The sequence below is a fragment of the Myotis yumanensis genome, unplaced genomic scaffold, assembly GCF_028538775.1.
Source record: "Myotis yumanensis isolate MYYU_CA2020_CCGP unplaced genomic scaffold, mMyoYum1.0.hap1 SCAF_24, whole genome shotgun sequence".
Taxonomy (NCBI): domain Eukaryota; kingdom Metazoa; phylum Chordata; class Mammalia; order Chiroptera; family Vespertilionidae; genus Myotis; species Myotis yumanensis.
The window spans coordinates 282,339-354,427 of record NW_027223775.1 but is presented as its reverse complement, the minus strand read 5'-3'; positions in this window follow the sequence as shown (position 1 = coordinate 354,427).

Sequence of the window (72,089 nt, the reverse complement as noted above, 5' to 3'; positions counted from 1 at the left end):
CACAAAATTCCCTGTGGAGCCACACACCTTGTGCCCTGGCAAAGGGAGGGTGAAGTGAACGGCAGCTGTGAGGGCAAAAGCCAGAACTGGGGAATCAAGGGTTCCAGCTCAGAAGACAGACACTTCAATTTCCTGGGAGGAGTCATTGCCTCATGCAGCAGAGAAAATGTTTCCCACAAAGACATTTGCCTTTCCTGGAGGGGAGACAATTAACACACACTACTGGGAAACACCTTGCCCTGAGGACACTTAAGAGATTATAAATAACAATTAACCTCCAGGCAGAGGCAACTGCCCCACCCTGTTGAAACAAACTCTTGCCACCCATGAGGACCATTGCCTTGGATGCAAGTCAAGTTGGAATGCTATCAGTCTATAGACAGAGGAGGTCCCTGGAGGCTTTCAGTCTTTGCCTAACCTAATTAGTCAGAAACATCCTGTAACAGTGTCCTGCACCAGAGACTGAGAGGCATAGAGGATCTACCTAACTCGTCATCACAAACCCAAACAGAAAGTCAGAAAGAGGAAACAAAGAAACAACCCCCAAATGGGAGAACTAGAGAATTCTCCAGATATACAGATAGATGAAGCACAGAGAAGACATTTATCTGAATCCAACTTCAGAGTTTGAAGGAAAAAGACCTCAACAGCATGAAAAAATATATAGTGATTATGAAAAGAAGAACAGTCCTAGATATAAAATGACATAACACAAATAAAGAACACATTAGAAGGAATAGTCAGATATTTGGGAAAGCCGAGGATCGAATCACTGAATTAGAACAGAGTTAAAAATATCATCCAATAAAAAAAAGACAGAAAAAAATAAGATTTAAAAAAATAACCCAAACAAACAGGAGGACCACTTACATAACAGTATTAGAATAGCGAGTGTGCCAAAAGAGGCAGGAGGGGAGAAAGGCATAGAGAAGGTCTTTGAAGAAACAATGGCAGAACACATTCCTAACCTGGTAATGGAAAATCCCACACAAGATCAAGAGTCAAAGAGAAGGACTGCAAATAAGAAGGACCCAAACAAACCCATGCCCAGACACATCATAATTAAAATCCAAAAAATTAAAGACAATGAGAAAATCTTCAAGGCAGCAAGAGAAAAGACAACTGTTATCTATGAAGGAGTTCCCATAAAGCTGGCTCCTGATCTCTCAGCAGAAACTCTACAGGCCAAAAGGGATTGAGACCAATATTACTATATTCTGCAATTATTTCATTAAAAATCAACAGTCAATGTCAAACTACAGCAGGAAGGCCAGGGAGGGTGGGAGGGGGCGGGGGTGTGGTAAGAGATCAACCAATGACTTTTCTGCATGCATATAAGCATAATCAATGGACATAAGACACTGGGGGTCAGGGGAGACCAGGGGATTGTCAAGGGCAGGGTTTAAAAAAGGAGAAATATGTAATACTCTTTGTAATAATTTAAGCAATAAAAAAATATATTACAAAAAATAAAACTCTCATATAAGCAAAAAAAACAAAAAAACAAAATAGACAGTCAAAAACAAAATTTCAAAAGCAGAAAAGTCTAAAGGAGTAAATCCTCACCCAGCCAGCATTACAACAAATGACAAAGGGATTGCTGTAATGAGAAGAAGAAACAGAGACAGAAACTTAGCCATACAGTAAGGAAATGGAAAGAAAAAAAAACCTATCAATAATAACTCTAAATATAAATAGGTAAATGCTGCAATCAAAAGGCTTCGGGTAGCAAAATGAATACAAGAACATGATGCAGGTATATGCTGTCTACAGGAGTGCCACCTGGAAACAAAAGACACACACATGATGGGAATGAAGGAATGGGAAAAATTTCCATGCAAATGGAAAAGAAAAAAAAGGCTAAAATAGCAATACCCATATCAGACAAAATAGACTTTAAAATAAAGACCATCAAAAGAGACATAAAGGTCACTGTATCATACTAAAAGGATCAACGAACAAGAAAATATAACCCTAGTAAACATATATTCAACATATATATATATATCTGAAACAATCAATCAAACAAGCAAACAATAAACAAACAAAGAAACTTCTAGATGACTTTAATGGAGAGCCTGTAAACAGGACAGTCATCGTAGCAGACTTGTATCACTCATCTGACTTCACTGGATAGATCTTTCATGTGAAAAAGTAATGATACAGAGACTCCAAAGGACACACTGCATCAGATGGATATAATTGACATTTTAGAACGTTTCACCCCAACAGAGAAGAAAATACATTCTTCTCAAGTGCACATGGATCATTCCCAAAGATAGACCACATGGTAGGACACATAACAAGTCCCTACAAGTTCAAGAAGATTTAAATCATATCAAGCATCTTCTTGCATCACAGTGGAATTAAATGAGAAATCAACTAGAGTAAAAACACCCAAAAACATTTGAACACTTAGTGGCTAAATAGCATGCTATTAAACAATGAATTTGATACAATGAGATAAAAAAATGTCAAAGGCTTTTTGGAAAGAAAGGAAAATGAACAAATAACAACACAGCATCTCTGGGAAACAGCAAAAGCAGTCATGAGAGGGAAGTTCATAGCACTATAGATATATCTCAGAAAATAACAAAAATCAGCAATAAACTATTTATCCCTACAACTTATGAATTAGGAAGAGACCAACAAGAAAAGCCCAGAATAAGCAGAAGCAAGGAAAAAATAAATATTAGAGCAGAAAAAATAAGAAACAAAAAATTCAATGAAACCAAAAGCTGGTTCCCTGAAAGGATAAACAAAATTGATAAACCATTAGCTCCACTAATTAAGAAACAAACAGGCATGATTCCAATAAGTAAAATCAGAAACAAGAGTGGAGGAGTAACTACTGGCACCAGAGAAATAAAAAGGATTGTAAGAAAATACTAGGAACAACTCTATGCCAAAATGATGGACAATGTGGATGAAATAGATGAAGTCAGTAAAAAAATGCAAACTACCAAAATTGATTCAGAAAGAATGAAGAAACCTGAATAGGCTCATCACAACTGATGAAATAGAAGCAGTAATCAAAGCACTTCCAACCAACAAAAGCTCAGGTCCGGACAGCTTCACAGGGGAGTTCTACCAAACATTCTGAAAACTACAATCTATACTCCTCAAACTATTTCAGAGAGTCAAAGAGGAAAGAATACTTCCAAACTCTTTTAATGAGGCCAGCATTATTCTAATTCCAAAATAAGGTAAAGACACTACAAAGAAAGAGAATTACAGGCTGATATAGTTGATGATGACAGATACTTAAATACTCAACCAAGTACTAGCCAATCGCATCCAGCATTATATTAAAAGGACCAAATGCCATGATCAAGTGGGATATATTCCAGGGATGCAAGGCTGGTATGATATTCACAAATCAATAAACATGATACAACTCATAGACAAAAATCAGATGAGCATCTTGATAGACCCAGAAAAACAATTGGAAAAAACCAACACCCAATTTTGATAAAAACTCTCAGCAACGTGGTAATGGAGGGAGCATACCTCAACATGATAAAGGCCATATATGAGAAACCTACAGCCAACATCATACTCAATGGGCAAAAACTAAAACCATTTCCCCTAAAAGAACAGGAACAGGACAGTGATGCGAATTTTCACCGTTCCTGTTCGACAGAGTACAGGAAGTGCTACCATTGTGTTCAGGCATGAAGAAATAAAAGTCATCCCAACCGGGAAAGCACATCATAAATGAATGTGGTCATGTATCAGGATACAAAATTAACACCCAAAAATATATGTCTTTTTATACACCAACTAGAGTCCCAGTGCACAAAAATTTGTGCCCTGGTGGTGGGGGGAGTCCCTCAACCCAGCCTGTGCCCTCTCGCAGTCTGGGACCCCTCAGCGGATGACCAGCTGCTGGCTTAGGCTCGCTCCCCAAAGGATTGAGGCTAAGATGGCAATCAGACATCCCTCTGGCAGCCTGGCATCCACTTGCCAGCAGGGAGCAGGCCTAAACTGCAGTCGGACATCCTTAGCAGCACTGAGTAGGCAGAGGAGGCTCCCATCACCACCACTGAACTGGCAGCCATCAGCCTGGCTTGTGGCTGAGCAGAACTCTCCATGTGACAGCGCCCTGACCACCATAGGGCAGCACCTGCATTGAGTGTCTGCCCCCTAGTAGTCAGTGTGTGTCATAATGATCAGTCATTTCCAGTCCTTCTGCAGTTACGGTCAGTTTGCATATTACCCTTTTACTATATAGGATAGAGGCCTGGTGCACGGGTTGGGGCCGGTTGGTTTCCCCTGAAGAGTGTCCTGGATCAGGATTGGGGTTCCACTTGGGTGCCTGGCCAGCCTGGATGAGGGGATGATGGCTCTTTGCAGCTGGTCACACCCCCTTCATGGTGGGGTTCCCCAGTGGGGTGCCTGGCCAGTCTGGGTTAAGGGGCTGAGGGCCGTTTTCAGGCTTGTGGGTGATTGAAGCTCCCAACTTCTCCTCTTTTTTTTTTTAATTCTGGGGTTTATTTACCTTCTATGGCTTTCACTGGAACTGAGAGCCTGCTCCAGGTCTGAGGCCTGGCTCCAGCTCTGAGATCGTGGCTGCTGAAAACAGGTATCTGGGTTTGTTTGGCTTCTATAATTGAAACACTGTTGCAGCTCCAGCTCTGAGGCCCGACTGGCTGAAAGCAGGTTTCTGGGGTTTGTTTAGCTTCTATAATTGCAACATTATTTCTTAGAGTGCAGCTCAGAGGCCGGCAGCGGCAGGCAGAGAACCTTAGCTTTCTCCATAGCTGGAGCAAGCAAGCCTCCTGTTCGCTTCAGTTGCCTGGTTGCCGGCCATCATCTTCGTGGGCATTTAATTTGCATATCGCTCTGATTGCACCAATGGGAAGTGTGTCAGAGGTATGGTTCATTACCATGTCTGTTTATTATTAGATAGGATAATGAACTTACAAAAGAGAAACTAAGAAAAGAATCCCACTTACCATTGCAATAAAAGAATGAAGGAAAAAACTCAATGAAGGAAGAAAAAGAACTGCATTTGGAAAGTGACAGAACATTGAAAAGGAGATAAAGATATCAACCAATGGCCTAATATACCATGTTGATGGGTTAGTAGAATTAACATCATTAAAATGTCCATACTGCCCATAGCAATCTATAGATTCAATGTAATATCCATTAATATGCCAACATAATATTTCACAGACAAAGAACAAACTATCCAAAAATTCATATGGAGGAAAAATAGCCTCAGCAATCCAGGGAACAAGAAAAAAATATGGAAGGCTCACAATACCAGATATTAAGCTATATTATAAAGACACCATTCTCAAAACTGCCTGCTACTGGCACTAGAAAAGACATATACACCACTGAAACTGAACAGAGAACCCAGAAGTGGACCCAAGTCATTACGCTATATTATTAATTTACAAAGGAAGCAAGAGCATACAATGGAGTCAAGGCAGTCTCTTCAATAAATGATGAAAATCAGATAGAAACATGCAAGAAATGAAACTAGACCGCCAACTTACACCATACACAAAAATAAAATCAAAGTGGATAAAGGACTTCAACATTAGTTGGGAATCTATAAAAAATCTTAGAAGATTGCATAGGCAGGAAAATATCAGACCTATGTCTTAGCATATCTTTACTGACACAGCTCCGAAGGCAATGCACACAAAGGGGAAAATAAACAAATGGACTGAATTTTTGCTGCAAATGGTTGCAGCATTCTGGCACCCAATGTAGGGCATCTGGAGGAGAAATTTCACCAGAGTGAAAAAGGAAGAAATTTCAACAGAAAGCTGGGAAGTGCACTGAAAAGGTGGGGAAAATTCTCTGTGCACAAAGCCCATGCCAGCTTCGGAAGTTGAGAAAAGTCGGCAGAAACATCTTTTATTTCGGCCAGGCTATAATGGGAAAACATTTGTGTAAAAGGCAAAAACAAAATTGTACATTTTTAGCTTGTATGCTCAAGAATAAAGACATTAAAATATCAAAAGGTACTCTCTTAACTCAGGCTAAAGGAAAAAAAAAAAAGGAACCTTGTCATCTTGAAATATGTGAGCTCTTGTTCGAACTGCATTATGCCTAATTCGTATTGGGGACCAAAAGTCTGTAATACCTAATGCCCTGGGTCCTCCACCTCTAGTTTGGAAAGGCTCAGCAGCTAGAGAAAATGGGGTTCACAGTCATTTTACAAAAGGACTCTTTAATGCATTGTGTGAAAATTACCATATGAGACCTCTCAGGTCCAGTGACAGCCATAGAAGGTAAATAAATCCCAAAATTAAAAGAGAAAAAAGAAAAGAAAGGAGAGGTTGCCATGGGCAGATTTTAGCTAAAATAACTTTAGAGGACAGTCAATGCCATGAAGAGCAGAATAGGATAAGATCCATGAAAACTACTCTGATTTATTAAGTCTTGTCTCTATGTTATGGGCGCTTGTCTGTTGATTATTATCAATCTGTCTTTGTTGTTTATTGTTAGTCTATTAAGCATGCCTTCAATTTAATTTAATAAGAAAACAAACAGTAGATGGACAGGCCATTACTAAATATTTAAAACACTTCCCAACCTATTAATTACTAGTCTTTTGGTGATCCTGTGAAACCTATGCCCACTCTCAGAGTGTTATTAAAAGTCTCATTTTATTTCCCTGTCCGTCATTTGGAATTTGGATAGATGAGACATTCCTCACAATTTAAGGGATATCGCTGGGATTTCTGTACATGTGAAGAGAAAAACACTAGCTTAAGAGAAGTCGCACCCCACCCGATTTTGGGTGGCCTCTTGGACTGACTCCGATCTCTTTACAGATGCTATAGTACAAACCCAAGACTGTTTTTCTTTATAAGATGGTGAAAATGACACAAGGGAAATATACAGGCTGTGTTTAGGCAATAAGATTAGTGTTTCCATAATAAGGGGCAGTTATTAAATAATAATGGACCATATTCCAAGGTTAACATTAAAGCCAATGAAAAGCCAGTAAGTTTTCTCTGCTGCAGAATTTGCCAAAGTAAAACGCCTTAAATGGTGATAACTGGCTTTGGAATCTCAAATTGTTAAAAGTTAAACAGAAAGATAGAACTAAAATGAAGGTTTTGTGGCGAAGCTTTTCAGTAATAATTATAAATAAATATATTGATGGTGAGGGTCCAGTCACTCAGGAGAGGGCTGACTGCACTCTCTGTTGGAGGTAAAGGCCAGTGTACCTTCTCCCTGTAAAAGTGGAGAACCTGGCAGAGCAACCTTATATGTTATCTCTTAAGGAAAAATGTGGTGGTTTTAAAATTCAAATGGCTACAGGCCTGCTTCCCTTCTCCCCCTACTTCTTTGGCAACCTCATATGTCTAAACATACTTTTCCAAAGTCTTTGGTATCTTAAAAATTTGGAGTTGGTTACATTACGTAATAAAACTTCCAAAATCTCTAAATGTTTTGAAATAACAAAATACTGAAATATTAATCCGAGTTTGCCTCGAATGAAAAACCTAAAGGGCAGATTTGAATCTATTAATTAAATAAGTCCTTGTTAATTTTATTTGAAATATATCCATAAAAATGTGAAGGTATTACTAATCTGAGAAATGCTAAGTATTCAACTTGCCATCTAAAATTTAAGGCTTCCAAGAGTTAAAAGTTCAAGTTAAATTGGGAGAAATTATATGGTTGTAATGATAAAATGCATAAAGTTTAGAAATTCATTATTCAGAAAAATAATTCTTGTGATTTCTCTGGAAAAATTTAGTAGTACAAAATATATTGTAGTCCTTATGTGTACTATGCTTGGTAACATTTCAACCTAGGATTTAATATTTTTTTGGACTCATTAAAAAAGAGGATTAATTCTATGGTCTGATCCAAATTTTTAATGTTAAAACCAGTTTAAATTTAATTGATCTATGGGTTACACATATTTGTGATAGTCTTTCCATGTTAAATTTTAAGACTTTAACCAAGAGATAGCTTTGAAACATTTCAAGTGCCCTGGAATAATTCAAGAGTTTACTCTCTTCTTAAAAGAAATATTTTAGGAAAAGAAATATTTTTAAACCAAATTACGCCAATCTAATATACTTGCAATCACTTGAAGCTTCATCAAATAAAAATTAATAACTCTGTTCTCTTCATATACATATACTAGAGGCCCAGTGCACAAAAATTTGTGCACTCGGGGGGGAGAGGGTGTCTCTCAGCCCGGCCTGTGCCCTCTCGCAGTCTGGGACCGCTCGGAAGATAATGACCTGCTGGCTTAGGCCTGCTCCCGGGTGGCAGAGGGCACGCCCAACCCCTAGGTGCAGGCCCTGGTTGGGCTCAAAGCAGGGCCGAATGGGGAGTTGGGGCGCTGTCCCCTGTCATGCACAGAGCAGGGTGGATCGGGAGGTTAAGATGCCCCCCCTAGTCACGCTCAGGGTAGGGCCAATTGGGGGGTTGGGGCACAGGCCCCCGTCACACTCAAGGCAGGGTCCATAGGGAGGTTGTGGCGCCACCCCAGTGATGCACAGAGCAGGGCTGATCAGGGGGTTAGGGCGCTGCCCCCTATCACGCACAGAGCAGGGCTCATCAGGGGGGTTGGGGATCCATACCCTGTCACGCACAGAGCAGGGCCCATCAGGGGGTTTGGGGCACCGCTCCCTGTCACACACAGAGCAGGGCTGATCAGGGGATTGGGGCACCTTCCCCTGTCTCGAATAGAGCAGGGTGAATAGGGAGGTTGTGGCCCCGCCCCCTGTCAAACACAGAGCTGTGGGTGCTGCCCCCTGTCACGCTGATCCCAGTGCCTGGAAGCATATTACCCCTTTACTATATCGGATAGAGGCCTGGTGCATGGGTTGGGGCCAGCTGGTTTGCCCTGAAGGGTGTCCTGTATCACGGTCGGGCTCCCCACAGGGGTGCCTGGCCAGCCTGGATGAGGAGATGATGGCTGTTTGCAGCTGGTCACACCCCCTTTAGTGTGGGGGTCCCCACTGGGGTGCCTGGCCAGTCTGGGTGAGGAGCTGAGGGCTGTTTTCAGTCTGGCGGGTGACTGAAGTTCCCAACTGTGACTTTTTTTATTTTTTATTTTTATTTTTTATTCTGTGCTCGCTTTAGCTCTGAGGCTTGGCTCCAACTCTTAGGCCTCGGCTGCTGAACGCAAGTATCTGGTTTGTTTGGGTTCTATAATCGATACACTGTTTCAACTCCTGCTCCCAGATCCTGGCTGGCTGAGAGCTGGTTTCTGGGATTTTGTTTAGCTTCTATATTTGTTACAATGTTTCAAACTGCAAGCTCAGAGGCCAGCAGCTGCAGGTGGTCTACGTTGGAGTCCTCCATCACTGAAGCAAGCAAGCCACATGTTCTCTTCAGGCTGCCTGGCTGCTGACCGCCATCTTGGCTGGAAGTTAATTTGCATATCTCACTGATTAGCCAATGGGAAGGGTAGTGGATGTACGGCTAATTACCATGTTTCTCTTTTATTAGATAGGATTTTAAATGTTATAAAAGTTTCAACCTCTAAGGGAGGGCAGGCCAAGGTTGCTGAATACTTCTTAAGCAACATCGGATTATTCAGCAGCAGAATTTTAAGATGGGAGCCCTGACAACCTGATCTTTAGGGGGTAGTGCAACATCTGTACTTCAGAGGTCAAATGTATAAGTTTACTTACTTTGCTTTCTCAATAAAGATGCATACTTTAGTTACTTAATAAATTAGCTTCTTACAATATAATCAAGGTCTCATATAAATTCAGTTATATGAGAAGCAGATATTTTATTAGCAATTGTTTCTAACACAGTCCCCATTAAAATTTCTCTACCTATGCAAATGAGCACTGGCCAAAGAATGCTGTTTAAAAGTAAATTTTAAGCTTAATAAGAAGGAGAAATTTTAAATCTCATCTGCTACTATTTACAAGTTAAACAAAAAGTTACTATTCAAGCATTAAATCTCACCATTAATAAGACACCATAAAAAAAGTTACTTTTACTTAATCTGTATACATTGCAGTATTGGCCAGCATACATCTCTCTCTTTGGTATATCTGAAAAGGAACCAATTTTGTAACTCTATTTAAAAGAAAGAAAAAGCTTTTACAAGAAACTCCCTAATTGTGGCCTACAAATTACTCTGGAAGAAAAAACAGAAGGAGATTCCCTTCAAATATCCAAAAAACTGTAATTAAAAAGAAATCGATTAAGCCTCAAAAAGAAAAGTGAACAATTTGCATTTTGCCTCCTTAAACAAAGCCTATGTCAATATAGTCAAACACTGATAGCAGAAACCCTATTAGTTTCATTTACTGTCCCCACCCAATGACAAAGGAAGTTAGGAAATAAGCCTTATTTTAGACTGATTTAAATTAGGAAATCAAAATAAATGATTATTCAGGGGAACTTAGTTGTAATAGGCAGGAACCTACTCCTGGAGCATTCACTGTGTTTACTGATAGTTCATCTCATGGTAAAGGTGATTACAATGCAATGAATTCAGACCAAGTCATTCAGACCAGTCATACTTCTGTGCAAAGAATCGAATTAGGAACTATCAAGGCTGACTTGCAGGATTTCCAAAGCCTCTTAATATTATCTCTGATCTGCCTATGCTGCCGGCCTGTTAAACAGAACTGCAACTACTAAATTTAAATGACTCAGTGACCGAAGTTTATCTATACTATTAGAATGAGTCCTGGTCCTTTAACAAAAGGAAATGCATATGCCTATCAATTAGTTATTTTATTAAACAGGCCACAGAATCTCATCATCTTTTACATCAGCATGCCAAAATATTCTACAGCAGGCTAAACAGATTATCAAGAAATGTCCCCTTGCATGTTATATCTGCTCCAAGGGCCTCTAAATTCCAACTTGAGAAACAAAAGTGGGGGAATAGTGAAGAAATCTCCTGTAAGTAGACTACACCAAGCCTTAGTTACTTTAAATTTTTCCCTTGTAATGCTGATGGCAAGACACTCATGGAAAGACACTGGTGAAAGAGTAAGCTAAAGGAAAACGGTCTGGTTAAATGGAAAGATCCAGAGTCTGGTTTATAGAAGAGTCCCTTTATTAACCTTTGTCTGAGGATATACTTGTGTATTTCCAGAAAACTCCTCCGAGCCTGTGTGGTTCCTGCAACATGAATCTGAGAGGGGAACTGACCAGACTACTCCAATCACAGATAGCAGTGGCCCCAAGCAGCACACTGAGGAGACAGAGGAGAAACATCCAGAGATGGGGGATGGTGAAGATACCTTGCCATGCTAGCACTCATCAGCTGTGCATTGGTGCAGGTTGCCCATGACAAAGCCAAAAGAGATCAGACCTGCAGTGTCATTTCTCACCATTTGTCCACCATCCAAAACTCGAACATCATTGCTGTCATGTCACAAGCTAACAGTGACTGGGAAAGGGATCCATAAAAAACTAATGGCCCCAAAAGAAGCCTACTATGAATGAGTTCCTTAAATACCTGACAATAATATTTAAAGGGACATGAAAGAACTCAATCCTTGTCACCGAATCTCCTTACATTTCCTTTTTAGAATAACCACTATGGTCTTTCCTTCTGGTTCTTCTGTGTTTGCTTCCAGTCTGAAGATGCAGAATTAAAAGTCTTAAAAAGATCTGAGCCCAGCAAATGGCATACACCTTCTAAATTAATTAAGAAAACAAAAAGGGGGAAATTTTGGGGCAAAGACCAACAGTAGGAAACATATCAATGCAAGAAGTCCCACAGGCCGGAACCGGTTTGGCTCAGTGGATCGAGCGTCGGCCTGCGGACTGAAAGGTCCCAGGTTCGATTCCGGTCAAGGTCATGTAACTGGGTTGCGGGCACATCCCCCGTAGGAGGTGTGCAGGAGGCAGCTGATCGATGTTTCTCTCTCATCGATGTTTCTGACTCTCTGTCTCTCTCCCTTCCTCTCTGTAAAAATCAAAAATCAATAAAATATATTTAAAAAAAAAAAAAAGAAGTCCCACAGAAGGCGAATGGACTTTGATATTCAGCATGGCAGAAAATCAGCATTTTCTTACCCTGCTGTGGAAAAAATGGCTGAAAGCAAGCTCCTAACATGATAATACTTTTATTGTTTACCAAACTTTACCAGTGATATGCCTGTTTGTTTTGCTACAGGGCAAATGTGTATTCAAGTAAATAAACGCTGATGGGTCCCTGGTTTCTGAGACCCTCTCCACTAGAGAAAAATGTCTTCACCTGGCTCCCCCTTGCCTTCTAAATTTGTAATTGTTGTCTAGTGTATTCATTTGAGTTCATTCACTTTTCCAGATCCTGAATCTTTGCTGCAAAAGGTTGTGGCAGGGAAGGTAGGGGAAGGTGGGGGTTAGGGAGAGAGATCAACCAAAGGACTTGTTGGCATGCATATAAGCCTGAAAATGCACACAGACACCAGTGGGGGTCATGACATGAGGAGGGTGTAGGGGGAATAAAGGGGGATAAGGACACATATGTAATACCTTAATCAATAAAGAAAAAAATAGCCCTAGCTGGTTTGGCTCAGTGGATAGATTATTGGCTGCCAGACTGAAGGGTCCCAGGTTCGATTCCAGCCAAAGACACATGCCTGGGTTGTGGGCTTGGTCCCCAGTGTGATGCGTGCAGGTGGCAGTGGATCAATGATTCTCACTCATCATTGATGTTTCTATCTCTCTCTCCCTCTCCCTTTCTCACTGAAATCAATAAAAAATATATTTCAAAAAATAAAATATAAACAGATGAATAAAATAGAGCCAGGGTAAAAAAATTATGTTTTAGAATATAATAGAAGGAATCCTATTATTTTCAGATATTTAATAATTCCTACAAATTTTGTGATAAAATATGTTTGCACTGTTTCGGTAATATTATATTTAAAATTTTTTAAACATATTTTTATTGCCTGCAACACTATATTATAAAAGGCTAATATGCAAATTGCCCCCTCAAACAGGAGTTTGACCAGGGGATCAACCATGGGGTGGGACTGTCTGGCTAGCGTCCCGGATGCACCCTCCAGCCAGCCCCTCACTGTTTTCTCCGCCCGCCCGCCCCACGCCCCGCAATGATCGAGGACCCGCCAGCCAGTAAGCTGCCCACAGCCCCTTCCCCTGGCCTTCATCTTCCCCCATCTGACCCCCCACTCCTTCCAGGTGGAGCCAGACAGCCAAACAACTGCATCCCCTCCCCCTGGCCAACCCGGAGATTGGGATGTGCAGGCCGGACACCAACCATGCACAAATTTGTACACTGGGTCTCCAGTATTATTATTTTAAAATTGTTTTTCTTGGAATATTATTGCTTATCGCATGTAAAATTATTACATTTAAAATAGTTTTTCTGGAAATATTAACAGTTATTCAATGTAACATTATGATGCTGAAATCATTTTTCTTAAAATATTAAAAAAATAAATATAAAAAGGAGGGACATCGTATCAACATGGATTAAAAGGAATGCATTCCTCACTCTGGTGTTACTTCTTACCTCACTAATTAGAAGCTGAAGAATTATTTCCTAACTATGAAACAATAAGATAGTGTTCAGTACAGATGCCCATCCACTACTCACTTTCCACTTGGCTTCCTGAAATTAAAGTGCAGCATTCCTTTTAAAACAGCTCATTACTGTAATCCATGAGAGGCTGTAGCCTTTACCTTGACTTCCCATCCCAGTAGTGCTTTGCCTTGGAACAGAATGGGCAGGTCTTGTAGGTGGAGGATCCCAACTTCTTGAAGATGGAGCCCTTTTCAGTGGAAGGGAACCCACCTGTGGAGCCACTTCTGTCAAGATAAATTGTATGTCTGCCATCCTCTGTGTCATAAATAACATCATTCTACTTGAGTAGGGTCACCATTTGTTAAATGGCCAAGTCTGGGTATTGTGTATAAATCTTTACCAAACAGGATCATGGTCATAAGCATGCTGCTTAGCCTAAAATGATAAAGTTCTATCTTTACATGTCTTCAGTACAGTGCTCAGAGTTATTGAAAATCAGTTTGGATAACCGAGAAAGAACTGGAGCAGCATTATATATATGTGCCAAAAAACAAGACAAAACACACACACACACACCATACAAATACACACACACACACACACACACACACACACAACCACACACACACACACACACACCGGAATTTGAATGCAGAGAATCCAGATATAGTAAGTGAAAGAAGTTATTTTAAAGATACAAGGAAACAGTCCCAACTAGTCTTCAAATTAGTTTTATCTCAATAAAAGCTTTTAAAATGTGTAATGTCATAGTTAAAAATTAAAATATAAAAAGTTAAAACATGACGCTTCACAAAAAAGTGTTATTTAAAGAATGTTATCATATAATTCCTACAGTTCATTTATAAAATAATTCTTTGATCAGAATACTATACTCTATTTTAATAGTATTTAGAGAAAACATGTTGAATAATACATAATTAAAAATCACTGTTTCATTTTTAAATAGAAAATAGGCTTATCTTCCAATTCTGTAATTTTTCATGGAAAGAAGAACTATGAGCATCCTCATATGTGGCAAAATATGAACTGGCAAACTCTTCTCAGTATGACCAGTGTGGAAAAACAGGAACATTCACCTTCATCTTGCACAAACTCTGCAATAACACTTTAGGAAATTTCCCGTGAAGTGTCACACACCTAATTATCACAAATGGACACTAAATCTTTGAAATTGGAAAAATGGGTTAATATGAAAACAACTTTTCCTGCTGCAGATATGTTGAAATGAATATACCTTCCTTTCATAGTCAGTAAAATAAGTAAATAGATAAATTAATTAAAAGACAACTTCCCTGAAAGTAGCTCATCAACATTTTTATTCATGTTTCATATTCCTCATATACAAGAAAGAAAGAAAGATCAATGAACTTGGAGAATCATTGGTTTTTTGCCTTTGCCTGAGTCAGAGACCACTTGGTGAATCTATTTAATACCATAGATATTTCTCTTATGTAGTTTCCAAATGGAAAGTCCTCTACACCAAACATAGGTACAAGATCACCTTATCAAAATAATAATAGAGATTATTATTTTACACAGTACAGTGTTGCACATTGCTATACTAAAAACGAATATTTCAAATCCATTTCTAAATAATGAAGTGTGTGTCCTTGAAGTTTATATAGTTAGACTAACTTTTATTTCAGTGGGTATTTTCCAAGGTGAACTGATGTCCTTTTTTCAGACGAAAGAACTGCACTTTCAGAACATATTCTTAGTACTTCAATAAGTATGAATCTTTACTTTAAACCTACATGACTTCTGGTTCCCAAAGTGTAACATTCAAACGGGATAAGAGGGACTGTCTGGCATCGGTTGGAACTCGAGGGCAGCTTTCTCTCTGAGGTTTTCAGCAGTTGATGGGACTCTGAGAGGCAGAGCCTCTGGGGACTGGACTGAGAGCAGCCATAACTGCTTGCTCCGCCCACCCTGTTGATCCCCTGGGACCCTCCCTGCCCAAGCCTTTCACAGAGGCATTTGCGGGATAGCCTCAGGCAAAGGCTAGATTCACACCTCCCTAGAGGACAGAAGTTCTCCCACTGCAGACACAGCTGATTCTCACAGCCAGTTGGCCTGGAGGTCAAATCCCCCCCAGTATTACCTACAACAATCAAGGCTTAACTACAACAAGACTGCACACAAAGACCTCTACGGATTGCACCAAGAAAGCATAAAAAATGCGGAGACAAAGAAACAGGACACAACTGACAGAAATGGAGGATATAAAGTTCAAAACCACGCTTTTAAGGTCTCTGAAGAACTGTCTAGAAGCCGCTGGTAAACTTAATAAGGCCCTCAAAAAGACTGGTGAGACCGCCGATGAATATAGTGAGATCCTCAAGAAATCCAATGAGACCCTCGATGTTTTGATAAAGAACCAACTAGAAATTAAGCATACACTGTCTGAAATAAAGAATATTATACAGACTCCCAACAGCAGACCAGAGGAGTGGAAGAATCAAGTCAAAGATTTGAAATGCAAAGAAGCAAAAAACACCCAACCAGAAAAGCAAAATGAAAAAAGAATCCGAAAATAAGAAGATAGTGTAAGGAGCCTCTAGGACAGCTTCAAGCGTACTAACATCCGAATTATAGGGGTGCCAGAAGATGAGAGAGAGCAAGATATGGAAAACCTATTTGAAGAAATAATGACAGAAAACTTCCCCTACCTGGTGAAAGAAATAGACTTACAAGTACAGGAAGCACAGAGAACCCCAAACAAAAGGAATCCAAAGAGGACCACACCAAGACACATCATAATTAAAATGCCAAGAGCAAAAGACAAAGAGAGAATCTTAAAAGCAGCAAGAGAAAGAAACTCAGTAACCTACAAGGGAATACCCATATGACTGTCAGCTGATTTCTCAACAGAAACTTTGAAAGCCAGAAGGGAGCGGCAAGCAATATTCAAAGTGATGAATACCAAGAACCTACAACCAAGATTACTTTATCCAGCAAAGCTATCATTCAGAAGTGAAGGTCAGATAAAGAGCTTCACAGATAAGGAAAAGCTAAAGGAGTTCATCACCACCAAACCAGTATTATATGAAATGCTGAAAGATATTCATTAAGAAGAGGAAGAAGGAGGAAAAGGTAAAGATACAAATTATGAACAACAAATACGCATCTATCAACAAGCGAATCTAAGAATCAAGTGAATAAATAATCTGATGAACAGAATGAACTGGTGATTATAATAAAAGCAGGGACATAGAAAGGGAATGGACTAACTATTTTTAGGGGGCAAGGGGTGTGGGAGATGCGGGAAGAGACTGGACAAAAATCGTGCACCTATGGATAAGGACAGTGTGTGGGGAGTGAGGGTGGAGGGTGGTGTGGGAACTGGGAGGAGGGGAGTAATGGGGGGGGGGAAGAGGAACAAATGTAATAATCTGAACAATAAAGATTTCGTTAAAAAAATAAATTCTATCCCTGTAAGGTCATTAGGAGTGTTTCACACATTACAGTATTGCATACATTATTATAAGTGCTATACCTCTTTAGCAATTACAAATCATATTGATCATCAGTATACATTCTCAATCAAATGAATGGTACCATTTCTTTTGCTTTGAAAGATATGAATGAAATTGAGGTGTATCTCTTCATTCAATGTTACTGTTTTCACATAAATAAAGGTTTCATGCTCATATATTTATTTTTTTATTATTTAAAAACATTTGAGTTACTGGCAGTTTGTGCGCTTTCTATTGAATTTATGGAAGTTAATATGATAAAAAATGCTTCAGGTACAGAAGTCTATGATACCTCATTTGCATATTGTATTATGTGTTTACCTAAGTCAGATCTCCTACCATCCATAGATTCTGAAACATTACCTAAGTGTTTTCCACCTGAGGGATGTGCTTTTGCTTCGCTTACTTCCTCCTCTTCCACTTCTCAAACTTCTTACATCACCTCTATTTCTTGATGGAATTGGTGCCCTCTGTCCACCCCCACTTTGAAAAGATGGTTTCTTGGTGTAGTCTACTTTAATTGTTTTCCAATCCACAGACGAAAATGAGTACACATTATATTAACACTACATAAAATTTAACCTGAACAAATAAACAACTGTTTGAAACCTACTAATTACTGAAACTAAAATCAAGATCAACATCAAATTCTTCTCCCAAACGAAGCATTTCCTTCAAAAATTATAAAGTCCTTTTCATGGTAAGTTTATGAAACACTTCATTATTAATAATATTCCATTGAGCTATTCAACACAGAACCATATATGTTGGTTAATAAAAGTCCTCCAAAGACCTCTGGTCATAATGACGAAAAAGTCTCACATTCCAGGAAAAACACATACATTCCATCCTTGTTTTTCAATAGGCTTATTCTTGGTTTTCTGGAGAGAGAGAGAAAGGGAGAGGGATAGAGAGATGGAAACATAGATGAAAGAGAAATATTTTGATCAGCTGCTTCCTTAAATGTCTCATACTGACGAACCAGCCAGCAACCTGGGCAGGTGTCCTGACCAGGAATAGATGACAAGACATCTTGGTTCACAATTCTATCCTCAGCCATTGAGCAATACTGACTGGGCAATGTGGATTACTTTTTGGAATGTGACTGTTACTTCATTTATGTTTTGACAACATCTATTTCATTATTTTTCAGTGCACCAAGCTTACATAAACTATTTATTTTTAAAACAATCATTCATTCAAAATGATTAGGTAATTTATTCCTTCTCTACCACATCTCAGAATTCTTACTTAAATTATTTCTTCAGTTAAAATGACAGAAAAAAAAGTCCAGTATGACTGAAACTCTGTATTTACATAGTTATGATTTGTTTATCCATTCTATTTTTAATGAGCCCCTTGCACAATCTTTAGTATTTTTATGTAACTACACTGTTTTATGTTAAATATGGTTCTAAGAAAACAATCCATCTTGCAGGGGAGAGCTGCTATGACTAGGAACCCAGCCTCACCTCCACCCAGATGGGCCTCAGACATCACCTGAGATCCTAGGGGCACTCTGGCCAAAGACCTTTTTACGGCAGCAGCGGAACCACGGACACTGGGACTCCAGCCCTCCACCACTGCCACTGCCTCCTGTGAGTCTTGGAGTGCACAATTGAATTGCCGATCCACTCTGTGGCCATTAGCCTCTCGCACACTGGCTCCTAGGTTCTGCAGTGATAGCTAAAATGGGAAGAAAAACAAAAAAAAAACCCAAAAGAGAAAAGAAGGAATTGCCAGAAGAGTAACTAAATTATGTGGAGGCATACAATATGTTCGAAAAGGAATTCAGAATAAGGGTCATACAGTTCATGCACCAGATGCATGGGGAATCCACAACTTATGTAAGAATCAAGGAAAAATGAAAAAAATTGATAATAGCTACAATGAAAAATACGATGGAAGGTTTCAAACAGTAGACTAGCAGTAGCAAAGGGGTGAAATAGTGACTTAGGAGACAGGGCAGAGTAACGCACCCTGAACAACACCATCTGAACAGCAATTGGAGAGAAAAAATAGAAAGCCAGTGGATATCCTAATGAGATTGGGGACAACATGAAACAAAGTAACATACATATAATAATGGTGTCAGAAGGTCAAGATGAGGAACAAGGATTAGGAAACATATTAGAAGAAATAATGACAAAAACTTCCTGATCTTGGGAAGAAAAAGTCACACAAGCACAGACAGTCCCGAACAAGATGCACCCAATAAGACCTATATCAAGACACATTGTAATTATAATGGCAAACTATAACCACACAAACAATTTTAAAGGCTGCAAGAGAGAGAGGCAGAATTACCTACAAAGGCTCTCCTGTTAGATTATCAAATGATTTTCTAATGATTTTTAACAGAAACACATCAGGCCAGAAGGGAATGAAAGGAAATATACAAAGTGATGCGAAACAAGGGAACAAATCCAAGAATACTTATCCAGCAAGGCTATCATTCAAAACTATAGGGGAACTCAGTATCTTCACAGGAAAAAAATAATCTAAGGGAGTGTTTCACTACTAAGCCATCAATGCAAGAAATACTAAAGGGACTGTTTTAAAAAGAAGGAATAGAAGAGACAGAAGAAACACAGGCATAACGAAAAAAAGTGGCAACACATCAGGACCTATCAAAATAACCTTAAACCTAAATGGATGAAACACTCCATTCAAAAGATATAGGATGGCTAAAATTATAATAAAACAAACCCATATGTATGCTGTCTATGAGAGACCCACCTCAGAATAAGGGAATCACAGGGACTGAAAGTGGAAGGAGAGAAAATATTTTTCAGGCAAAGCGGGGGGCGGGGAGAAACTAGGGGAGCAATAATTATATTTGAAAAAATAAATCTCAAGAAGCCAAGATGGTGGTGGGCGTCCCAGGGCTTGTCCTGGAGCAAATGGAGTGAGCAGCTGAAACTAATAACACCCACCCTGAACTGGCGAAGTACACTCAGCTGGTGAGACAGTTTGCAGCCAGGAAGGGCCGAGTTCCTCTGTAAGGTAAAAACCAGGGATCTGGGCAGGAAAGTTTGACAGACCTCTGAGCCCACAGGTGCAGAGGGAGACCACGGGGCACACAGCCACGACTCTTGGGACAGGCACAGCCCCTGACTGTGGAAAGGACATCCAGGGGACTGTTGGTGCAGGGGGTTAGAGATCTGGTTTCCGTAATTACAGAGAACTGAGCCTAAAAGGGGCAGCCTGAAGCGCTGACTAGGCCATGCAGTGCTGGTAAGAGAGGAGCTTATAGAGACTCAGCCTTCCCCGTTTCTGTGGCTGGCATTTGTTGATTGTTTTCGCTGAACCCTGTTCAGAGGACATTTCGGATACAGACACTCACCTGTGCTGAAGAGGGGGAGCAGGTGCGGAGGAGTGGAATCTGGGGAGAGGCTGGGGAGAGAAGGGGGGCCAGGAGAAGTGGCAATAAATTGAGTGCTGAGTCACCCATGAGCTCAGGACTTGGTCAGCCATTTTCTTCTGAGGTTATAATTCCTCCCTCCAGGCCCCAGGCAAGGAATACAGCCACACCCAGATTCGACCCTGAATGAGGTGAAGGATTAAAATAATCTGATTAGTCCCTTTTAGTTAACAGGGTCTGGCCCATAGAAGGGCTTTCTGTCCCAGCAATGACAACAACAGCAACAACAACAAAAAGCACAGACATTGCTGAAAACTGGGATCTTAAACCAGCCAAAGGAATGACATTTCAATTTTTCAGTTTTATATTATTATTTTGTTAGCTTTCTTTTTTTTTCCTTTTTCTGTGTTCTCTTTTTTTTTTTTTTTTCTTTGCTCCTTTATTTCCTACTTCTTTTCGAAGTATTTTTTCAACCCCATGAGCAGCAGGCATGTGAGCTGCACGCTCTTGTCCAGGGAACATCAGCCCCATGAGTAGCCTACCTCGAGCCTCAGTGCAGCAGCATCATATGGCCTGGCCCTGTCCAAGGAGCAGCAGCTGTGTGAGCGGCCTGCTTCCCCGTCAGAGGAGCAGCAACCAAGCAAGCAGTCTGAACTGTCCAAGGAGGAGCAGCCGCACGAGCATACCGCCCACGTCCGAGGATCGGCAGCCCTGTGCAGCACACACCTGTCTGAGGAGCAGAGCCAGAACAGCCTGCACCTGTCCGGTGAGCTGCAGATGGGTGAGTGGCACGTCCATGTCTGAGGAGGAGCAGCCACGCATGCAGCTAACTCCTGTCCAAAGAGCAGCAGCCTCGCAAGCAGCCGACCCCCTCCTTAGGAGCAGCAGACTTGCAATCAACTTGTCCAAGTCCTAGGAGCAGTAGCCGCGCAAAGAGTCCACCACATCAGAGGAACAACAGCAGCATGCAGCCAGTCCCCATCCAAGGATCAGCAGCCTCCTGATCACCACACCCTCTGTCTGAGGAAGAGCATCTGTGTGTGAAGCCTCCCCCCACCAGCCAGAGGAGCCACCATAGCTGTGAAAAGCACCCACCAGAGAAGCGGCTGCCAACTGAGGAGCAGCTGCTACCACAACCGCCCAAGGAGCAACCACAGCCCGAGGAGCCACTGCTACCCATGGAGCAGCCCCTGAATGACTCAACATCTAGATATGTTGGTGAGATCAAACATGGGTAGACAAAGAAACCCCCATAGGAAACAACAGGAGGAGTTGCCAAAATAGTAGCTAATTGAAACCGAGGCATGCAGCATGACAAAAAAAAGAATTCAGATTAAGGGTCCTAGAATGCACAAACCAGATGGAGGAAAAAATCAACAACTTATTCAAGAATCAAAAAGAAACGGTTGAAAAAAAAACCAATAAATTATGTAAGAACCAAGAAGAAATGAAGAGTGATATAGCTGCAATAAAAAACACCATTGAAAGTTTCAACAGTAGACTAGGAGAAGCAGTGGAACAAATTAGCGAATTAGAAGACAGGGAAACAAAACACACCCAAATTGAACTACAATTGGAGAAAAAAATTAAAAGACAGGAAGAGAGCCTAAGGGAGCTATGGCTCCTCGTGAAATGAAACAACGTACGAATAATAGGGATGCCAGGACAACAGAAAGAGTAACAAGGGTTAGAAAACCTATTGGAAGAGATAATGTCAGAAAACTTCCCAGAGGAGGAGAAGAAAAAAGTCACACAAGCACAGAGAGTCCCAAACAAGGTGAACCCAAAAAGACCCACCCCAATACTCATCATAATCACCATTTCAAATGTTCAGGACAAAGAGAAAACCTTAAAGGCTGCAAAGGAGAGACGGAAAGTTATATACAAGGGATATCCCATTAGATTATCAAATGATTTGTCAACAGAAACACTTCAGGCCAGAAATGAATGGATGGAAATTTACAAAGTGATGCAAAGACTGAATCCAAGAATACTCTATCCAACAAGGCTATCATTCAAAATTGAAGGTGAAATAAGGACCTTCACAGACAAAAAAAAAAGGCTAAGTGCGTTTATAACTACCAAGTCAGCAATGCAAGAAATGCTAAAAAGACTGGTATAAAAAAAAAGAAAGAAAAAGCTAAGACAGAAAACAGGCAGAAAAAATAGAAATGGCTACAAACAAGTACCTTTCAATAATAACTTTAAATGTAAATTGAATAAATGCTCCAATCAAAAGACATCAAGAGGCTGAATGGATAAAAAACCATGACCCACATGTTTGCTGTCTACAAAAGACCCACCTCAGAAAAGGGACTCACACAGACTGAAAGTAAAGGGATGGAAAAAGATCTTTCAGGCAAATGGAAATGAAAAAAAACAAAAAAACAAAAAAACAAGCTGGGGTAACAATACTTATATCAGACAAAATAGATCTCAAAATGAAGGCCATAACAAGAGATAAGGAAGTCCAATTCATAATACTAAAGGGATCAATACAAGAGGATATAACCCTGATAAACATAAATGCACCCAATGCAGGAGCACCCAAATACTTAAAAAAAATCTCCTGCAAGATATCAAGGGAAAGATCGACAACAATACAATCATAGTAGGGGACTTTAATACACCACTGACATCACTGGATAAATCTTCTAGACAAAAAGTTGGCAAAGAAACAGCAATCCTAAATGACTCACTAGATCAGGTGGACTTATGTGACATCTTCAGAACATTTCACCCCAAAGCCAAGGAATACACATTCTTCTCAAGTGCTCATTTGACATTTTCAAATATAGAGCACATATTGGGTCACAAACAAAGTCTCCCCAAATTCAAGAAGATTGAAATCATACCAAGCATCTTCTCAGACCACAATGGCATAATGTTAGAAATAAACTACAATAAAAACAACCCAAAATTCTCAAACACCTGGAAGCTGAATAGCACATTATTAAATATTGATTGGGTTACCAATGAGATCAAAGAAGAAATTTTAAAATATCCTTGAAATTAATGACAATGAAAACACAACAATCAAAAACCTATGGGAAACAATGGAAGCAGTCCCAAGAGGTAAGTTTATAGTTCTACAGGCCTATCTCAAAAAAAAAAAAAAAAAAAAAATGGTAGTAAATCATCAACTCTACATCTCAAAGGACTAGAAAGAGAGCAACAAGAAAAAGCCAGAGTGAGCAGAAGGAAGGAGTTAATAAAGAGTAGAGCAGTAATAAATGACATAGAGACCAAAAAACAATACATAAAATCAATGAAACCAAGAGCTGGTTCTTTGAAAGGACAAACAAGATTGATGAACCTTTAGACACTCTCACGAAGAAGCAAAGTGAGAGGACCCAAATAAACAAAATCAGAAATGATAGAGGCAAAATGACAACAGACCCCACAGAAATGCAAATGAATGTTAAAAAATATATAGAGAACTTTACTCCAACAAACTAGACAACCTGGAGGGAATAGACACATTCCTAGAAAAATACAGCTTTCTAAAACTCAATCAGGAAGAATCTAAACATATCAATAGGCCAATAACTATGGAAAAAATTGAAGCAGTCATCAAAAAGCTTTCAGCAAACAAACTCCCAGGACCGGATAGCTTCACAGGGGAGTTTTACCAAACATTCAAGGAAGAACTAAAACCTATCCTGCTCAGACCATTCGAAAAATTCAAGAGGTAGGAACACTTCCAAACTCATTCTATGAAGCCAGCATCACCCTAATACCAAAACCAGGTAAAGACAACACAATGAAAGAGAATTACAGGCCAATATCCCTCATGAACATAGATGCCAAAATCCTCAACAAAATCTTAGCAAAATATCATATCCAGCAGTACATCAGAAAGATCATATACCATGACCAAGTAGGATTTATCCCAGGGATGCAAGGATGGTACAATATTCACAAATCAATAAATGTGATACAAATCAAAATATCAATGAGGTACCATCTCACACCTGTCAGAATGGCTATCATCAACAAATACACAAATGACAAGTATTGGATAGGATGTGGAGAAAAAGGAACCCTTCTGCACTGATGGTGGGAAAGCAGACTGGTGCAGCCGCTAAAGAAGACAGTATAGAGTTTCCTCAAAAAATAAAAATGGAACTCCCATTTGACCCCGGGATCCAACTTATAATAATATATCCCAAGAAAACAGAAACACCAATTATAAAGGATATATGCACCCCTATGTTCATAGCAGCACAATTTACCATAGCTACAATCTGGAAACAGCCTAAGTGCCCATCAGTAGATGAGTGGATTAGAAAACTGTGGTACATCTACACGATGGAATACTATGCTGCTGTAAAAAATAAGGAATTCTTGCCATTTGCAACAGCATGGATGGGACTGGAGAGCATTATGCTAATGAAATAAGCCAGTCAATGAAGGAAAAATGCCACATGATCTCACTCATTTATGGATAACAAGGACCATTATCAATTTATGAACAAAAATAGATACAGAGGCAGAGCAGCCTGGAACAGACTGTCAAACTATAGCGGGAAGGCCAGTAAGGGTTGGGGGTTAGGAGGGGAGGGTTAAGAAATGAACCAAAAATTTGTATGCATGCATATAAGCATGACCAATGCACATAAGACACTGAGGGGTAGGGAAGGCCAGGGGATTGTCTAGGGCGGGAAAAAAGGGACACGTGTAATACTCTTTGTAATACTTTAAACAATAAAACGAAAAGAAAAGAAAAAATAAATCTCAAAGTAAAGGTCATAAAAAAGAGATAAGACCGATTGCTATGAAGTGCTCTGACACCCAGGGGGTAGACTCACAATGCAAGAGCTGCCCTTGCTGGTCAGTGAATTCCTACAAGGGGAGCGCCACTCAGCCGGACTGGGCTGACGACTGGCAAGTGGAGCAGCAGTGGCAGGAATCTCTCCCACTTCCACAGCAGTGCTCAGAAGGTTTGGCAACCAGGATTAGGCCTAAGCCATCATTCGGATATCTCCTTAGGGCTCCCAGCCTGCCAGAGGATGGGGGACTCCGCCAGGTGTCATTCACTGGGCCTCTAGTATTACAAATAAACTCCAATAAAATATAACAAAATTCAAATACTTGGAGGGTAAGTAGTCCTTTATTAAATAAAAAAAAGCCCCAAATAGGTACAGCAATCTGGACAAAGAAGAACAAAGTTGGAGGGATCACAATAGCAGATATCCAGCTATATTTCAAAGCGATCATTCTCAAAACTGCCTGTTACTGGCACTGAAACAGACATATAGCCCAATGGGACAGAACAGAGAACATAGAAGTTGACCCTAACCATAACGCTCAATTAATATTTGACAAAGGAGGCAAAAGCATAGAATGGAGTCATACAGTCTCTTCAATAATTGGTGATGGAACCAGGGCTGAGGTCAAGCCCAGGCGGGGCGGGTCAGGTGGGGCGGGTTGGTGCTGGGCTGGGTGGGGCGGGGCGGGGCAGGGCTGCTGCACAGGGCTCTAGGACCCAGCTGGCGCCGGCCACGCCCTGAGGACTCCTGCCCTTCCAGCCACCAAGGTCTGGGGCCTCCAGGCTGAGCCCCATGGAGGACCTTCCCCTGGACAGCTGCAAAGAGGAGGACACGGCGCCCGGCGCCAAGGGGTGGCCCGCACCCCAGGCGAGGGTGCACTTCCATGTGACAAGCTTCATCATGGAGGCAGGTGTCAAGCTAGGGATGCAGTCCATTCCCGTCGCCACCCGCCTGTGCCATTTACCACAAGTTCTTCTGCGAGATCAACGTGGACGCCTATGACCACTACTTGGTCGCCATGTCTGCCCTTTACTTGGCTGGCAAAGTGGAAGAACAGCCCCTGCGAACCCGTGACATCATCAACGTGTCCAACAGGTACTTCCACCCGGGCAGCGAGCCCTTGGAGCTGGACTCCGGGTTCTGGGTGATCCGGGACAGCATTGCGCAGTGCGAGCTCCTTGTGCTGCGGGTACTGCGCTTCCAAGTCTCCTTTGAGCACCCACACAGGTACCTGCTCCACTACCTGATTTCTCTCAAGAACTGGCTGACTCCTTACAGCTGGCAACGGACCCCCATCTCCGTCACTGCCTGGGCCCTGCTGCGGGACAGCTACCGCGGGGGGCTGTGCCTCTGGTTCCAGGCCCAGCACATAGCGCTGGCGGTGCTCCACCTGCCCCTGAAGGTCTACGGGGTCGAGGTGCCCGCCGAAGCCGAGGCCGAGAAGCCTTGGTGGCAGGTGTTTAGTGACGACCTGAACAAGCCAATCATTGATGACATTGTGTCTGATCTCAGTCGGATTTATACCATGGACACAGAGATGCCCTAAGGCCCTGACCCAGGCCTGTCCAAAGAGATGCCTGGGACGCTCGGCTGCCAGCAGAAGGCGCCACCACATCGCCGTGAGGGCAGGTCCCCAGAGCGATGGCTGGGAGGACTGGTTTTGTGCTGCTGCTGACAGGCCTTTGAAGGCGATGACATGCTGCCACGTTGATTCTCAGGCTTTGACTCTCCCGGCAGCCATGGTCCAGAGGGTGATGGGAGCTGCACCTCCCGCGGGCAGGAGCTTGCTGTGGGTGGCTCTGAGGCGTCCGGGTCTGCTTTTGTGCTTTGAAAGGACGCAGACTCCAGCGGAGCTTTGGGATCAGCGGAAGGAAAATCAAAGAACGGATGGGACTGTTCCCCACTGGATTTTTTAAAGGCCTGTTTTATAGAAACTATGAATGATTTAACATAGAGGAAATTTTAGTTTGCTTAATGAGAGATATTACAAAGCCAAAATAAACATATAATAATAATTGGTGTTGGACAAATAGCACAGATACATGCAAAAAAATTAATCTAGACCACCAACTTACACCATACACAAATATAAACTGGAAATGAATAAAGGACTTAACGGTGAGTCGGTAACCATGAAAATCTTAGGAGAATCCATAGGCAGCAAAATATCAGGCATATGTCTCAGCAATATCTTTACTGAAACAGCTCCTAGGGCAATGGAAACTGAGGAGAAAATAAACAAATGGGACTATGTCAAATCAAAAAGCTTCTGCAGAGAAAAAGAAGCCAACAAACATAACAACAACAACAACAAAACAAGGAAGTCCCCTGCCAGGGAGAAGATATGTGCCTATGTTATATCTGATAAGGACCTATTCTCCAAAATTTATACTGAACTCATCCAATTAAACAAAAGGAAGATCAACATTCCAATAAAAAAAAATGGGCATAGGACTAAGACACTTTTTGAAAGTGGACATACAGAAAGCCAAGAGACACATAAAAACATGCTCAAAACCAGTAATCATCCCAGACATGCAAATCAAAAGGACAATGAGATACCATCTCACACTGGTCAGAATGGCTATCATCAACAATTCAACACGCAACAAGTGCTGGCGAGGATGGGGTGTCAAAGGAAGCCTCTTGCATGACTGGTGGGAATGCAGACTGGTATAGCAACTATGCAGAACACTATGGAGTTTCCTCAAAAACTTTAAAAAATGTAGCTCCCATTTGAACCGTAATCCCACTATTAGGAACATATCCCAAGAAATGACAAACACCAATCGGAAAGGGCATGTGCACCCACATATTTATAGCAGCACAATATACAAAGTAAGATTTGGAAAAAACCTAAGTGACCATCAGCAGATAAGTGGATTAAAATCTGTGGCACATACCCACATAGGAAAAATACACTGCTGTAAAAAATAAAGAACTTTTTCGGTTCCCAAAAGCATGGAAGGACATGTAGAGCATTATGCTAAGCAAAGTAAGCAAGCTGGAGAAAGATAAATACCACATGATCTCACTCATTTGTGGAACACAATGAACAACATAAACCATTCAACAAAAATAGATCCAGAGACAGAAAAGCATGGGACTGACTATCAAACCTCAGAGGGAAGGAAGGACTAGGGGGTAAGAGATCAACCAAAGGATTTGTATGCAGGCATATCAGCATAGCCATGGACATAGATACTAGGGCGGGGGAAGGGCATGTGCTGGGGGTGCAGGTGCACAAGGGGGAAAAGGAAACATATGTAATACTATATGTAATCCTCTAAACAATAAAGAATTTTTTAAAAATGTGTTCCTAGAATTGTACCTTCTAAATATAGTAATTTGATTACCATACATACCTAAATTCCCCAATCTCCCAATAACTTTATGATGGTTGATCTTTTAGCTAAATCAACATGGCATGTGTAAACATAGCTCAGGCAATTGTAATTGCTCCACACAAAACTCTTTGGATGTCTGAACCTATTTATGTTAACAAATCTGCAGTCACACAATCCATCAAGATGTCTGGCACTGATGGGTAGCGACGCAAACCAAACAGCCACTAGACACAGTTCCCACCTTAAGGAATCACTTGAGCTTTCTGGGTCCAAAATGTTTTCCACAGATTTATACTCCACAGCCTGGACTCCTTCGGCACATCTGAGATTCAGCAAACATCCCTTGATCCCCTTAATTTTATGAATAAAAACACTATCTCCTGCCAATACAACTTCTAAAAATAATTACCTCCTATATTTTTCCTCTTATCTTTTTTGTGCATGATTGTACTTATTTACATTTCCTTGCATGCTTTTTATTTTTACCATAGAAAATAAGTGCCCAATAAGAATCATGGTGTAGGCTACAAAACATCACTTGAAAGAAGACACCTAGGAATAATCTCTACAGGAACTACATTTTCTTCTGGTTAGAAACTAGAGAAACCACATCAACTAGTCTTCATAAATCAAATAAATGGACTTCTGAACTCAAGAAAAATCATGAGACTAATCCAACTCTTGGCTGTCCACAAACCCTAAAAGATAAAGGTAAAGGAAAAGGGTCAATATGTACTGACCCCCTTCAATGTACCATAAAACAGGCTGTCCAAATAAAGGACAGGGACATAAGTGAGTTATGTATTAAAAGTCATTGAAGATCAACAACTTAATATATGGCATAATGAGTGTACACACAAATTAACTTAAGTATAAGATCAAAAGTGTAGACAAAGCACAAACTTAGTTATTGATGTAGAAATCTGCACATGTTACCTTGTCCCAGGAGAGTGATTCTAAATAAATCCAAAAGAACGTGGCTTAAAATAATGGTATGATATATAGGAAATATATGAAAATATAACAGAACCAAAGAAAATATGTACCCCAAAAGAGGCCCGAATGGTGTGACTTTCAGGGTAATATTGAGGAATACTTGTGCAATGAGCACAGACACCTTTGAAGGATATGGGACACACTTACATTGGCTAGACTTTAGGATTAAAGAGAAATAAGACTATTTCCTTCACTAGTACATTCAAGACCCAATAAAAGGAACTCTTATCCACTACTTTAATATAAATCAGGATATATACATTTTACAAAAATCAGTCTTGTTGCACGATTCAAAAATAATTAACCAGAAAAAAGTTAGGGAAGGAAAGGTCAATTAATTATGGCACACCCAATCTCCTAACTCACATCAGTTCCTGTCTTCAAGAACTAAATACATAGCCCACCTGCTGTGACTCTGTGTGGTTGACCATCCAGTTGTGAGCCTGGAGGTCCCGGTCCCATTCCTGGTCAAAGAACAAGCCCAAGTACTTGCTCAATCCCCAGTGGGGGACAGGGAGATGCAGACAATCTATGATTCTCTCTCATCATTCATGTTTTTGTTTCTCTCTCCCTCTCCCTTGCTCTATGAAATCAATACAAATACTTTTTTGAAAAGGTATACCATCTTGAGGCTAAAGGGACTATGCATACCATATTTTCAAGACCTTTTTTTTATGCTATGGAAATGTTTGCATCAATTGCATTAGCTTCTTACCAACAGTGACCTGATTTCTGCTCTCACTATATGTCAGGGGTGGGCAGGCTGTTCTAAGTTAGGAAGTGCTTTGAAGGCTTTAAGCCCGATTCCATTTGTATTCATATACTAAAGTAACTTAGGTTAATGTACTATTTTGCGACACAAAAACGGACATTTCAACATCCTTGCAACCCCATAGTCCAGCACTTTTGTAAGAAAAAAAAAGAATAATGATGGCTAAATAAACAAGGCTCATATGGCATTATCAAACTTTATCAACAAGAAGAAGCAAACCTGCAAATACTATCACTTGAACCACAGTGCTAGAATTATATTAAAAGACTTAATTTTTCTGTTTTTAAAATATATTTTATTGATTTTCTTTTTTTTACAGAGAGCATGAGAGAGTGATAGCGAGTTAGAAACATCGATCTGCTGCCTCCTGCACAACCCCCAACTGGGGGTGTGCCCGCAACCAAGGTACAAGTCCTTGACCAGAATTGACCCAGGGACCTTTCAGTCTGCAGGCTGATGCTCTACCCACTGAACCAAACTGGTTAGGGCTAAAGACTTACTTTTTCATTCATTTCTTTGGCAGCATCTGTCACATCTTCAGAATTCTCTCTGGACTAGTTTCTGGCGCCCTCCTTTATAAAGAGTACTGGAATTTAGAATTTTACATGCCACATGCCACATAAAATTTAACCTCTTAGAGATATTTCAATTTCTCTAAGTTTTGAAAAATTCTCACAGAGACTCTTAATCCTATATAATAAAAGGGTAATATGCAAATTGACAGGGCAGTGGAATGACCAGTCACTATGAAACACGATGACCACAAGAGGGCAGACACTCAATGCAGGAGCTTCCCCCTGGTAGTCAGTGTGCTCCCACAGAGGGAGCACCACTCAGTGAAAAACCAAGCTCTCACCTGGCGAGCACAGCAGTGGGGGAAGGAGCCTCTCCGGCCTCCATGGCAGTGGTAATGCTATCCAACTAAGGCCTCAGTCTGGGGCAGGGAAGGGCCTTGCAGGTTGAATATGAAACATGACCATCATGCCTGCAGGAGGGATGGGCAAGGAGCAAAGGAATAGGAGACGGGTAGGGGAAAGCTGGGGGCCTCTGTGTTATAGCACAAGCAGTGAGCAGATCTCCCTTACTAATGTCAACACCACCACTCTGAAAACTAAAACTGGGGCTCTGTACCATCAGGACCTCCTCAGGCAGGAAGCTGGGTCACCAGCCTCTTTCAAGCCCCCTACAAAATCTTTACCTGTGTTGTGGCCCTGCAGCCTCTCAATCTCTTCTACCCTTAGACATTGGTGCATTGGGATTTTCAGTCACTTTTAGGCACCTGGAGAATATTCTCAATGTTGGTTTTATTATATTTAAGCGGCATGATGTATCTGTGTGTTTTGTTGTTGCTAATCCACTTTAGAGGATCTTTTCCCACTGTTGACCATTTTCAACAGAAAGCATGGAAGGGGAGGTGGGAGGGAGGGATGAAGGGAGGGAAGGAAGGAGGTGGGAGGGACGGGGAGAGAGAGAGAGAGGGAGAGAGAAAGAGAGAGAGAGAGAGAGAGAGAGAGAGAGAGAGAGAGAGAGAGAAGGAACATCCATTGGTTAACTACAAGCCAGGAACATGCCCTTGACCTGGAATGAAACCCGGGATCCTACAGTGCCAGGGTGTCTATGACCATAAGTGCATAAAGTCTATGAAGTGAACTGCATACAAAATGAGGCAGTGTGTTACTTCGTCATGGCATGCTGCCCTGTTTTCCAGTTAGGGAGGGGAAACAAATTAGGTATTCTCCTTGAAAACCTAAATGGATAAAAGGATTGAAGAACCTCTGACAAGGCTGAAAAACAAGGATTCCTCCAGCACTGTGGCCCACACTTTGCACCCTAAGATACTGATAAGGTGCAGGCCTATACCACTGGCCCCAGGAGAAAGAGGAGACCTTAGGGAAATAGGAGATGAGGTGGGCAGCTATAGAACAACTTGGCATGGCAGCACAGCAGCCTATGCCTCAGCATGAGGAAGATTGGCAGACACCTGTGGAAAGGAGTATAGGAAGAACATGTCATGCCAGCCCCTGTTGAGGGGCAGTTGGCAAGGCCTGAAGGTGCTTGGGTGGCCTAGAGGGAGAGTTCAGAGGAGTGGCTCAAGGAATCTATTTTGATTCTGAGTGACAGTGGACATTCACACTCCCTCCCCCTACCTAAACCCCTTCTCCCTGAACTGGAATTGCACTGCCCTTGTTGTGCTGGTGGTTCCTGTCTCACGCCCACACCATGAGGACCTGGTGTCACAGGCTCTATCCCTCCCAGCATCCAGGTGTCCCTGTGAGCGAAAAGGAATGGCCCAGGAACCTGGCAGCACCGTGGGGGAGAGCCCAGGCACCACCTCCTCACCTGTCCTGTCCGCTCACTGGGGGCCATGGTCCTCTCATAGTACTTCAGGGGATGGAGCCACAGGTCCTTGCTGATGATCTGGTAGGGCAAACAGACCTGGGTCAGGAGAGCACAGGGACCCGAATAGAAACCCAAGCAGCAGGCGGACATAGGTGGCTGTATGCTGGCATGGCCAGGGACATCCCACCTCAGCAATCCTGCCAGATTCTGCCACCATGTGGTCAGAGGACCAGTAGAAGAAGCTGGGGCTGCTGTCCTGGTGCCCGTGGCTGTAGGCTTCTCCTTCTCAATGCTGGTACCACTTAATGGGAGTGGCATGGGACAGCCTGTATCCTTCAGAAGAGGGGTATGTGAAGCTGGGCACAGCGCCTTCCCACCCTGCCCACCACCAGCTGCAGCCCATGCAGGGAGCCTCCTCTTACCTGAGAGGGTGATGAGATACTCCTTCACAATCACATGGTTGTGGAAGTAGGTGTTGCTGCGGAAGTACAGGCTCATGGTGTTGCAACCCCAGGGATGCCTGACTTCCCTCACCTGCAGAAGGAAAGTGAACCCAGGGAGATGAAATTGCAGCAGCCCAGGGCTCCCGCCTGTAGCTGTTTTCAGTGACAGGCCATTTCTCCACCTGCCCTCAACCACTCTGTGGAGCAGGAGGCCTGACCTTCAAATCGATCATGTGGCCGAGCATGTTTTCATCTTGGACACTGATCATGGCCGACAACTCTGGGTGGTTGAAAAAGTTCTTTGGGTCAAGGAGCCTGCACCCTGGGACCTAGGCATGGACCAGCTAGAAAGTACAGCCTGACCTGGCCTCTCCTTCCCTTAAGGCCACTCCTTCTCCATGAAAGGCAGAAAGGGGCACAGCACCACTCTGTTTCCTGACAGACACTGATGCCCACCAGATTGTTTTGTGCTGAGGGCTTGACAGACTACACATCACACATTCCTGCTTCTGACTGAGGACTTGGACATACAGACGGCCTGTAGGGCAGTGTTAGTTAGTCCCAGAAGGGCCCGGGCAACACAGCCCAGTCTGTGGGCATCCGCCCCTGGTGTATGTGTGCCTCTGTGTTGGAGCTCTGCCCCTGGACCCCAGATACCGCTTTTTTGGTGCCAGTATAAGACAGAGGGTGTCTCCAGGACCCTGGGCCAGACTGGGGCACAGTGCCCTGAGCTTGTCCTCTATGTTCTTTTCTATGGGAACCAACCCTGCTTACACTGTTCTCCTGCACTGTCCCATGCTCCTTGTGATCCTGCTCTTCTATCCTCAAGGATACAGCTGTGAGCCAGAATCCAGGGATGCACTGGATATTGAGGCTTCTCAGTTCGAAATAGGGCTTGAGCCTCCGCCGAGTCCTGCACCTGAGCCGAGAGAAGGCCCTGCTGGCTTCCTCGTTCATGAGCTCCATCTCCAATTGAACGGCCTGGAGCACCTCGAGAGGGGAGCTGGTTAACTTGGCCCTGGGCCCTGACTGGGCCTGCTCCTGCTGCACTTGTTTCTCTTCTTTTGGCTTTGATTTGGCCTCTGACTGAGGCTCCAACTCTCTCACCTGTTCCACTGCCTCCATGGTGCCCACCCCCTCCAACTGCAGGACAAACTGTTCCCCTGCAATTAATTGCTCCTCCATCCACCCCTCCTGCTGGTGGTCACTCCTTGCAGATCCCCAGTCACTTGTGCCTCCAGCCTCAGCTCTTCACTCACCACCACCTCCTGCCTCCCCACCTGCAGATCAGGGAAAACCCCCTCCCCCGCCCAAGTGGCCTGCAATGGCACCACCTCCAGAAGGCCCTCTCCACAGGACAAAGTGAGCCTATGCCTGCAATTCCTCCCCCAGGCCCTCCTTGTCTTCCCCTTGCTCCTCACTCTGGGTTCCCTGCTTCACCTCAGTCTACTCTCCCTGCACACACTGCTCTTGCAGCCACCCAGTCCTCCCCTGCCCCCAACTCAAGATCTAGCCAAACTTCCTGGCCTGTGTCCAACCTCACCTCCAGGGTCTCAGCCTCCCCGACCTGCATGAAGTCCTCCTGCTCCAGCCCCAAAGCTGCCCTCTGAACCGCCTGTGCCCTTGTGTCCTGGGTATCACCACTTTCCTGCACTGAGATGAAGCTTAAAGACTCCTGGGCCATTCCTCCTGCCCTGTCCTTCCTGGTGCAAAGGCCCTGGGGAGCATTGTGAATCCTCAGGCACCCTTCAGTTGAAGGCCCCCTTGTGGAACTGAGAGGAAGCACGCTGCCCTCAGGAGTCCCTCTGTCTCCCAAATTGGTGCTTTAGAAGATAGGGCAGAGACACCCAGGGAACAACACAATCTGAATAGCAATTGGGGAAAAATTAGAAACCAGGAGGAGAGCCTAAGGGAGCTTTGCTACATCATGAATGAAAGTAATTTTTGTAGAATAGGTTTGTCAGGAGAACAAGAAGAGGAACAAGGATTAGGAAACCTATTAGAAGAATCAATGACAGAAAACTTCCCTGACCTGGGGTAGAAAAACTCACATAAGCACAGAGATTCTCAAACACGATGAATACACATTGTAATTACAATGGCAAATGGTAACAGCACAAACAGAATCTTAAGGCTGCAAGATAGAGTCAGAGAGTTACCTGAAAAGGATCACCATTAGATTATCAAATGATTTCTCAACAGAAACACATGGAGCTACAAGTGAACGGGAGGAAGTATACAAATTAGTGCAAAAGAGGGAACTGACTCCAAGATTTCTCTATCCAGCCAGGCTATGATTTAACATTGGAGGGGATTTCAGGAGCTTCACAGACAAAGCAAACAAACAAACAAAAAGGCTGAGGGAGTTTATTAATAAGAAGAGCTTAACGCAAGAAATGTTAAAGGGTCTGTCATAAAAAGAAGAAATAGAAGGGTAAGAAAGACCATAAGGAGAAAGAACAAAAATGGCTAAAACAAGTACTTATCAAAAATTATCTTAAACATAAATGGACTGAATGCTCCATTCAAAAGACATACAGTGCCTGAAATGAGAAGAAAACATGACCCATATATATGCTGTCTAGAAGAGACCCACCTCAGTACAAGGGACTCATACAGACTGAAAGTGGACAGCTGGAAAAAATGTCTTTAGGAACAGGAAAATGAAAAAAAAAACCTGGGCGAACAAAACTTATATCAGAAAAAATAAACCTCAAAGTGGAGGCCATCAAAAGAGAAAAGAAGGCCACATCATATTACTAAAGGGGTCAAGATTACAAGGGAATAAAACTCTGGTAAACATATGCATCCATTGCAGAAGCACTGAATACTAAAAACAAAAAACAGCCGAAACTGGTTTGGCTCAGTGGATAGAGCGTCGGCCTGTGGACTGAAGAGTCCCAGGTTCGATTCCTGTCAAGGGCATGTGCAGTGGTTGCGGGCACAAACCCAGTGGGGGGTGTGCAGGAGGCAGCTAATCGATGTTTCTCTCTCATCGATGTTTCTACTCTCTGTCTCTCTCCCGTCCTCTCTGTAAAAAAGCAATAAAATATATTTTTTTAAAAAACAAAAAACAACTGGAATATATCAAGGGAGAGACGCACAGCAATAAAATCATAGTAGGGGACCTTAATACCTCATTGACAACACTGGATAAATCCTCTAGTCAAAAAAAAAACAAATCAGGAAAGAGACAACAATCCTAAGCACCTCACTAGTTCAGACAGACTTAATCGACATCTTCAGAACATTTCACCCCAAAGATACAGAATATACATTCTACTTAAATGTACACAGGACCTTTTCAGAGATAGACCACTTGGGACACAAGCAAACTCTCTTCAAATGTAACAAGGTGGAAGTCATATCAAGCACCTTCTCAGATCACAATGTCATGCTCCTATATAATGAAGAGCTAATATGCAAATTAATCTTCACATCATCTCCAGATGGCTGCCTATGACCAGACTGGTAGGGGGTTAGCGAGGGACCACCAAACAAGTGAACAGCAAGTTGTGTGGGAGAATACGCTGGTGGGAGGCAGGGTGTGGGACGCCAGGCAGACAAGGGGGACAGTAGGGGCCAACCAGCACAGCAGAGGAGCAGTTGGGGGCGACCAGGCCAGCCGGGGTTGGGGCAATAAGAGGCGACCAGTCCAGCAGCAGGACAGTTAGAAGTGACCAGTGTGGCAAGGACGGGTGCAGTTGGGACAACCAGGCTGGCAGGAGGTTTTGGGGGTGATTAGGCCAGCGGGTGCAGTGAAGGGCGACTAGTTTAGCAGAGGGGCAGTTAGTGGTGACCAGGCCAGCAGGTGGGGCAGCTAGGAGTGATTAGGCCAGCACGCAGAGGCAGTGAGTGTCGAACAGGCTGACAGGGTGTGGGGGGGAGTTAGGGGTGACCAGACAGGCAGGCAGGTGAGCAATTAGGAGAAAGTGGTCCCGGATTGGAGAGGGTGTAGGCTGGTCTGAGGGAACCCCCGCCCTCCTCCCCACACACATATGTAAACATTCACACACACAGGACCGGGCCATGGCTTCTGTTGAGCAGTGCCTCCATCTTGAAGAGGTCAGCTGTCTTCTGACTGACCATGGCATGTCTATGTGAGTGAGCACCCAAGCCAAGGGAGTTGAGAGCTCATGTCAGGCCCCTGCACTCCTGTAGTATACAAGTTCCCTATTTTCTGGCCAAATTACAAGACTTCTCATCAGAAGTCTGTCATTCTTCCCTCCTCCTCCCAAAAACACCCTGAAAGAAGGGAACAACATCCCAAGGCCTTCTAAGGCCTGGTGTCTCTTCTTCTGTAGCCCTGCCTCTTTCCAAGCAGGCTCAAATGCAGGAGATGCTGCTTCCACAGCCTCTTGTGAGGTCTTTGCCCAATACTATTACAGTTCCCTGCTACCTACAACACAAATGCAGCAACACCTTTCCAGCTTCTTTCTGGTTCTTTAAAGTCTTTGGTGTTCTCACTAAGACTATTGTTTCAATACGTCCTTGAAGCGCTCATTAAGATCTATGAGCAAACTTATAACCATTGTCTTGAACTCTGTATGCAGTAGTTGGCTTGCTGGCATATCATTCCTTTGTCTCTGCATCTTGGGTGCTTCCCTGGTTTGTTTCTATGTACTAGGTAGATTTTCTGTGTCTCCTGACTAGGTAGAGTGTCCTTGTGTCATTGCTGTTCTATAGGGCCTAGTGGCTCAGCCTGCCCAGTCACCTGAGCTAGGACTTCCAGGTGTACCTGTGTGGGCTGTGTGTTCAGTCTTGCTGTAGTTGAGCCTTGATTGCTGTTGGCATCCCTGGGTGGAACTGACCTGCAAGCCAATTTGCTGTGAGGACCAGCTGAACCACAGCGGGAGAGGTGCTGTGCATGAGACCCTCCTATAGAGCAGGGCTTGCTTCAGTGGGGCTTTCAAGCTCACTGAGTCTGGCCCTGGAGTGTGTCGCTTGTGGGTGTGTAGAGCTGTAACCTGGTAGGTTTTGAAGCTGTCCAGAAGGTGCACTGTCGCTGGGGCCTCCCAGGAGGGGCAAAGTCAGCCACTGCCTAGGGACACCCGGCAGGAGCTAGGGGGCTGTCTGGAGATGGCTGCTATTTGTATTGGGCTTGGAAATGCCCAGGAGTGACCCAGCATGTAGCAATGCAGACTGCTGCTAGTGCTGGATCTTGGGTTGTTTTTAACAGTTTTTTTCTGATGCCAGCTGCTGCTTGTTTGATAGGTGTTAGAGAAGTCTGAAGCCTGAGCCAGGCCAGGCCAGGCCATGCATATGGAAAAGCTGCTACAAACAGCTTTTCTGGAGCTGCCAGTTAGATGGGGTGGGGTCTCAGGAAACCACTAAGGTGGAGGAAAAAGTGTGGGCCAAATATGTTGATTATTAAAAGTTATTCAAATGCCCTTTAGAAATAAGCAAAGTTTTACATGTCTCCCATATGATGAGAGATTACATGCATTGCTTTTTCTTACTTCATTTTTTGTGTTGTCAGCTTTTATTTATTTTAAAGTGTGCCCAGGTGGTCTACAAGTGTGTTCTAGCTTGGAAATAAAATATTGAATCATCTGTTCAGAGTGATTGGTTATTTTACATATAGTCTGTATTATTTTTATTATATCTCCGGTTAAAATGTTAAAAGTAAAAATTCACAGTTTGAATTGCATGTCTTTGCTTACAGTTTTAAATGATTTCATCTTTTCTATTATGAAATAGAATCCTTACCTAATCTATAATATGTTTACATCACTCAGCTATTTTTACTTAAATGGGTCCATGAATATAACATTTTAAAATATAGTATTTTCAGTGTCATTAAGTGCTTAAATTCCCTGATGTCCCAAAGTCAAATTGGCTGTGTAAACGTAACTCATGGGATAGTAACTGATCCACATAAACAACTTTAGTAAGGAAATTTGGTATTACTTTTGTAAACAAATCCCAATAAGATTTCAGCCACACAGGGGCCCTGACACAGAGTGACAGCCATAAGAGCCATTCACATCTTCTGGGTCTAAAATATTTCCTAGAGATCTATGCACCTCTGCCTCATTCCCAACATTTAAGATTTAGCTAATACCCCTTGGTTCCCTTGACTTTTTATGAATAAAAGTGTTTTCTAGTGCCCAACTAATTCCGCCTACATTACAACCCTTATATTCCTTCTCACCATTCCTGTGCATAATAGTACTTGCATTCTTTTCCTAGAGTATGTGTTATCTTGACCACACACTCATTGCTCAATAAAATAGGGGTATTGTCTTATTCAGAACCATTAATCAGCACTGAGAAGGCACATGTGTAAATATCTGTTGAAAGAAGATATTGAGGAATAATGTCTACACAAACTACAGTTTGTTGTGCTTAGAAAGTAGCAAAAAAGAGAATGGCCATCAATTATTCTTCATAAGTCAAATAAATGGACCTTTGAACTCAACAAAAATTATGAGCCAAATCTAATCATTAGCTAAACCCTAAATATGAAGGTAGAGTATGAGGGTCAACATGTACACAGCACCTTCAACATACCAGAAACCAAAAGGACATTGAGGAAATTAAAAGGACAATGAGGAATCACCTCACTCCTGTCAGAATGGGTACCATCAACAAATGACAAGTGCTGGCAAGCTTGTGGAGGAAAGGGCACCCTAGCACTCTGATGATGGGAAAGCAGACTGGTGCAGCCATAATGAAAAACAAAATGGGATGTCCATAAAAAAATTGGAAACGGAACTCCCATATGACCCTGCCATCTCACTTCTAGCCATTTATTTGAGGAAACCCAAAACACACATCAGAAAGAATTTATGTCCCCCTATATTCATAGCAGCACGATTTACAATTGCTAAGATTTGGAATGCACCTAAGTGCCTATCAGCAGGTGAGTGCATAAGAAAAACAAACTGCTGTACATTTACACAATGGAATACTACTCAGCAGAAAAAAAGGAAGAGCTCTTTCATTTGATAAGCATGGGTGAACCTATAGAGCATTATGCTAAGGGAATAAGCCAGCCAGAGCTACACAAGTATCACATGATCTCACTCTTATTTGGAAACTCATGAACAAAATAAATTGATTTTAAAAAATGGAGGCAGAGTCATGGAAGCATGGACAGACTGTGGAAACTCACAGGGAAGGTAGGGGAGGGTGAAAGGATGATGGCTGAGAGATAACCAACCAAAGACCTTGTGTGAATGTATGCATTACACACAGAAGCAGACAATGGAGGTGGTCATGGCCTGGGGAAGGGAGCTGGGGTGGCCTGCTGAAGGGTCGATGGGGGGAAGGAAACAGACGTATGCAATACTTTCAACAGTAAAGATTTAAAAAAAATAACTGCCTTGAAAATAATGGAAAGAAAAAGGACATGTTATACTTTGTCAGGGGACAGGGGCCGTGTACACTTCAGGAGGACAGGGGCCTGATGTTAGCTCCCAATTCGTAGGTTCTCAATACTTTTGACTTGGGTAGTCACTGACATTGCAATTTTCTCAGACACCTACCCTTGTCAGCACAGAAGACAGGTGAAGTTTTCAAGTTGCCATCACCCTAAACCAGAACCCACATAAATGGACCCAGAAGTTAGCAACCCTGATCGTCATGGTTCACTGGCTTGTGGACAGCGGGCATGAACTAACCTCTAGGCCAAGCTCCATGGGATTCTCGTTACCCAGAGACCTGTGGGGAGTCGAGGGTTCCATGCTCTGTCAGAGGTCTTCTCTGGGCATCGCAGGTGGCTTCCTTCCCCTCTAAGTCCCATTACGTTCCTACCAAGGTGGGGAAACCATTAAGGAGAGGGTGCTGTCCACACCTCTCAAAATGGACCGGGGTCTGTCCGAAGTTGTATCCTTGCTTTCAAAGAGGAAAGGCTTTAGCATGGGTCACACATCTTTGCCCAACATAAGGCATTCTGGAGGAAGTTAAAGCATCATGAATGGGATTAAAAGGGCCAGGGGATCCGGTATTGAGCTGGGGAGGGAGGACAGGAGTAGGAGCAGAGCATGGTGCTCAGTAGTCACTATCTAAGGCCACAAGGGGTCAGCAAGGCCCTGGAGTGGGGAGAGGTACTGATGTTGTTATCCTTTGCTGTTTAAAGTCTCATTAGCTGCATCCTGAGCCCTTCCTAGGTGGGACACAAAGACTGTATACTGTCTATGTCAATGTTTCTTGGGTCAGGATAATTCCTTTTCTGGAAGTGCCAGTAAGCATCTCCCAACAGAGGAGGATCAAGAAGGGGCTGAGGGAGAATTACCAATCTGCCTGTGGTCCCCGGGAAGGGCAGTAATTGTATCGCCCTAACCCCAGCCATCCTGGGTTATTCTTGTTACCTTTGTCCCACACAGCAATGGGGGGATGTCCGAGGATTCCTCTGCCATCAGCACTGTAACTCCTGCAATCGGAAAGTAAGGACACCCCAAGGTGGGCTTGATTCCCTCTGCACTGTCATTGGGCTTTGTCTGTCCTGACTCAGAAACACAGGGATGGGACACAGGTAGGTTTACAGCTGTGAGTATGTGAAACACAGAGTTTATGCCTGTATTATTATTTATTAATCACTGTATTCTTTTCCATATGAACAACTTGAAAGCTACTTTTCCCCCTCCCTGGATATATATCATAGACTCTCATATGGTTATTGATTACTGAGGCAGGAAAGTCCCATGAGCTGCCCACTAAGCTAGAGAGAGAGTAAAGCTGGTGTTGCCATTCAATTTCATTACAAAGCCTGAGAACCAGGGGAGATGATGATGTAAATTTCAGTCTGAGGGCAGGCGAAGGTGAGATGAGATGTCCCCATTCAATCCATGAGACACAGTGGGGTCAGATCCTTCTTATCTGGCCTTTTGTTCTTCTCAGGCCCTCAGTGGATTGTTTGAGCTCAATCTCTCTGGAAGGGCCATGTGTCTGCTATACTGAGTCAGCCAGTGAAATGCAGGTCACATCCAGAAACACCCTCACAGACACATCCAGAAATAATGTGTAATCTGGGAACTCGGTAGCCCACTCAAGTTAATCAAAATATTAATCTTCAGAGAAGGAGGACCTTGCAACAATATGGCACTTTTAGTGCCAAAACCAGGAAAATTCTGGAAAAATGGGAAGAGTTGGTCACAGTGCAGTTTTTCTGGTGCTTACGCCTACTGATTGAGATGTCCAAACAGTTCTTGGGATTGTATATGCATAGCAGAAATACATATGTGCCAGGTGAAAATGAGATTGGCTCATCACATAGCACAAACACCTTGAGGGTCCTTCTAAACAAGGAGGACACACCCACCCGATACCTATTTCCTTTTGCTGAAAAAGGAGCCATTTTGGAAAGAGGCCAGGATCCAGGGTCCTCAATCTTTTTAAACAGGGGGCCGGTTCACTGTCCCTAGTTCATTGGAGAGCCGGACTATACTTTAAAAAAAAACTATGAACAAATTCCTATGCACACAGCAGCTCCAAAAACACCCGGAGGGCCGGAGAAATGTTTTTGGCAGGCCGCATGAGGCCCGCGGGCCTTAGTTGGCGGACCCCTGGGCCAGGTGATGGGAGACAGGCATTGTGAGAACTACCTCCAGATTAGGAGTTCATTGCTCTAAGGGAGAGGACATGCTCCGTAAAACAGAGTTGCAACTCCAAAACTTGACTGCTCAGCTTCCTTGGATATGTTGTCAAAATGAGGTATCCCAAAAGACTGAGAGCACCTAACTCTCCTCAGTCCCTCAGGACCACAGTAACCATTTCTCAGTGCTCTTATTTCAGCAACAGGCCAAGAGAGGGACCGCCCACGGAGGGGGGCCATCCTGCCAAGAGAGTCTGGGCACACAGACCTGAAAAGGGCAACAGTAGAAGACAATCCATCTCTGGCGCTCTGCTCTGGTGTAGAGATGAAAGCACTTAAAGTGCAGATTCTCCTGAGAACTGTAAAATGGCCCCAGGCATGCAGGCCCTCTTCTCCCCATGACTGCAGTTAAAGAGTTGGAAAGAGTTGCATATTCTGGGACTCTGACACACAAATAAAGAGGAAACTGTCACTGTCCCAAAAGAATAAGCTAGAGAGACGGTTTGCATGCTATGGTGAGAGAGGCACCTGCAATATTTCTCCAGCCCATTGTGAATGAAGGCTGTGGATGTATATTCAGAGCAGGAAGGGAGCCTGTGAGCACAGGGTCAGTTTAGTTCCCACTGTCCCAGGAGCTGGCACCACGGTAGAAAGAGTGTCACTCCTTGTATGTGAGCAACAGTAATGATCAGCCTTGTTCTCCGACTGCAGCCCAGGCATGGTCAGCGTGGCCGTGTTGCCAGACTTGGGGCCAGAGAAGTGCTCAGGGATTCCTGAGGGCCAAGTGCTGACCCCATAAATCACGAGGTTAGTGTCCATGTCAGAGACATAAACAGTACAAGGAGACATAAATGTAACACCCAGTGCCATCACTGCTTCCAGCACACAGATGGTGACCTACTTTCCAGGTGTGCCAGACACAGAGGGACCCTGAAAAGACCAAGAACACAATCTGGCGAGCCAACATGGGAATAGGAATAGTTTGACATGTTTCTTCTCACTCAGAACACCCTGAGACCTGGCACCTGGAGCCAACATTGGATTCCCCTGACCTACCTCCTGTGGGCATCAACGTGGTTCTTGACTGAGGAAGTGAGGACTTCCCTCATGTGACATTGGGAGGAAGGTGAGGACAGTGATGGAGGTTGTCTGGCAAAGTATCCAATCGCTCAGTTACACAAGAACCAAGGGCAAATCTGGACTCTTTCATTCTTTCTCAGCCTTTTCCTTGACACTCTCAGTTGCAAAGAGTCCACATGTCCCCCTTGTCCCAATCTGCACAGTGTCTGAGGCTCAGGGCCCTTTTTTGCCACTTCCAGAAGTAGAAATTTTGGGAAGTTGAAATGGTGGGAAGCAGCACACACAGGGCATACCCCTCTCTGGCAGACACAGACTCAAGAGAATATCCTGGTAAACACCAATGAGGACATCATACAGGTCAGGGGTAAACCACATCAAGCTTCCTCCCCATATTTGGACAGCGGTGCACCCTGGCAACCTCAGATGATTCAACCTGAGCATCAGAGAAGGCAGCTGAGAGGGAGGTGGCAGACTCTCCTCTGTCTGCTTCTCTTCCTCTTTCAAGTTCGATTGAGCTCAGTACCGGGCCCCTCAATAACTCCTACATGCATCTGAGCCCGGTTACCTGTGTATCCGACCTCCTTTCGCATGGGCTGTCACCTGCCACAGGTGGTGGACCATACCCTTCCCTTAGGACCATTTTGCTTGTTTCTAAGTAGTTTTGGCAGAGGGTTAATGCTCCTGAGGTAGTTCATTGCCTTGCTTGGGGAGACATTAGACATTGAGTAAAATCAATTGCAGGAGGAGAAATGGCTGACAAAAACGGGATCAAAGGAAGACAGAATGAATTCCCACAATTTTGAAAGTCACAACCCCATGATGGAGAGAAAGCTCAGTAGGATTGACTGCCCCTGAGATGAAAACAGGAAGTGGGATCCTGAGTTTGAGATTCTGGGAGGTGACTTGGCAAGGAGCCCTCCCGCAGGTCTTCTCCTAAGAGTGTGGCAGGATGTCAGTTGGGACACACAATGTTCTTCGCTGTGCCCCCTACATGATCCACTGAGAATCCTTACCTCTGAGCCATGTGACTTCTGGGGGCAAAATCTGCCTCATGCACAGAGATGTTTGGCTTGGCGTATTCTTCTGGAAAGAGTTGGATTTGGAGAACAGACAAGTCATAACTGAGTGGTCCTTTCCAGATTGACATGGCACTGTCCTCAGGTGATGACTGGAAGTTCTATGGTCAAACTGCTCCCACAAAGCTGTGGCACAAAGTGTACCATTGTTCATACCACAGCTCAGGCATTCTGAAGAGCAAAGCGTGGTGACACCCTGGCCAAGGGAGGACAGACATCTGTGGTGGAGTGGAGTGGGATAAATGGGATGTGTTAGGCAGTGACAAGTTTCTGTGTGATACCACGGTTTCAGTGTGGGTGCCTACACATGTATGTCCTCCATTCAGTCAGCTTCCACAGTAATGTCTTTGGTGTGAGATAACAGTGAGATGGTACTAATCCCTGACCTCTTCAGAAATCCTCCAGCTGGACCTCTGGACCAGGTAGACTGACCCCTCATCTCCTAGGAAAAGTGTGGGAAGCTCTGGGCACATTCCAGTTATCCTCATCCTTCCTGCAGGAAGCAGACCCCTGACCTTCATGGAGTTCCACTTTGTCCTCCGTCATTGCGCCTTGTTCTGTCAGGACAACAGGGACGCAGAGCCAGTGCTGCAAGAGTAACCACTCTCATTTAACAAAATCCTCTACCCGTGTGCCCACATGATAACACGTGACATAGACATGCTAAGCAAGACTGCCACCAGAGTAGGCCAAAGGACCACTTGCAACAATAGTTAATAACCAATAGACCTAAACAAATACACTAAAACACACTAACACATATTCCCAAACCCATACTTTCAGGTCAAAGAAATACAATAATTTCCTTTCAGAGTGCCAATTAGGAAGGAAGATAAAACATCTGGAAATGGTACATGATAAAGAAAGAGGCACCTGAGATGGAGGTTCTGTGACACATGAAAGGTCATTGCCCTGTGCTGCTGAGACTCGGACTGAATCTCATGGGAGAACAGTGCTGGATACATAGGCCATAGTGACACCTAAAACACTTCTAATCCCTTCCATCAAAAATGACCCTTCTTCCACATCTGATAATAATTAAACAGGTGTCCAATGGTATTATTTGAGAAATGCAGGGATCATGTCTACCATCTGAGACTCCAAATACCCAGGGAGCAGTGTGCTTCTTACTCCAGCAAGGTCTCATCAGAGAGACCCTGATCACCCAACAGCTTGTCCTGGTTCTCCTTGTAATAGTCCCACTTATGAAATAGTGACTACCTTCTCAAAAGGAAACGGTGGTACACCTTTAGGAGAAACACTAGAAAGGCAATGAAGGCTCCCACAGTCCTATGCACATTGAAATAACATGCAACCTACAGGCCTTGCTGTTACAATCAGGGAGCACAATCAATCTCAGATGCCGTGGTGGAGGGTCAGCCGAGCCATTACTCTCTTGTTCCTACTAGTGTCCAGCATAGGGACATTGCCAAACACACACACACACACACACACACACACACACACACACACACACACATCCTATAGGCAGGCTCAGCTTCACACAGCTTTACTCAGATGTGGGGCTGTGACTCAAGACCTTATTCGCTGTCTCCAATAGCAGGGACCCTTTCCCACTGTGCTGTGACACAACTGGAGAGGGTCCACGTGGGTCACTGTTGCAGCTTGGACCATTAAAGCATGATGGTAAACAAAGCAGTACTTGGAAAAATGTCACCAAGTGACTTAAATGGAGAAAATTATAGCAAAGACTTAACTTCCAGGTAGGGTGATCATCCATGTCATTTCTAAGAGCTGACATCTGCACGGCTGTAAGTCGGAGAGGGCTTGCAGCCTTTGGATCATGAGGTCACACACCAGGGCTTGTGGCACCTTGGCCCAGCTTCCTTCAACAGTCCATGGTGTCTTGGCCAGATAGTTACGTGTACTTGTAATCTTTGATGCACTTTAACTGGGATTATCACTGCAAATGTGTTGTAGGAAATCTTTGTGGATCCCTGAAAATGGGGCCACCTCCCACCGATTCAGCAAGAAGCAACCAGCCATGGGCTGCTTCTAGAAGCATCCTTCAGGTACCTGAGTGGAGTGGTGATTCTGAGAGGTCACAGAACCTTTCACTCAATTCCCCTCCTCAAACCTTTCTTTGTTCTGAGAAGTATTGGGAGCATAAAAATAATGAAAATCAAATAGGAAGGAGGGGAGAAAGAGAAGGAAATAAAATTTTTCCTTTATTCCCATTCCCACTTCATTTATGGAGAACTGAATCCAGGTGGTCTGCACAGGTATGCTAGGCCAAGGGATTCAAAGTGAGGATTTCCCAGAGGATTGTGGGAAATCTACCCAACAAACACACGAGGGGCCTCCTGGTGGCTGTTACAATGAAAGGTTTGGAATGAGTGGGAGCCTGGATGTACAAAACACAAGGAAAGATAACCAGCCAGTAACAGACAGTTTCCTTTGGGATTGCATGTGAGAGAGGACACTATCTGAAGAAAACAAGCTGCTCTCTCAATGCTTTGGGAGAGGAGGGAGGAACAGAGAGAGGATGAATTTTTCTCAGGGCCATGTTGCATGAGTCCCTGCTCAGGGTGGGGAAGCATCTTCAGAGCAAGGGGGGAGCCTGTGACCCCAGGGCAGGTGTTGGTCTCACTTTCCCACAGACTTGCGCCCCTGTGGATAGTGCCACAGCTCATGTGATGAACAACAGTAATAATAAGTGCTATCCTCCAATGGCAGCCCAGGCCTGGGCCACATAGCTGTTTTTTCACATTTTTAGCAAGAGAATAAATAAGGAATCACTGATGGCCATTGTTGGATTTTATAAACCACCAGTTTAGGGCCATGCCTGGTCATTCTTTGTACCAGTAGACATGATCAGAGCCACTAAAATCATCGCTGTGTCTGGCACATGTGGAGGAGACTGACTGTCTGAGAGCCATGGACACTGAGTGATGCTGAGTCAGGACAGACTGAGCCCAGGAACCTGAAAACAGCAAACACACACACTGGTGGGTGAAGTGCTGGGGACTTGGTGAGCCTGAAGAGGAGGCAAAGAATCAGGGCAAGGTGAACCCAGAGTCCCTTCCATAGAGGCCTCACCTGGGCCCTGAGTGAGGAGGTTGAGCAGGAGCAGAGGCCAGGTCATGGTGGAACTACACCAAGAATGCTGCCTTCTGACACCCCAAGCCTGAGCCTGGCTCCCCACACTTCTCTTATTTTCTCCCCTGCCTCAGAGGAGGGAGGGGCCTCCATGCAAATCTGCTTCCTTCACATGCTTCACCCCATTCCACTCCAACCTGACCTGGAGTCTAGATATACCTGCAACCCTGGAAAGAAGAGCTTTACCACGAATTAAGGTCTTGCCCTGGCTGGGGGGCCTAGAGGGTTACAGCATCATCCTGGTATGGCAAGGTTGCATGTTTGATGCCCGGCCAGTGCTAATACAGGAATCAGCCAGTGAGTGCTTAAGTAAGCAGAACAAGAACTCCATGTTTCTCTCTCTCCCTTCTTCACTCTCTCTAAATTCAATCTGTAAGTGCTTTTAAAACAGCGAAACTTTTTAATACACTCTAAGTAAGGTCAGACTGAGCCCTGGACAGCATGCAGAAATGGATTCAACCAGGGGATATCTACCTTTTCCTTAGGGAGAGTCCTGGTGTCTCCTGGTTGAGAAATCCCAGGACTTCCCCTCTGTGTGGTGTAGGCAAATGTAAAGACAGCTTGAATGAGGAAGGTTCAGGCACTCCATTTCCTGGGAATCAATGGCAGAGTGTGGACCTGCATATTGACCTCCACTCCTTCTTATTCCCCTTAGTGAGGATGGCGCCTCTGCCTGGCTCCATTCTCTGTTTTTGCAGTGGTTTCATTCTGAAGCTGAGCCCTTGCGTGTACTAGGTCTGTTAAGAGATGATGTATCATGAACAACAGTTTGGGGACCTCATGGGCTTGCAGGGAAGCAGCAATTCAAACTTCATCCAAGGAAAGCATAAAGCCCAACAAGTACCTTCCCCACATCCAGGCTCTGGTGCCCCTAGGGTCCTATACTATACATCCCTCTGGGGGCCCAAGACTGTGCATTCCTCAGGGAAGGCAGCTGACAGGGATTCCCAGATTACTTCCTTCCCATGTTATTTCTTTTCCAGCTCAGTACCAGGTCCCCTGACCCCTCCTATTTCCCAGTGAGCCCATTGCCCTTTATCCGTCAACTTCCCCTGGACTGGAAGGTGTTGCCTGCCACACCAGGTAGCCCAGATGCTCATCTCAGGGTTGATTAGCATGTTCTACCATATACTGGGTATTAGGGTGCTGCTTGTGAGACAGCTCTTGGCTCAAGGCTGAGGACCCATTACCTAAAACCACCGAATAGGAAGTTTGGATGAAAAACATGGTGGCAGGTGAGACAGACTAATTTGTCAAATTGTGAGGAGAAGAAAAAGCTCTGTGGGATATAGAAGTCCCAGGGGCTTAGAATAGCAGAAGTCAAGGTGAGAGATGTGCTGGTTCCTTGTGGAGATTCCAGGGAGAGTCTGTTTCCCGGCTCCTCCAGTTGATAGGTCGACAGCATTCCATGGTTGTACCTACATGACCTCAATATCTGTCCTGTGGTCCCATCTCCTGCTCATCTTCTTTCAGCAACTGTACCTGCACATAACTGGTAATCCATTGCCTTTGTGTTAGGGTTCTCTAGAGCAGCTAGAGATTATGAGGACCTGGTTGGTGTGATTACAAAGACTGAGAAACCCCAGGGTCTATAAGCTGGTGGGCCCAGGAAAGCTGTTGTCTAATTTGGCCTGAGACTGAGGACCTGAGAACCAGAGGAGCTCATGGTATAAGATCCAGTGTGAGGACAGAGGCCTGTGAGATGAGATGTGATGCCCCAGCCGTACGGTGATTCATGAATATAGGGGTGAGTTCCTCCTTTTGTTCTAGTCAGGCTCTCAGTGCATTGATGCTGTGCACATAGGGAGGGAAATATCCTTTTAGGGTCCACCACTTCAAATGCTAATCTTCTCTGGGAACTAGCTCAGAGACACACCCAGAAATCATGTTTATTTGGGCTCCTGTCCCATCCTGTGGGCTGTGAAACCAAGGCATACAATTAACAATCCCTGTCCCCATCTGAAAGCCTTCATCCGATCTGAAAACTCCCTTATGCCTTATTAGGTACCATTCCCAGGTCCAGGGTATTACCAGCTGGATTTCATTGGGGGTTCTTTATTTAGGCTCTGGAACCAGCCTTCCAGTCCTGCACAGCGACACACACACACACACACACAACACATACACACACACACACACACACACACACACGAAAGGCTCTGAGAGGCTGTTCTCAGGATGTGTTGCACATTAGCACATGGAGGTGTTCCAGACATAGGACCTACCCCAAACCTACTTTTTAACTTCCTTTAAATTGACCTGGCTGTTTTATTCTTGAAATACTTTTAATTTTAATGGAAACCTGAGAGGCTGTTCCCACTGCTTAGGACTGCACACAAAGCAAGGGAAAGATCCAGAACTATCCATCAGTATCACCTTGCTCACAGTCTAGCTTCTGCAGCCCTCACTAGTGCTTCCCATTGAAATATGCCTTACCATAAACCAAAGCGGACATTTTCCTTCTACAATCAAAGACACTTTAGGATGTCACTGATGAATTCCCACACTGGTTCCCACGTGCTTCTTTGTTTAAGGAATTCCTTCCACCCCATCCCGGGCAGGAAGAGGTTTTCCCTGTGGAGCCTGGGTGACATCCCTTGGCACCTCTCAACTTTCTGCCCTTTCCCTCCTTGATGTCTAAGGCGGCACCAGGCCCAGCCCCTACCTGGCATTACAGAATTGAAGAACAGGTGATCAGGGTGTGACTCCACCTGAGAGAGGAGAGGCTCCCCCTGGTCCCTGTGAGGCTCTGCTCCAGGAGGGGCAAGAGGTTCCTCAAGTGTGGACTGATGGATACACTCCGGGTTTGGGAAAATACTGAAGGGAGAAGAGCCGGGTACACAAGGTTCCAGAAGCACAAGCCCAAGTCTGTTGAGAAGTTCCTCATAGAGTCCACATTCATGACACCTGTGTGTGGATTAATTTCTTCATGCTTTCGTCTAGGTGTGTTAGGTGAATGCAGTTAGGAGGAAGTTGCTCACCAGACCAAGCCCCACGCTGTCTTTTGATGGGTGGGGCAAAGGAGCCAATTGGGAAAGATTTCATCAAGATGGAAAGGACACAGTGCCAAGCTTGGTACAAGGGCAGTGGGTTGGGTCTTGGGGAAGTCAAATCTGTACAGAGCACAGTTTGTCCCTCCAACTGTCCCCCAGCTCAGTCCTCATGACATAGTGATTGATTGTTGTGTCAAAAAAGACAGAGAGCCCAAAGGAAGTTCTCATCTGTTCTCTTCTGTGTTCCTTCAGGCCACCAATTCTTCAGGGATTTCCTCAGTCACCATGGTTTCAGCCATGGGCTGGCAGAAGCAAGGCCCCAGTAAAGGACCTTTATGTCTAGATGGCAGGGGAAGCAAAGTTGGATACGTGCTGTCTCTTGTGGTACGCTTGTTTTTCAAGGGACCACCAAACTAGAGTAGGTTCCTCATGTCCATTGACTTCATTGGGGGCTCATTTCTCAGGTGAGAGGAGGTGCCCAGGCCTTACTGATGCTGGGCCACCTCGTTAAAATGCCCCGCAATCCTCCCCTGCCAAGTGTCACTGCCTCTTCCAGAGCTTCTGCCCCAGAGGCCTGAATGCTGAGGGAGGTTGAGTCAGGACAGGCAGAGTCCATAAATTTCAAAATGTAAACAAAGGCACAGACAGATTGGTAAGTCCATGGCTCCAGGTGAGTCTCAATAAAATAACTGGTCACCCCAAAACCAAACTATGGTGTTGCACCTGTGCAGTGATCAAGGATGGTGAGGAGCACAGGAGCCCAGCCATGCTAGAGGCTCTCAGAGTGCCTCCTGAGCCCAGAGCGGGACAGGGCAGCCTACCCCTGGGGTTATTGGTCTCAGCAGGCTGTCCTGTTTTGGGGGTGTGTGTGGGAAGGTGTTCATGCCTACTCATTCAGAGGCCTTCTTTGAACCTGGACTATCTTCAATGTCCCTTCTCACTCAGACCCCTAAAGGTGGGACCTTCAAGAGTATCCTGCCTCCTTGGGATCTGGCAAAGAGGGTGTGCCTGGTATACATGTTTAAAAATAAATCCGGGAGGGCTCCCAAGGAGACAGGGCCCCTGAGCAGAGTTCCTCATGGGAGAAGGGCTGAGACCACAGGACCCACAAGTGAGAGACAAGATTTGTTCCAAGTTTCCACAACAGTCTAAACAAACATTCATGATACGTATACATAAGTAACTCTCTCATCTATTGGTGCATTTGGAATCTCAGTTAGGTGTAGTTTAGGGTGCCTGGAGCCTCACCCCACACCCCACACCCACATCCCACTTGGAGGTGTGGCAGAGCCCAGAGACCTCTGCTCAGCACAAACCTTACTGAGCCCTGGACTGAGGTTGGGGACACTGGGGCCCAAACAAAGGTTCCCTGCTGTGTCCCAAATTGTGGCTGCAGCTGCCACAAGGGCAAACAGACCTGCCGCATCTACCCTTGCAGTGTTTCCCCTTGACCAGTGCTTGCAGCATCTCCCCTGGGACCAGTCCCACCAACAGCAGCCCCTCCCCACCCCTGGAAACAAGGTCCCCAGTATTGTAGTACCTCCTGTGCTGCACAAAGCTGATGGTCAGGGCCTCCATGTCTAGTACAGTAGCCACCAGCCTCATGTGATGATTAAGTCCTTGAAATATATCCAGTGCATCTGAGGAGCTGAGTTTTTATTTTAATCTAACTATCAAGGTAACATACACTTTGATTAATGTTTAGAACACCGTGGGTGTGTGAATGAATCTTTTTTTTTTAATATGTTAGGAAATGCAAATACAGACCCACCATTCCTGATTTTAAAAGATACAATTTAGTACTCAATCCTTAGGGAGATGGCCTGTGAGAAACATCAAACTAAGTAGACTTTGTGCAAAACATGAAGGTAAAATACCTCATTAATATTTTTGTGGCTGCTTGGCTCTAATAGGCTGGGTGAATAGTCAAATTAACAGACAGAGATTAACAGGAGAACATCAGGGTTTAGTTCATATACAAGGAGGTTTCACAAAAAATTGATATAGCCATAAAAATTACAAACACACTGAGGCAACATTGGGTATATGACATTTTTACAGTTTTTAAAACAAGTTTTTTATTGATTTCAGAGAGGAAGGCGTGGGAGAGAGAGGTAGCAACATCAATGATGAGAGAGAATCATTGATCCTCTGCCCCCCATGGGCACCACCCTGCGGATCCAGCCTGAAACCTACCATGTGTCCTGACAGGAAAATGAATCCTGACTCCAGGCTCATAGGTCCATGCTCAACCACTGAGCCAGCCCGATTGGACTATGTACTCTATTATTTTGAACAAAGGGGAAAGGGGGGAAATTATTTTTCAGAAGTGAGAATGGGAGATTTGCAGGAAGTTGAGGAAGAACAGATCACACGTGTCAGGAAAGTTAAGAAACACTGAGACATGGGTTATCTAGCTGACTGACACCAGTATGAACCCTCTTAGCCAATAGTTAAGAACTAAAGGAAAACTAGATTATGCCACCTAAGTCTGCTTTTTGGGATATTGATTTTTGGCTTTTTCTTTCGAAGCCAAAGAGTCAGAGATAACCTTTGGGCAACCCCAACCCGTTCCTGCCCAACAGATTCAGAGAGAGAAAGAGACCTTCTTCAGAAGGTTGTTGCCTTTGCCTGATTGGAATGAAACATGGTAAACACGAGGGCTTCAGCAGATGTCTATTAGCTAGATACACTTCCTCCCCTGTGACATCATCAATCAGAAGTGTGAAAGTAGTTCCCAGACATTGTTGGTCCCAGGAGGCAGGGTTATAAATTCCAGTGGCTGCTGTGACCAGTGTTGGAATTGGTGGCAATTCAGCCCACCTAGAACACCTCCTGAGCCCACAGCTGGACATGGCAAAGGCTGGGTCCTGGTTGGCTGGGCCCAGGACCTGGAGAAGAGGGGGAAATGCAGAGGGGGATGATGCAGGTGAACCTGGAGGGGAGGGAGAGGCGTCAGTCCAGGCACCCACATGAACTGTCCTTGGGAAAGGTGACCTGTGTCCTGAGGAGTAGAGCCTAGGCCTTGGGAAAGACCCCTCAGGGCTCTGCCACTGACACTCTGACACTTGAAAGGACACTCACCACTGACTCTGTCATCCCCTCCCAACCAGGTTTGCAGGTGAGGAGGGATCTCCATGCAAATTGTTCCTGAGCTCTGAGGATTCTGAGTCCTTTTGTTCCAAGCTTGAGACTTAGCAACCAGGAGAGCAACCAGTGGACACCCTGTCCAGGAAGGACTTGACCTATATCCCCTTCCCAAGAAGTTGCTTTGATGCTGGGCCAAGGCCCTGGAGCTGTGAGAGCCCCGCCTGTCAGTGAGCAGCTGGCATTCAGCTGAGTGTTCCTCTCCACACACCCAATCACTCCCCCAACAGTAACTCACATGGGGAGGGCTCTATCCTCTTCAAGTCCAGTCTCTGGGAGGCCTGAATCTGGGAGAAGGGATGCCGCCCATGGATGAAGGTTCCTGCCTTTCCCTCTGGGCTCCTGGAGAGCTATGCCAAAAAATTTTCAAAAGATGTGTTTCACACAAATCGGGACACACACTGTGGCGAATGCACTCTGGCCACCCTGAGTTCTCTCCAAGACCTTTCACATCCGCGAATCCTGCAATGAACTGGGCGTTCAGAGGCCATTGCAGGTGCCCATGGGGAAATCAGGAGCCTGTTGTACAGTGGGTGTCATGGAAGCACAAGTCAGCCCGGAATTCCTTCTTGATTAGCCCTCCCTTCTTTGGACCCCTGTTTATTCTTCCTCTCCTTAGTGTCTTCACCTGAAAACAACAACTGACAGCATTAAAGTTCAAAATGTCCTGTCATGAGTCTGGCTACAACATCAAAAGGCTAAGTTTTCCTTAGCCAGCAAGGGCGGTATGTTTTATCCACGTCAAGCATGCTCAGTTTGAGAATGCAGGTCCTTTCTCCCTTAGGCTTACTGTAGGTGATTGTAGAAAAAAGTATGTACCCCTTTCACCTCATCTCTATCTCATCCCCTCACAGGACAGCCCAGGCTCAACCTCTCTCACCTGTGCTGGAGTGTGTGGGCACGCGCGCGCGCGCACACACACACACACACACACAGCAACTCCTTCAAAAGCTTCACCCAGCTTCCCTCTCTTCCATCACTGAAGGGCTTTTAAGTCACAAGGGTGATCATTATAATGCAGTGCTGGTTGACTGACACTTTTAATGTTTCTACAACAAAAATAGCTCTTCATCACTATTCCAGGAGAGGCAATTGTGATAGAGAACCTTGTAAAAAATGCGGGAAGATATTTTACAATAATTAGCATTAACATTCTTAGTGGACATGTGGACTCCTTTAAGAGGTTCATATTTATGAGTTGCTGGTTTCCCAGGAGGGGGGGTCCTTGTTCCTGATGCAGGCTTATGTCTCCTAGGAACATGGCGAACATAGTGAGGCAATAGGTGAAGCAATGGAATAAATGAATGTTATATTCACATTTAATATTACAAGAATAGGGTTGCATTATATAATCAGTTGGGTGGCCTGCATTTTGCCTTTAATATAACAGACCCCATCTTTTTAGTGCATCAACCTCTGCAATGCTGATAAGCAACCGGATCATCATGGACATAAGGGTGGACAAACTTCAAATAGATTCCCTTTGAATTTCACCTTCCAGGGATGTATCCTTGCCCTCTCTGTCACTCTTATCATCCTCCCCTGTGCCTCAGTGTCTTTTGCATTCTCAAATTGACCAAGCACTTTACTCTCTCAGAAATTGTGCAGTCTGTCCTCAGGCCCTGAACAGGATCCTTCCAAGCCCCCGATGGCCCCTCGTTGTACAACCCTCAGGCAGGAGTCTACCTGCCTCTGTAAGTTTCCATACCAGCCCCTTTGTTTTCTTGACAGAATTAGTTACAAAGAGCCATTTGTAGACAATGGTCTTGTTGGGTTTTGGGGTGTGTGTGTTTGGGAGTGTGTGTGTTTTCTATTTTCATCCTAAAGTCTGTGAGGAGAGACTGTGTGTAGCTCTGAGCATGGCATTGGCAGCCACCCCAGGACAAATAATTGCCAAATGCATCCAGGAGAGAGGTGGGAGGGCTAGGCTGAATCTCTAGTTCCCAGGTGAAATAGTGGAGTTGTGCTCTTTCTGTTTTTTATCTGCTCTGCTCTAGGTGACAATCCCAGATCCACTGGGGCTGAGTGTAGTGGCCTCATTTGTCCTCATTCCTCCATCTATGTAGCTGGAAAACTTAAACTCTGCTAGTTCATAGGCATGGGGAACTTCTGGGGAATGGCAGGGTAGGGACACAATGGAAGCCAGCCTTACCACCCTGCTGTTATGCTCCGCCCCCATCACCTCGACATGGCCTATGGTATAGAGATGCAGGGTCACCTGCATGACAGGGACACAGTGTCCTCTGGCCACTATCCCTCTCAGAAAAAGTCTCACAGTTTGAAGAGTCTGAATATTCCCCAAGTCTGAGTGAGGAAGAGAAAGGCAGCACAATGTGCCTGAGGCTGCCTGTCACTACTTGAGCCAAGTTAAGCAGACACAGGGTTGAACCAGACAATGAGTGTTTCACCAATGATGGGGTCAGTATGGGGAGAGCAGTCGCTCACCCTGGAAATTCATCTCCCAGTCCCTTGGGGGAGAAGACAGCTACCTGTGTGCTGGGGAAGGAAATGAAACATGAGAAACTTACTGAATGTGTTGAGGGGAGGGACTGTAGCCTGGAAAAAGTTACGGATTGTGTCAAGGGCAAGGACAATGGGAGAGAAAACTTGCTAATTATCTCCCTAAAAAAGCAATGTGTTATGATTGAACCCAGCCAGGTATGACCCTGCTCATAAATTTTATGTAAACGTTTTACCCTGAAAGTTCCAGGAACGGCTAATGAACTGCTTTGTAGTTGTTGTTTTTTTTTTTCTTTTTTTCTAACACTGTGTAGTTGGCAATAAAAGATCTTGCTGCACACTTGGTCGGGGCCACATGCTCCGAATCTCCCAGAGGGGAAGATAGGTGCTGTGGTCAGCTGGCCAGCTTAATAAAAGGCTTTTAAATTTAAATTCTGAGTCGGTGGTCTATCTCTCTGAGCCAACCCATAACACCTGTAGCTGCCAGGTGCAAGTGTAACAGGGAAAGGGGAGGGGAGGGCCTGCTGTCTGGCCCTCAGGAGCTCAAAGGCTGACCACAAGGTGGCTAATCTTCTATGACTTTAGGAACAGCTCAGCCCCTTCCTGGGATGAGATTAGAATGGTCAGTCTTCCTGAGAAAGACCCCAGGAGGGGGTCAGGATGCGGGCACAGCTGCCAAATCAAAGCGTGTCCTGTCCCGGGTCTCTTCCCAAAATGCAATCCTTTTCTGAGTAATGGGCCATGGAGGCAGCCTATGATGTTAGTACAGCCGGTTGCATCCTCCAGTGTCCCAGGGCCTCGTATTTACAGTGTGTAGTAATGATTAAACAACTGAGGCTCTGTTCTTATTACAAGTCCTTCCCCACTATCAGAAGCTGATTTCCAAAGAGCCCAAGGAGACGCCTCAGGCCAGCTTGGATGACGGGGCTGGGCCTCAGCTTTGCTCTTCCCCTCTCCCTCTCTCCTCACAAGCCTGACTTTTGTCTCCTAAAGAGACTGTGGACAAGCAGGCAGCAAAACCTGTCAGACTGAGCATGCCAGGCCCCCTGTGGCCCCTGGAGGTGCCACCTGAGAGGAGAGCCCTGGGGTAAGGTTCAGCGAAGGGGCAGCTCTGCCAGAGCCTGTGCACCAGGCTGTGGCTGGTGCCTCCCCACCTGTCCTCAGCTTTGTGGGCCTGCTCCTCCTAGGAGCCTCCTGCCCACTCTCTCTGTTTTCAGGCCCAGTTGTGATGTTGCCAAAGGGATTTGTTGGTGAGAGGAGAACCCCTTCATGAGGGGGGAAGGAAGGCAGGAAGGCTGCAATCACCTGAAGGCTTAGGGGAGGTGAGCAGAGCAAAGGCTGCATTCATTCGGGGCTTGTCCAAGAGCTGTGGTGACCCAAACCCCAGGGGCAGACTGAGGAGGGCACCTGTGCAGAGAGACAGTGTAATTGCATGTGGCCAGCTCTCCTCTGCCCGGGGGTTACTAAAAGGTCCCCATCCACACAGTGGGGACAGTGGACTCGCCCAGGGCAGGCAGGGAGCTCTTTTCTAGACAGGGGGCTGTGGTGGGGTGCGAGTGGGGCGCCAAGCCTGGCTCAGGGAGGAGGTAGGTAAGTGGCAGCCACAACCACAGAGGGAAAGGGGTCCCCAGAAACACAGACCAGGGGTGGCGAGTGGTAGGTTAGCTGGGGGTCGGGGCCTCCTGTCTCTCCCTCCATGTCCGCGACCACCCCCACCCTCGAGCCTGCAAGCACAGGCTCCCCCTGGCAGCCACCCACCCTCTGCCACCCCTTGCAGCCTGGTGGGTGTGGCACTGGCGCCCCTGTCCCCACCTTCTCTGGGCCTGTTAAAACAACCCCCCCCATCTCCCCCCGCCCTCTCCCTGATCTTGGGATGCTCCTGACTTCGTGATCTCGCGAGATGTCGCCCCCAAAGGAACCCGGGCGCAGTCCCAGGAAGCTTGCCAGGCGGCGCCCCCCACGGCTTCCTTCCAGCCAGCCTCCCTGCTGAGCGGGAGCCCACGTGGTGAGGAGCGCGGCCTGTGGAAAGGGTAAGTGCACACACTCTGGGTTCTTGCTGTCTCCAGGGGCGAACTTGCTGTTTCCAGGGTCGAACTTGCTCTAGTCACTGGTAACCTGCAGCCCCTCCCCCGCCGGCATCTTCCATGTGAAAATGAGTTCCCACCTGGTTGGAGTGAAGGCCTGAGGTCCAAACCTGGCTCATTGGGCTGAGGCCGGCCGCCTGCTGCGCCAAAGCGGGAGCTCGCCTAGGGGACTTACACGCAACAATTCATGGAACTCCGGCGTCGGCCTTTCTTGTGTGACCTCAGCTGGCCGAGTTTGCCCTTGACAAAGGGGGCCCCCACAGCCCCCGGCGCCAACTCCCCCGGGATCTGGCCCCTCAAGTCTGTGGGCTCTCAGGCCAGCCCAGCCCTGCTCAGGGCGTGGGGGACAGAGACGGGGCAGAACAGTGGCTGCTGGACGGTGGGCAGGGTCCAGGAGGGAGAGGTCGCTTTTCGCAGAGCAGAAGGCCCGTCACTCATCATGTCCTCTGGTTCAGCTGGTGAGAAAGTGGTGGGCAGGCTGGGAGATAAGAGGTGATTCCCACTGAGAGGGGCAGAGCCCCCTCTCCTGGTGTGAGTGTGAGTGCGGCTGGGTGTGCCTGAGTGTGAGTGTGTGAATTCTCACCTGATGATACGTTCCTGGGTTACTTTTCTTTCTTTTTTATGGTTGGTGAAGGTATTACATGTGTGTTCTTATCCCCACTGCCCGTCCACCCCCACCCCCACCCCCACCCCCACCCCGCAGGCATGCCCTCACGCTCACCCCCTGGTGTCTGCGTCCATTGGCTAGGCTTATATGCATGCATGCAAGTCCTTTGGTTGATCTCTCCCCCTCAGCCCCACCTCCCCTGCCTTCCCTCTGAGGGTTGATGGTCTGATCCAGGAGTTCGGTTTTGGTTCATCAGATTATATTATATTCCACAAATGAGTGAGGTCATGTGATATTTATCTTTCTCCGACTGACTGGCTTCGCTTAGAATAAATGCTCTCCACCTCCATCCATGCTGTTGGAAATGGTCAGTGCTCCTTCCTTTTTGGCGGCAGCATACCATTCCAGTGTGTAGAGGTACCACCGTTTTTAATCCACTCATCTGCTGACAGTACTGAGGCTGTTTCCAGGTCTTAGCTATTGTAAATTGTGCTGCAGTGAACATAGAGGTGCATGTATCCTTTCTGATTGGTAATTCCAGGTTCGTGGGATATATTCCTACAAGTGGGACCACTGGGTCAAATGGGGGTTCCGTTTTTAGTTTTTTTGAGGAAACTGCATACTGTTCTCCGTAGTGGCTGCACCAGTCTGCATTCCCACCAGCAGGGAAGGAGGGTTCCTTTTTCTCCCAATCCTCGCCTTTGTTGATCTGTTGATGATAGCCATTCTGACAGCTGTGGGGTGGTATCTCATTGTCCTTTTGATTTGCATCTCTGAGATGATTAGGGACTCTGAGCATGTTTTCATATGCCTCTTGGCCTTCCCTTTGTCCTCTCTGGACAAGTATCTATTTAGGTCCATTGTCCATTTTTGTGATTGGGTTGTTTATCTCCCTTTTGTTAAGTTGTATGAGTTCCCTGTAAATGTTGGAGATGAAACCCTTATCAGAGAGAACATCGGCAAATATGTTCTCCCATGCAGTGGGCTTTGTTGTTGTTTTGTTGATGTTTGTTTTTTCCTATGATGATGCTTTTTATTTTGATGTCTTCACATTTGTTTATTTTCCATTGCCCCAGGAGCTGTGTCGGTGAAGATATTGTGTCAACATATATCTGAGACTCTGCTGCCTGTGGAGTCCTCTAATATTTTTATGGTTTCCAGCTTTATGTTTAAGTCATTTATCCATTTTGAGTTTATTTTTTGTGTATGCTGTAAGTTGGTGGCCTCGTTTCATTTTTGCATGTGTCTGACCAAATTTCCCAGTACCGTTTATTGAAGAGACTGTCTTATCGCCATTGTATGTTTTTGCATCCTTTGTCAAATATTAATTTAGCTTAGTGTTTTGGATTGGTTTCTGGGTTCTCCCTTGTATTCCATTGGCCTATATGTCTGGCCTTGTGCCAGTGTCCGGCAGTTTTGAGAACAGTAGCTTTGTAATACAGCTTGATATCTGGTATTGAGATCCCTCCTACTTTGTTCTTCTTTCTCAGGATTGCTGCAGCTATTCATGGTCTTTTTTTTTATTCCAGATGGATTTTTGGAGAGTTTGTTCTAGATCTGTCTGTGAAATATGTCATTTGTATTTTAATGCGGAGTGCATTGAATCTATAGATTGGTTTGGGTAGAATACCAATCCATGAACAAGTTATGTTGTTCCATCTGTTTCTGTCTTCCTCTATCTCTTTTTTCAACATCTTCTGGTTTTCTGAGTAGAGGTCTTTTACCTCCTTAGCTAAGTTTATTCCTAGGTATCTTAATTTTTTTGTTGGGATGATCAATGGCATTTTTTTTCAATCTCTCTTTCTGTAAGTTCACTATTGGTGTATAAATATGCCATATATTTCTTAGCATTAATTTTGTAGTCTGCTACATCGCCAAATTCATTTATTAAGTTTACTAAATTTTTGAAGGAGTGTTTGGGGTTTTCTATGTACGTATGATGTCATCTGCAAATAATGACAATTTACTTCTTATTTTCCAATTTGGGAACCATTTATTTCTTTTTCTTGTGTGATCACTGTGGCTAGGACTTCCAGTACTGTGTTGAACAGGAGTGGTGAAAGTGGGCGTCCCTGTCTTGTTCCTGTTCTAGAGGGAAATGGTTTTAGTTTTTCCCATAGAGTATGATGTTGGCTGTAGGCTTGTCACATAAGGCTTTTATTATGTGGAAGGATGATCCTTCTCTTCCTACTCTGCTGAGTGTTTTTATCAGAAAAGGCTGTTGCACTTGGTCAAATGCCTTTTCTGCACCTATTGATATGATTGTGGTTTTTCTCTCAATTTGTTTATGTGATGTTCCATGTTCATTGATTTGTGGATATTGTCCCATCCTTGCATCCCTGGAATAAATCCCACTTGGTCATGGTATATGATCTTTCTAATGTAATGCTGGATCCGGTTTTGCTAGAATTTAGTTGAGGATTGCAGCATCAATGTTCATCTGGAATATTGGCCTGTAAATCACTTTATTTGTGGTGTCTTTTTCTGGTTTTGGGATTATGATAATGTGGCTTCATAAAAAGAGCTTGGAAGTATGCCGTCCTCTTGAATTATTTGAAATAGTGTAAGCAAGAATGGTTTTAGGTCTTCTTTGAATGTTTGGTAAAACTCCCCTGTGAAGCCATCTGGTCCAGGGCTTTTGTTTTTTGGAAGCTTTTTGATTACTCTTTCAATTTTATCAGTATGTATCGCTCTGTTCAGGATTTTTGCTTCTTCCTGATTGAGTTTTGGAAGCTTGTCTTTTTCTAGGAATAAGTCCATTTTGTTGAGCTTGTCCAGTTTGTTGTAGGAGAGTTGTTCATTGTAATTTTTTACAATCCTTTGTATATCTGTCGGGTCATTTGTTACTTTACCTCTTTCATTTCTGTTTTTGTTTATTTGGGTCTTCTCTCTTACTTTCTTGCTGAGCCTGACTAGAGGTTCATCAATGTTGTTTATTCTGATCTTTATTATCTCTTTCTTTTTGAGTACTGTGGGCTTTTCTCTCTAGTTGAGAGGCTCTCTGAAACACAGGACACAACAGCTTTTATTTACTTGAATACACATTTGCCCTGTACCAAAGCAAACAGGCATATCAATGTTAAAGTTTGGTAAACAATAAAAGTATTGTCATGTTAGGAGGTTGCCCATTCACCTTCTGTGGGACTTCTTGCATTGATATGTTAACTACTCTTGGTCTTGCCCCAACATTTCCCCTTTTGTTTTCTTAATTTTTTTTTTTTTTTTTTTTTTGCCTTATACACAAACTTTTCCTCATTATAGCCTGGGAGAAATAAAAGATTTTCTGCCCACTTTATGTTTCACAATTTCCGAAGCTGGCATGGACTTTGTGCACAGAGAATTTTCCCTAAGTTTTTGGTTCACTTCCCACCTTTCTGGTGAAATTTCTTCATTTTTTGCTCTGGTGAGACTTCTTCTCCAGATGTCCCACATTTGGGCGCCAGAATGTTGCAACCTTTTGCAGCAAGGATTCAGGATCTGGAAAAGGAGCTGCCCAAAAATGAATACATTAGACAACAAATATAAATTTAGAAGGCATGGGGGGGGGGGCAGGCAGAGACCTTTCTCACTAGCAGAGAGGTTCTCTGAAACCCAGCACCCATCAGCTTTTATTTACTTGGCTTTAGGTTTCTCATATATGCCCTTCAGCAAAGCAAAGAGGCATACAGTAGTAAAGTTTAATTATCAGGTTAGCAGATTGCCTTCAGCCATTTTGCCAACACCAGGGTAATATAATGCTGATTTTCAGCCCTGCTGAATATCAAAGTTCATACCAAAGTTCATTAGACCTCTATCAGATATATATATATATATATGTGTGTGTGTGTGTGTGTGTGTGTGTGTGTGTGTGTGTGTATGTATATACACACACACATACATATACATACACATGCATATACACACACATACATATACATACACACGCATATACACACACACACACACAAACAGGTGTGGATTGGTACCTCATTGTTGTTTTGATTTGCATCTCTTGGACTGTTAGTGCCTTTGAGCATTTTTTCGTATGTCTCTTGGCCTTTTTAGGTCCCCTTTTCAAAAGTGTTAGTTAATTCCTTTTCTAATGTTTTGATTGGATTGTTTATCTTGCTATTGTTAATTTGTGTGTGTTCCCTGATAACTTTGGAGATTGAACACTTACCAGAGATGCCATTGACAAATATGTTCTCCTATGCAGTGGGCTTTCTTATTGTTTGTTCAGGAATGGTTTGCTGTGCAGAAGATTTTTATTTTGATGTAGTCCATTTGTATATTTTCCCCTTTGTGTGCATTGTCTTTGGAGCTGTATCAGTGAAGATATTGCTAAGACATATCTGATATTTTGCTACATATGCAATCTTGTAAGATTTTATTTATAGATTCTCATCTGATGTTTAAGTCCTTTATCCACTTTGAGTTTATTTTTGTGAATGGCGTAAGTTGGTGCTCGAGTTTCATGATTTTGCATGTATCTTTCTAATTTTTCTCACATTTATTGAAGAGACTGTCTTGACTCCTTTCTATGCTCTTGCCTCCTTTGTGAATTAAGAATAGAGCATAATAACTTGGGTCCACTTCTGGGTTCTCTGTTCTGTTTTAGTGGTGTATATGTCTTTTCTAGTGCTAGTAGCAGGCAGCTTTGAGAATGGTGGCTTTATAATATAGCTTAATATCTGTTATTGTGATCCCACCAACTTTTTTCTTCTTCCTCAGGATTGCTCAGGCTATTTATACTCCCCTGGATCAGCGGAGCCGAGAGGCCTCCCGGCCCCAGAATTAACGGAGCCGAGAGGCCTCCCGGCCCCTGGATCTGCGGAGCCGAGAGGCCTCCCGACCCTGGATCTGTGGATCCAAGAGGCCTCCCGGCCCCGGAATTAACGGAGCCGAGAGGCCTCCCGGCCCCTGGATCAGCGGAGCCGAAAGGCCTCCCGGCCTTGGGATCAACGGAGGCCTCCTGGCCCCGGGATCAGCGGAGCAGAGAGGCCTCCTGGCCCCGAAATCAATGGAGCCGAGAGGCCTCCTGGCCCGGGATCGGCGGAGCAGAGAGGCCTCCTGGCCCCGGAATCAATGGAGCCGAGCGGCCTCCCGGCCCCTGGATCTGCGGAGCCGAGAGGCCTCCCGGCCCCGGGATCAGCAGAGCCTGATGGAAGCCCTGTGTGTTTATGCACCCTGGCGGTGCAGAGGTCCTGTCCTAGGCAGAGGCCTTTGGTGAAATTTTCGACTCTGAGAAGCAGCCTGCGGGCTGGAAGGCGGCTCCTCTGACCTCAGTGCTGGAGAAGACCATTAAGCAGAAAACTAAAGAAACCGATTTTACATCATTTCCCAGGTGGAGGACAGTTGGCATGTAAGCCCCTGACCAGTGCCCAGCCTCTCCTCTGTCAGTCTATCTCACTCTTAGGTACCATGTTCTTTGTTCTGTCTTAACTGCAACTCATTTTTAAACTAGATTGCTTTTAAAAGAAGACTAAATAAAGTTTCCCTTAAGTTATTTAGGTGGTGCTGGGGCTGCTGGGGCTGCTGGGACCTGATAGAAGACACAAACACGCAATGGGGGGCCTGTACCCAGCAGCCCCAAGGCCTGCCACCTTGGTGCTGGGGCTGCTGTGGGTATCAGAGACACAAACCCGCAGGCCCGGCACCCAGCAGACCCAAGGCCTTCGTGGCAGCACTAAGGAGCAGCAAGCCAAGCGGTAGGAAGCAGCAAGCAGGTGGGCAGTAACAAGGGAGGGGTCCCGGACTGCAAGAGGGCACATGCTGGGCTAAGAGACCCGCCACCCATCCCCAGTGCACGAATTTCGTGCACCGGGCCTCTAATATATATATATATATATATATATATATATATATCTATTGAGGTGCTTCTATGTTGAGTGAATATATGTTTACTAGGGTGATATTGTCCTGTTGGTTGGTCCCTTTAGTATCATGCAGTGACCTTTCTGTCTCTTGTGATGGCCTTTATTTTAAAGTCTATTTTGTCTGATATGCGTATTGCTACTAGAGGCCCGGTGCAAGATATTGCGTAAGGTGTTTCCAGTTACACTAGGGGGCCTTTAACTGCAGGGAACCTGAGGATTCCCAGTGCACCCCAGGGCCTTTGCACCAGGAAGGAGAGGGCAAGCAGGATGGCCCAGGAGGCTTTTAGTTTCAACTCAGTACAGGAAAAGTGGTGACAGACCCTCCTTTAAAATGGTGCTCCAGGCCATTTTAAAGTCTATTTTGTCTGATATGCGTATCCCGGGGCCAGGAGGCCTCCGTTGATCCCGAGGCCGGGAGGCCTCTCGGCTCCGCTGATCCAGGGGCCGGGAGGCCTCTCGGCTCCGCTGATCCAGCCTTTTTTTTCTTTTCCATTTGCATGGAAATTTTTTCCATTCCTTCACTCCCATCCTGTGTGTGTCTTTTGTTTTGAGGTGGTGCTCCTGTAGACAGCATATACTTGCATCATGTTTTTGTATCCATTTTGCTCCACTACACCTTTAGATTGGAGCATTGACCCATTTAGGGTTATTATTGATAGGTATTTATTTCTTTCCATTTCTTTTCTGTGTGGCTAACTTTCTGTCTCTGTTTCTCCTCATTACAGGAATCTCTTTAGCATTTCTTGTAAAGCTGGCTTGGGGATGATGTACTCCTTCAGCCTTTTTCTGCCTATGAAGCTCTGTATTGACCATCTATTTTGAATGAAATAATTACCGGATATAGTAATCTTGGTCTCAGATCCTTGCTTTTCATTAATTTGAGTACTTCATGCCATCTTCCTCTGGCCTGTAGAGTTTCTGATGAGGGATCAGGAGTCAGCCTTATGTGAACTCCTTTGTAGCTAACAGTTTTCTTTTCTCTTGCTGCCTTGACGATTCTCTCTTTGTCTTTAATTTTTGGCATTTTAATTATGATGTGTCTGGGCATGGGTTTGTTTGGGTACTTCTTATTTGGGGTTCTCTTTGGCTCTCGATCTTGTGTGGGATTTTCCTTTACCGGGTTAGGAAAGTGTTCTGCCATTGTTTCTTCAAAGACCTTCTCTATGCCTTTCTCCCCTCCTGCCTCTTTTGGCACACTCGCTATTCTAATACTGTTATGTAAGTGGTCCTCCAGATTGTTTTTTTGTTTTCTTTTTAATCTTATTTTTTCTGTCTTTTTTTTATTGGGTGATATTTTAAACTCTGTTCTAATTCAGTGATTCGATCTTTGGCTTTTACCTAATATCTGCCTATTGCTTCCTATGAGTTCTTTATTTGTGTTAGGTCATTTTATATCTAGGACTGTTCTTTTCATAGTCACTATATCTTTTTTCATGCTGTTGAGCTCTTTTTCCTTCATAACTCCGAAGTCAGATTCAGATAACTGTCTTCTCTGTGCTTCATCTATCTGTATATCTGGAGAATTCTCTAGTTCTCCCATTTGGGGGTTATTTCTTTGTTTCCTCTTTCTGGCTTTCTGTTTGGGTTTGTGATGACGAGTTAGGTAGATCCTCTATGCCTCTCAGTCTCTAGTGCAGGACACTGTTACAGGATGTTTCTGACTAATTAGGACAGGCAAAGACTGAAAGCCTCCAGGGACCTCCTCTGTCTATAGACTGATAGCATTCCAACTTGACTTGCATCCAAGGCAATGGTCCTCATGGGTGGCAAGAGTTTGTTTCAACAGGGTGGGGCAGTTGCCTCTGCCTGGAGGTTAATTGTTATTTACAATCTCTTAAGTGTCCTCAGGGCAAGGTGTTTCCCAGTAGTGTGTGTCAATTGTCTCCCCTCCAGGAAAGGCAAATGTCTGTGTGGGAAACATTTTCTCTGCTGCATGAGGCAATGACTCCTCCCAGGAGACTTGAAGTGTCTGTCTTCTGAGCTGGAACCCTTGACTCTCCAGTTCTGGCTTTTGCCCTCACAGCTGCAGTCCACTTCACCCTCCCTTTGCCAGGGCACAAGGTGTGTGGCTCCACAGGGAAATTTGTGCATTGGCCCTTAAAGTGGATGCCTGAATTTCTAGCTGTCTCACCCTGGCAGACAGTGCCCTGCTGCTATTCACATCCACAGGTGATATGGGTACCCTCCTCAGTTCTGGTGCTCTCTGCTAGGAGCCCCAGCTTGGGGATTAGACCCAGAGTTCTCATTGGTAGTCCTCCACAACTGAGATATCCCTCTGGGACTTCAGTTGCTGTCTGTGGGTGTCAGGCCAGCCCCTTCAAGCCTCTTCTCCTCCTACCATTGTCTAAGTGGTCTCCACCTTCGGTCCTCAGGAGTCAGGATTCTCTCCAGTGAGTGTTCCATTGATTATTCAGGAAGTTTTTCTGTATTTTAGTTGGAATATCAGTTTGTTCCTGGGAGCATGTCCCTGAAGCATCCACTTATTCTGCCACCATTCTTTTAAATATATTTTTATTTACCTCAGAGAGGAAAGGAGAGCGAGTGAGAGAAACATGTGATGAGAGAGAATCATTGGTCAGGCCCCTCCTGCATGCCCCAGAGTGGAGATTGAGCCCACACCCAGGCAAGTGCCCTTTACTTGAATCAAAACTGGGACCCTTCAGTCTGAAGGCCGGTGATCTGTCCACTGTTCCAAACTGGCTATGGCTCTGCCACCATGTTTAATCCTCTTCAGAATTCCTCTTCATTGTAAAGTCCCTGCTAACATTCTTGTCCAATAAGCTTCTCTGTCATGTGGTTTCAGGATGGAGTTGTGCATGAAGGCCCTAATGTCTGGTGAGTGCACAGTCTGATCAATAGCACTGTCAGGAAATGTGTTTTGAGGCATGCTCAATAGGCATATAGTAACTGAAACTTGCCATGTCTCGTAGTGTTTCTGTCTCTGTTTAGATCATAATGGAGCTCAACTAAAGCTCTTGTTTCAAGTAGGGTTTGGAAGGATACACTCTTGATTTCAACACGTGTTCTTCCGAGGAAACTTTGGTAATGGTGTCCTACTCTAACATGGATTAGGCCATTCAATTATAAGGCCAGATCTTTTTATAAGGACAAGGCATTTATTGAATCAAAATTCTAAGAAACACATAAATACATAAAGATAGACTTTGTGCTTCCAACAATCATATACTTATTGAGGAAACATGGAGACCAAATAACTACATGTTAATCAATAGGATATAAGTACAGTAGGTCCTCGGGTTACATTGTTGATACGTTCCTGCAGTGGGATGAAACGCAATATTCGAGTAAGTCAGAACCCACGTACATAAGCACGTATGTCACTCACATGGAGCACACATACACAGCAGTAATGGGGTGAAACAGTCAAAAAATAAAACAAAATGAAAAGAAAGATAACAATTCCTGACCTTTACTTGTGGTAAATGAATAATAATAAAAAAACAAAAAACGTAAAGCACATATGTACATACCTGGAAATGATCAAACTTTTTTTAAAATAAATAAATGGGGGATGGCGACGTAACCACTAAACTATGTACTTCGAGTCCTATGTAACCCGAGGACTGTCTGCATTATCTCAACAGGCTAAAAAGTGATCAGTGTGGGTTCAGAGGGTCTGCTTTTAATGAAAACAAGGGTGGAAAGGCACACTTGAAAGAGTCAGGCATTGAAAGGTGCTAAATCAGAGCATGCACATAGTTGTGAAGAAATAAGGTAAAAGTGACTTATTCGTATTAGTAAGGAGACATTGTAAAGTCTAACATTGAGACCTTCCCTATAAATTATGTTGGAAAATGGAAAGTATTGAGAGCATCAGTGTAGTTAAGAAGAATATGCCTCTGCACTTGAATATAGACAAGCAGCCTGCCCATTTCAATTTTGGATGAGCTCGTGAGCAAAGACAATTAGTGAAAGGCTCATTTAGGGGCATTCGTGGAAAGAATTAGCACTGAAACATAGTACTGCTTGTGGGAGAAGTAATATTTCTCATATTTTGAAGGAGGTTAGCGTTCTTCATAGAAGCCATTAAATAATACCGCTAAAGAGCAGTAAAATCTATATGGCCATCATTACCAAAATTCAGGTTATACATTTAAATTATTCATCATTAGAAGAGAACCATGCTAAACTGGTGATAAATAGTAAAATGACTAGAGGCCCGGTGAACGAAATTCAAGCACCGGCAGCCGGGCAGGCGCCCCAGCGGGAGCCAGGTGCTGCACTGTTCCCGCTCATCCAAGCCCCCCTCCACCTGCCACCACTGCTTCGTAGCTTGTCACATGGGCAGCAGAGGCTCTTGCTGTTGCAGCTGCACTTTCCAGCCATTAGCCCGGCTTCTGGCTGAGTGATGCTCTCGCTGTGGGAGAGCCTTGACCACCAGGGGGAAGCTCCTGTGTTGAGTGTCTGCATCCTGCTGGTCAGTGTGCATCATACCAACCACTCATAATGTCGCTTACGCTTTTATAAATATAGATATGTGTGACCACTTTGGCATGTCCTGGCCCAATAGAATATTAGTATTCACAGATGATATCTTGCCACTATTAGAATACCAGTGACCAGGTGCACATGGAAAGGAAATTAATTAGAAGAAATATTTTAATACCGCTATTTGCCCTTTCTCTGTAATAGAAGTGTCAACCAAATTCAGATTGAAAATGACAAATTGAAACTATGCATGCGATTGTCGCCAGCAAGAGCTTCATATGTATCACACATGCACAAGTCAACTTGGCCATATTAATATATATATTTAGATAGATAGATAGATAGAGAATAAACTTGCTTAATCAGACCTGCTTTCTGATTTAGTTGAACTTTTTCCAACCTATTGAATCACCTTAACTTCTCTTCCAGGTAATTGTCAGCAACACAGCTGTAAATATCAACACAAAGCAGATTATTATTGTAGTTCGTGCGGGGAGAACAAGGGGTGAAATATTTAACTGCAGCAGTGTTTGATTTTATTCTGCACAATGAGAAAACCAGAAGTCATTTTCAAGTTCCAACATTTCTTCCTTCTTTTCAGTCAGGTCAAGTTTCTAAGCTTTCAAAATCTCCGCTTTCTGGCTAATGAAGAGAAAATAGGATACCTCTGAGTCCACCATCTACCTACACCTGAGCTTTGAGTGAGGGGCAGGGCTGCACAGGGAGACGCCCACTGCCCCGTCCGTGATTGGAAGAGGCTTTTCAGGAGCCCACCCAGAAACAGCAGGATAGCCCTGGCCAGGTGCCTTCTGTACCACATGTTCACATGACCAGCGACTGTGCGTGAGCCCAGTGTGCACACACTCAGCACACCAGGGCCTGGATGCATGCACCAGTGAGCAGTCGCCTTGCCTGGACTCAGCAGGCTCTGCACCGCCTGCTCCTTCACAGCACAGGTCTCAGAGTCAGGGCATCCAGAGACAGGCTGTGTTGGGAGACTGAGGGGCTCCTGGAGGCAACGCGCTTCCTCTCAGTTACACTAGGGGGCCTTCAACTGCAGGGAACCTGAGGATTCCCAGTGCACCCCAGGGCCTTTGCACCAGGAAGGAGAGGGCAAGCAGGATGGCCCAGGAGGCTTTTAGTTTCAACTCAGTGCAGGAAAGTGGTGATAACCAGGACATAAGGGCACAGGCGGTTCAGAGGGCAGCTTTGGGCTGGAGCAGGAGGACTTCATGCAAGTGGGGGAGGCTGAGACCCTGGAGCTGAGATTGGACACAGGCCAGGAAGTTTGGCTAGATCTTGAGTGGGGGGCAGGGGAGGACTGGGTGGCTGCAGAGCAGTGTGTGCAGGGAGAGGAGAGTGAGGTGCAGCAGGGAACCCAGAGTGAGGAGCAAGGGGAAGACAAGGAGGGCCTGGGGGAGGAGTTGCAGGCACAGGCTCACTTTGTCCTGTGGACAGAGGGCCTTCTGCAGGTGGTGCCATGGCAGGCCACTTGGGCGGGGGAGGAGGTTTTCCCAGATCTGCAGGTGGGGAGGGAGGAGGAGGTGGTGAGTGAAGAGCTGAGGCTGGAGGCACAACTGACTGGGGATCTGCAAGGGAGTGACCACCAGGAGGAGGGGTGGATGGAGGAGCAATTAATTGTAGGGGAACAGTTTGTCCTGCAGGGGGAGGTGGAGGGCACCATGGAGGCAGTGGAACAGGTGAGAGAGTTGGAGCCTCAGTCAGAGGCCAAAGCAAAGCCAGAAGAAGAGGAACCAGTGCAGCAGGAGCCGGCCCAGTCAGGGCCCGGGGCCAAGTTAACCTGGTCCCCTCTGGAGGTGCTCCAGGCCCTTCAATTGGAGATGGAGCCCGTGAACAAGCAAGCCAGCAGGGCCTTCTCTCGGCTCAGGTGGAGGACTCGGCAGAGGCTCAAGCCCTATTTCGAACTGAGAAGCCTCTATATCTGGCGCATCCCTGGATTCTGGCTCACAGCTGTATCCTTGAGGGTGGAGGTCCAGGATCACAAGGAGCATGGGACAGTGCAGGAGAACAGTGTAAGCGGGGATGGTTCCCATAGAAAAGAACATTGAGGACAAGGTCGGTGCAGTATGCCCCAGTCTGGCCCAGGGTCCTGGAGACACCCTCTGTCTTATACAGGCCCCATAGAAGCGGTAACTGGGGTCCAGGGGCAGAGCTCCAACGCAGAGGCACACATACATCAGGGGCTGATGCCAACAAACAGGGCTGTGTTGCACGGGCTCTTCTGGGACTAATTAACGCTGCCCTACAGGCCGTCTGTATGTCCAATTCCTCAGCCAGAAGCAGGAATGTGTGATGTGTAGCCTGTCAAGCCCTCAGCACAAAACAATCTGGTGGGCATCAGGGTCTGTCAGGAAACAGAGTGGTGCTGTGCCCCTTTCTGCCTTTCATGGAGAATGAGTGGCCTTAAGGGAAGGAGAGGCCAGGCCACGCTGTACTTTCTAGCTGGTCCATGCCCAGCTCCCAGGGTGAAGGCTCCTTGACACAAAGCAGTTTGTCAACCACCCAGAGTTGTCGGCCATGATCAGCGTCCAAGATGAAAACATGCTCGGCCACATGATCGATTTGAAGGTGAGGCCTCCTGCTCCACAGCGTGGTGGAGGGGAGGTAAGGAAATGGCCTGTCCCTGAAAACGGCTACAGGCGGGAGCCCTGGGCTGTGACTTGACTCCCTGGGTC